Source organism: Desmodus rotundus, chromosome 7, assembly GCF_022682495.2.
Source record: "Desmodus rotundus isolate HL8 chromosome 7, HLdesRot8A.1, whole genome shotgun sequence".
NCBI classification, from domain to species: domain Eukaryota; kingdom Metazoa; phylum Chordata; class Mammalia; order Chiroptera; family Phyllostomidae; genus Desmodus; species Desmodus rotundus.
This window is the reverse complement of record NC_071393.1, coordinates 64,557,681-64,629,769: the sequence shown is the minus strand read 5'-3', so window position 1 is coordinate 64,629,769 and position 72,089 is coordinate 64,557,681.

The following is a 72,089-nucleotide window of genomic DNA, read 5'->3' as shown; positions in this document are numbered from 1 at the left end:
TATTCCTAAGCCTATCATTAACCCTAACCCTAACCCTAACCCTAACCCTATCCCTAACCCTAACACTAACCCTAACCCTATCCCTAACCCTAATTATAAAGCTAATCCGAACCATAACGCTAGTGCTCGCCCTAACCCTAACTCTATCTTGAAAGAGAAGTCGTCTCATATACAAGAGCTGTGGGTTGTGCCCTAACCAAAATGCTACTGAAATCAGTTTCCATCCGTAGTGAATGAACTGGAGCATAGCAGTAGCTGAACTTTGCAGGACAATGAGCTGCGAGTGTGGGGTTTTCGCCCCTCTATTTTTTCCTTCAACAAATCAGAGTCCGAAAATTCCTGCAGGTACTGACTACTATGTCTTGTGGACAAAACTGTTTCTCGAACGTAGATATGCACATGAAGCTCACAGTCCACTGACTCTATTCGACTGAATTTCCTTCTGAGAGAACAGCCAGGAATTCATGGAAAGCTTCCAAACAACTAGGCAATCAGGATGTTTCACACAAGTGCCTTAGTAGCAAAGTTCATCTCCAGTGGGTAACACTAGGTCAATGGACTCGTTTCAGTAGAGTGCGAAATGTATGGGGTGCCGATATGACCGACCGATTTAGAACGTCATTTCCATTGGTATTCTGTATGATCACCTAGGCGGTAACTTTGCTAGCCAAAGAGTTCCGTAATCACGTTCCCCCAAACAAATGAGAGAACCCTAGTGGGCACAGGACTATGCCAACTATGAAGCCCAGTAAGCTTGGCTACCACTGTTTTCGCCAAATTATGCATTCCGGGAGGGAAGCGTATGCGGGCGTTGGAAGGCCGCTAGGCCATGCTACGTGACGTGGACTCCAAGTCTCTGAAGATCTAAGGGAATGCGAATCAAAAGTAGCCTGTGGGGCTCCCAGTGGAAGACACTACACTCGTGAAGATTTGTTTTCTCCTCAAAATCACTCGGGAATAATCCTATTTCGTCGGAAGCGGGTTTTTTTCCCAAAGCCGTCTCAGTGTTGAATGTCTTCTCATGTTCTCCTTTCAGGACTAGATGTAATGGGGGAAGAAGAGTGTAGCCTAAGAAATGCGTGGAGACTATACTTCGTCCCTTGGACTCCTCCCGTTGGTGAAGCAGTAAGGGACGAAGAAGCGAAAAGTACCACATGGGCCTACCAGGGCATTCCTTCCACTCTGAGATGACAGCAGTGAAGACTTTGCGCTCCCCTGCATCATTCAGGAATTATATGAAGTCGTGCCAAAAGTGTTTTCCACAAAATCCATGCACACTATTTGACGTGTTATCAATGTTCTCATTTCAGTAGGAGATGAAAGCAGTGGTGTCTCACACAGTACGTACTCTTGTCAGCATCCTGTCGAAACACCTGGCTGCAATATAGGATCTCTGGCTCGTGTCATAGCCCAAGAGCTACCGAAATGATTTCTCGTCAGCAGAGGAGGGAATGCTAGCATAGCACTTTGTGATCCTTGAAGGGGAATGAGCTCCTACAGTAGAGGTTTCTCCTACGTACTTTTTCCATCCGAAAAGCGTAGTCCCAAGAAGGATAGAAGCAAGAGCCTACTACCGCACTTTGACCATACAGTGTTGTCAACGTAGCAATGCGCGTGCAGCTAGCAGTCCACCTTACTCTATTCGAGTGAATTTCTCTCACACACCACAGGAGTGAACGGTTTGAAAGCTGCCAAGTCCACGGCAATGAACATGTTCCTGAGAAGTGGCTTGAAGAGTGAACGCCGCACTAGATCAATATGTTCATATCAGTTGAATTGGAAATGAGCGGCTTGCACCATATCACATAACCTCTTCAGAGCCTATGATCCGCTTTCTTGCTCTCTTATCATTTACCTTGCTGTCTTGGAGTGCAACGATCTACAGAATGACTTTGTCGTCATCAACGGACTCAAGGAAACTACAGGACAATGAGAGCTATGAAATGCACTATCGTCTACGACACACATTCCTCGACCTTCGGCCGTCATCTACCTTTATGCCTAGCCATAAACCTACATGTAACAGTAACCCAAACAATATTCCTAAGCCTATCATTAACCCTAACCCTAACCCTAACCCTAACCCTAACCCTATCCCTAACCCTAACCCTAACCCTAACCCTATCCCTAACCCTAACCCTAACCCTAACCCTATCCCTAACCCTAATTATAAAGCTAATCCTAACCATAACGCTAGTGCTCGCCCTAACCCTAACTCTATCTTGAAAGAGAAGTCGTCTCATATACAAGAGCTGTGGGTTGTGCCCTAACCAAAATGCTACTGTAATCAGTTTCCATCCGTAGTGAATGAACTGGAGCATAGCAGTAGCTGAACTTTGCAGGACAATGAGCTGCGAGTGTGGGGTTTTCGCCCCTCTATTTTTTCCTTCAACAAATCAGAGTCCGAAGATTTCCTGCAGGTACTGACTACTATGTCTTGTGGACAAAACTGTTTCTCGAACGTAGATATGCACATGAAGCTCACAGTCCACTGACTCTATTCGACTGAATTTCCTTCTGAGAGAACAGCCAGGAATTCATGGAAAGCTTCCAAACAACTAGGCAATCAGGATGTTTCACACAAGTGCCTTAGTAGCAAAGTTCATCTCCAGTGGGTAACACTAGGTCAATGGACTCGTTTCAGTAGAGTGCGAAATGTATGGGGTGCCGATATGACCGACCGATTTGGAACGTCATTTCCATTGGTTTTCTGTATGATCACCTAGGCGGTAACTTTGCTAGCCAAAGAGTTCCGTAATCACGTTCCCCCAAACAAATGAGAGAACCCTAGTGGGCACAGGACTATGCCAACTATGAAGCCCAGTAAGCTTGGCTACCACTGTTTTCGCCAAATTATGCATTCCGGGAGGGAAGCATATGCGGGCGTTGGAAGGCCGCTAGGCCATGCTACGTGACGTGGACTCCAAGTCTCTGAAGATCTAAGGAAATGCGAATCAAAAGTAGCCTGTGGGGCTCCCAGTGGAAGACACTACACTCGTGAAGATTTGTTTTCTCCTCAAAATCACTCGGGAATAAACCTATTTAGTCGGAAGCGGGTTTTTTTCCCAAAGCCGTCTCAGTGTTGAAGGTCTTCTCAATGTTCTCCTTTCAGGACTAGATGTAATGGGGGAAGAAGAGTGTAGCCTAAGAAATGCGTGGAGACTATACTTCGTCCCTTGGACTCCTCCCGTTGGTGAAGCAGTAAGGGACGAAGAAGCGAAAAGTACCACATGGGCCTACCAGGGCATTCCTTCCACTCTGAGATGACAGCAGTGAAGACTTTGCGCTCCAATGCATCATTCAGGAATTATATGAAGTCGTGCCAAAAGTGTTTTCCACAAAATCCATGCACACTATTTGACGTGTTATCAATGTTCTCATTTCAGTAGGAGATGAAAGCAGTGGTGTCTCACACAGTACGTACTCTTGTCAGCATCCTGTCGAAACACCTGGCTGCAATATAGGATCTCTGGCTCGTGTCATAGCCCAAGAGCTACCGAAATGATTTCTCGTCAGCAGAGGAGGGAATGCTAGCATAGCACTTTGTGATCCTTGAAGGGGAATGAGCTCCTACAGTAGAGGTTTCTCCTACGTACTTTTTCCATCCGAAAAGCGTAGTCCCAAGAAGGATAGAAGCAAGAGCCTACTACCGCACTTTGACCATACAGTGTTGTCAACGTAGCAATGCGCGTGCAGCTAGCAGTCCACCTTACTCTATTCGAGTGAATTTCTCTCACACACCACAGGAGTGAACGGTTTGAAAGCTGCCAAGTCCACGGCAATGAACATGTTCCTGAGAAGTGGCTTGAAGAGTGAACGCCGCACTAGATCAATATGTTCATATCAGTTGAATTGGAAATGAGCGGCTTGCACCATATCACATAACCTCTTCAGAGCCTATGATCCGCTTTCTTGCTCTCTTATCATTTACCTTGCTGTCTTGGAGTGCAACGATCTACAGAATGACTTTGTCGTCATCAACGGACTCAAGGAAACTACAGGAAAATGAGAGCTATGAAATGCACTATCGTCTACGACACACATTCCTCGACCTGCGGCCGTCATCTACCTTTAGGCCTAGCCATAAACCTACATGTAACAGTAACCCAAACAATATTCCTAAGCCTATCATTAACCCTAACCCTAACCCTAACCCTAACCCTATCCCTAACCCTAACACTAACCCTAACCCTATCCCTAACCCTAATTATAAAGCTAATCCGAACCATAACGCTAGTGCTCGCCCTAACCCTAACTCTATCTTGAAAGAGAAGTCGTCTCATATACAAGAGCTGTGGGTTGTGCCCTAACCAAAATGCTACTGAAATCATTTTCCATCCGTAGTGAATGAACTGGAGCATAGCAGTAGCTGAACTTTGCAGGACAGTGAGCTGCGAGTGTGGGGTTTTCGCCCCTCTATTTTTTCCTTCAACAAATTAGAGTCCGAAGATTTCCTGCAGGTACTGACTACTATTTCTTGTGGACAAAACTGTTTCTCGAACGTAGATATGCACATGAAGCTCACTTTCCACTGATTCTATTCGAATGAATTTCCTTCTGAGAGAACAGCCAGGAATTCATGGAAAGCTTCCAAACAACTAGGCAATCAGGATGTTTCACACAAGTGCCTTAGTAGCAAATTTCATCTCCAGTGGGTAACACTAGGTCAATGGACTCGTTTCAGTAGAGTGCGAAATGTATGGGGTGCCGATATGACCGACCCATTTAGAACGTCATTTCCATTGGTTTTCTGTATGATCACCTAGGCGGTAACTTTGCTAGCCAAAGAGTTCCGTAATCACGTTCCCCAAACAAATGAGAGAACCCTAGTGGGCACAGGACTATGCCAACTATGAAGCCCAGTAAGCTTGGCTACCACTGTTTTCGCCAAATTATGCATTCCGGGAGGGAAGCGTATGCGGGCGTTGGAAGGCCGCTAGGCCATGCTACGTGACGTGGACTCCAAGTCTCTGAAGATCTAAGGGAATGCGAATCTCAAGTAGCCTGTGGGGCTCCCAGTGGAAGACACTACACTCGTGAAGATTTGTTTTCTCCTCAAAATCACTCGGGAATAATCCTATTTCGTCGGAAGCGGGTTTTTTTCCCAAAGCCGTCTCAGTGTTGAATGTCTTCTCATGTTCTCCTTTCAGGACTAGATGTAATGTGGGAAGAAGAGTGTAGCCTAAGAAATGCGTGGAGACTATACTTCGTCCCTTGGACTCCTCCCGTTGGTGAAGCAGTAAGGGACGAAGAAGCGAAAAGTACCACATGGGCCTACCAGGGCATTCCTTCCACTCTGAGATGACAGCAGTGAAGACTTTGCGCTCCCCTGCATCATTCAGGAATTATATGAAGTCGTGCCAAAAGTGTTTTCCACAAAATCCATGCACACTATTTGACGTGTTATCAATGTTCTCATTTCAGTAGGAGATGAAAGCAGTGGTGTCTCACACAGTACGTACTCTTGTCAGCATCCTGTCGAAACACCTGGCTGCAATATAGGATCTCTGGCTCGTGTCATAGCCCAAGAGCTACCGAAATGATTTCTCGTCAGCAGAGGAGGGAATGCTAGCATAGCACTTTGTGATCCTTGAAGGGGAATGAGCTCCTACAGTAGAGGTTTCTCCTACGTACTTTTTCCATCCGAAAAGCGTAGTCCCAAGAAGGATAGAAGCAAGAGCCTACTACCGCACTTTGACCATACAGTGTTGTCAACGTAGCAATGCGCGTGCAGCTAGCAGTCCACCTTACTCTATTCGAGTGAATTTCTCTCACACACCACAGGAGTGAACGGTTTGAAAGCTGCCAAGTCCACGGCAATGAACATGTTCCTGAGAAGTGGCTTGAAGAGTGAACGCCGCACTAGATCAATATGTTCATATCAGTTGAATTGGAAATGAGCGGCTTGCACCATATCACATAACCTCTTCAGAGCCTATGATCCGCTTTCTTGCTCTCTTATCATTTACCTTGCTGTCTTGGAGTGCAACGATCTACAGAATGACTTTGTCGTCATCAACGGACTCAAGGAAACTACAGGACAATGAGAGCTATGAAATGCACTATCGTCTACGACACACATTCCTCGACCTTCGGCCGTCATCTACCTTTAGGCCTAGCCATAAACCTACATGTAACAGTAACCCAAACAATATTCCTAAGCCTATCATTAACCCTAACCCTAACCCTAACCCTAACCCTATCCCTAACCCTAACACTAACCCTAACCCTATCCCTAACCCTAATTATAAAGCTAATCCGAACCATAACGCTAGTGCTCGCCCTAACCCTAACTCTATCTTGAAAGAGAAGTCGTCTCATATACAAGAGCTGTGGGTTGTGCCCTAACCAAAATGCTACTGAAATCAGTTTCCATCCGTAGTGAATGAACTGGAGCATAGCAGTAGCTGAACTTTGCAGGACAATGAGCTGCGAGTGTGGGGTTTTCGCCCCTCTATTTTTTCCTTCAACAAATCAGAGTCCGAAAATTCCTGCAGGTACTGACTACTATGTCTTGTGGACAAAACTGTTTCTCGAACGTAGATATGCACATGAAGCTCACAGTCCACTGACTCTATTCGACTGAATTTCCTTCTGAGAGAACAGCCAGGAATTCATGGAAAGCTTCCAAACAACTAGGCAATCAGGATGTTTCACACAAGTGCCTTAGTAGCAAAGTTCATCTCCAGTGGGTAACACTAGGTCAATGGACTCGTTTCAGTAGAGTGCGAAATGTATGGGGTGCCGATATGACCGACCGATTTAGAACGTCATTTCCATTGGTATTCTGTATGATCACCTAGGCGGTAACTTTGCTAGCCAAAGAGTTCCGTAATCACGTTCCCCCAAACAAATGAGAGAACCCTAGTGGGCACAGGACTATGCCAACTATGAAGCCCAGTAAGCTTGGCTACCACTGTTTTCGCCAAATTATGCATTCCGGGAGGGAAGCGTATGCGGGCGTTGGAAGGCCGCTAGGCCATGCTACGTGACGTGGACTCCAAGTCTCTGAAGATCTAAGGGAATGCGAATCAAAAGTAGCCTGTGGGGCTCCCAGTGGAAGACACTACACTCGTGAAGATTTGTTTTCTCCTCAAAATCACTCGGGAATAATCCTATTTCGTCGGAAGCGGGTTTTTTTCCCAAAGCCGTCTCAGTGTTGAATGTCTTCTCATGTTCTCCTTTCAGGACTAGATGTAATGGGGGAAGAAGAGTGTAGCCTAAGAAATGCGTGGAGACTATACTTCGTCCCTTGGACTCCTCCCGTTGGTGAAGCAGTAAGGGACGAAGAAGCGAAAAGTACCACATGGGCCTACCAGGGCATTCCTTCCACTCTGAGATGACAGCAGTGAAGACTTTGCGCTCCCCTGCATCATTCAGGAATTATATGAAGTCGTGCCAAAAGTGTTTTCCACAAAATCCATGCACACTATTTGACGTGTTATCAATGTTCTCATTTCAGTAGGAGATGAAAGCAGTGGTGTCTCACACAGTACGTACTCTTGTCAGCATCCTGTCGAAACACCTGGCTGCAATATAGGATCTCTGGCTCGTGTCATAGCCCAAGAGCTACCGAAATGATTTCTCGTCAGCAGAGGAGGGAATGCTAGCATAGCACTTTGTGATCCTTGAAGGGGAATGAGCTCCTACAGTAGAGGTTTCTCCTACGTACTTTTTCCATCCGAAAAGCGTAGTCCCAAGAAGGATAGAAGCAAGAGCCTACTACCGCACTTTGACCATACAGTGTTGTCAACGTAGCAATGCGCGTGCAGCTAGCAGTCCACCTTACTCTATTCGAGTGAATTTCTCTCACACACCACAGGAGTGAACGGTTTGAAAGCTGCCAAGTCCACGGCAATGAACATGTTCCTGAGAAGTGGCTTGAAGAGTGAACGCCGCACTAGATCAATATGTTCATATCAGTTGAATTGGAAATGAGCGGCTTGCACCATATCACATAACCTCTTCAGAGCCTATGATCCGCTTTCTTGCTCTCTTATCATTTACCTTGCTGTCTTGGAGTGCAACGATCTACAGAATGACTTTGTCGTCATCAACGGACTCAAGGAAACTACAGGACAATGAGAGCTATGAAATGCACTATCGTCTACGACACACATTCCTCGACCTTCGGCCGTCATCTACCTTTATGCCTAGCCATAAACCTACATGTAACAGTAACCCAAACAATATTCCTAAGCCTATCATTAACCCTAACCCTAACCCTAACCCTAACCCTAACCCTATCCCTAACCCTAACCCTAACCCTAACCCTATCCCTAACCCTAACCCTAACCCTAACCCTATCCCTAACCCTAATTATAAAGCTAATCCTAACCATAACGCTAGTGCTCGCCCTAACCCTAACTCTATCTTGAAAGAGAAGTCGTCTCATATACAAGAGCTGTGGGTTGTGCCCTAACCAAAATGCTACTGTAATCAGTTTCCATCCGTAGTGAATGAACTGGAGCATAGCAGTAGCTGAACTTTGCAGGACAATGAGCTGCGAGTGTGGGGTTTTCGCCCCTCTATTTTTTCCTTCAACAAATCAGAGTCCGAAGATTTCCTGCAGGTACTGACTACTATGTCTTGTGGACAAAACTGTTTCTCGAACGTAGATATGCACATGAAGCTCACAGTCCACTGACTCTATTCGACTGAATTTCCTTCTGAGAGAACAGCCAGGAATTCATGGAAAGCTTCCAAACAACTAGGCAATCAGGATGTTTCACACAAGTGCCTTAGTAGCAAAGTTCATCTCCAGTGGGTAACACTAGGTCAATGGACTCGTTTCAGTAGAGTGCGAAATGTATGGGGTGCCGATATGACCGACCGATTTGGAACGTCATTTCCATTGGTTTTCTGTATGATCACCTAGGCGGTAACTTTGCTAGCCAAAGAGTTCCGTAATCACGTTCCCCCAAACAAATGAGAGAACCCTAGTGGGCACAGGACTATGCCAACTATGAAGCCCAGTAAGCTTGGCTACCACTGTTTTCGCCAAATTATGCATTCCGGGAGGGAAGCATATGCGGGCGTTGGAAGGCCGCTAGGCCATGCTACGTGACGTGGACTCCAAGTCTCTGAAGATCTAAGGAAATGCGAATCAAAAGTAGCCTGTGGGGCTCCCAGTGGAAGACACTACACTCGTGAAGATTTGTTTTCTCCTCAAAATCACTCGGGAATAAACCTATTTAGTCGGAAGCGGGTTTTTTTCCCAAAGCCGTCTCAGTGTTGAAGGTCTTCTCAATGTTCTCCTTTCAGGACTAGATGTAATGGGGGAAGAAGAGTGTAGCCTAAGAAATGCGTGGAGACTATACTTCGTCCCTTGGACTCCTCCCGTTGGTGAAGCAGTAAGGGACGAAGAAGCGAAAAGTACCACATGGGCCTACCAGGGCATTCCTTCCACTCTGAGATGACAGCAGTGAAGACTTTGCGCTCCAATGCATCATTCAGGAATTATATGAAGTCGTGCCAAAAGTGTTTTCCACAAAATCCATGCACACTATTTGACGTGTTATCAATGTTCTCATTTCAGTAGGAGATGAAAGCAGTGGTGTCTCACACAGTACGTACTCTTGTCAGCATCCTGTCGAAACACCTGGCTGCAATATAGGATCTCTGGCTCGTGTCATAGCCCAAGAGCTACCGAAATGATTTCTCGTCAGCAGAGGAGGGAATGCTAGCATAGCACTTTGTGATCCTTGAAGGGGAATGAGCTCCTACAGTAGAGGTTTCTCCTACGTACTTTTTCCATCCGAAAAGCGTAGTCCCAAGAAGGATAGAAGCAAGAGCCTACTACCGCACTTTGACCATACAGTGTTGTCAACGTAGCAATGCGCGTGCAGCTAGCAGTCCACCTTACTCTATTCGAGTGAATTTCTCTCACACACCACAGGAGTGAACGGTTTGAAAGCTGCCAAGTCCACGGCAATGAACATGTTCCTGAGAAGTGGCTTGAAGAGTGAACGCCGCACTAGATCAATATGTTCATATCAGTTGAATTGGAAATGAGCGGCTTGCACCATATCACATAACCTCTTCAGAGCCTATGATCCGCTTTCTTGCTCTCTTATCATTTACCTTGCTGTCTTGGAGTGCAACGATCTACAGAATGACTTTGTCGTCATCAACGGACTCAAGGAAACTACAGGAAAATGAGAGCTATGAAATGCACTATCGTCTACGACACACATTCCTCGACCTGCGGCCGTCATCTACCTTTAGGCCTAGCCATAAACCTACATGTAACAGTAACCCAAACAATATTCCTAAGCCTATCATTAACCCTAACCCTAACCCTAACCCTAACCCTATCCCTAACCCTAACACTAACCCTAACCCTATCCCTAACCCTAATTATAAAGCTAATCCGAACCATAACGCTAGTGCTCGCCCTAACCCTAACTCTATCTTGAAAGAGAAGTCGTCTCATATACAAGAGCTGTGGGTTGTGCCCTAACCAAAATGCTACTGAAATCAGTTTCCATCCGTAGTGAATGAACTGGAGCATAGCAGTAGCTGAACTTTGCAGGACAATGAGCTGCGAGTGTGGGGTTTTCGCCCCTCTATTTTTTCCTTCAACAAATCAGAGTCCGAAGATTTCCTGCAGGTACTGACTACTATGTCTTGTGGACAAAACTGTTTCTCGAACGTAGATATGCACATGAAGCTCACAGTCCACTGACTCTATTCAACTGAATTTCCTTCTGAGAGAACGGCCAGGAATTCATGGAAAGCTTCCAAACAACTAGGCAATCAGGATGTTTCACACAAGTGCCTTAGTAGCAAATTTCATCTCCAGTGGGTAACACTAGGTCAATGGACTCGTTTCAGTAGAGTGCGAAATGTATGGGGTGCCGATATGACCGACCCATTTAGAACGTCATTTCCATTGGTTTTCTGTATGATCACCTAGGCGGTAACTTTGCTAGCCAAAGAGTTCCGTAATCACGTTCCCCAAACAAATGAGAGAACCCTAGTGGGCACAGGACTATGCCAACTATGAAGCCCAGTAAGCTTGGCTACCACTGTTTTCGCCAAATTATGCATTCTTGGAGGGAAGCGTATGCGGGCGTTGGAAGGCCGCTAGGCCATGCTACGTGACGTGGACTCCAAGTCTCTGAAGATCTAAGGGAATGCGAATCTCAAGTAGCCTGTGGGGCTCCCAGTGGAAGACACTACACTCGTGAAGATTTGTTTTCTCCTCAAAATCACTCGGGAATAATCCTATTTCGTCGGAAGCGGGTTTTTTTCCCAAAGCCGTCTCAGTGTTGAAGGTCTTCTCAATGTTCTCCTTTCAGGACTAGATGTAATGGGGGAAGAAGAGTGTAGCCTAAGAAATGCGTGGAGACTATACTTCGTCCCTTGGACTCCTCCCGTTGGTGAAGCAGTAAGGGACGAAAAAGCGAAAAGTACCACATGGGCCTACCAGGGCATTCCTTCCACTCTGAGATGACAGCAGTGAAGACTTTGCGCTCCCCTGCATCATTCAGGAATTATATGAAGTCGTGCCAAAAGTGTTTTCCACAAAATCCATGCACACTATTTGACGTGTTATCAATGTTCTCATTTCAGTAGGAGATGAAAGCAGTGGTGTCTCACACAGTACGTACTCTTGTCAGCATCCTGTCGAAACACCTGGCTGCAATATAGGATCTCTGGCTCGTGTCATAGCCCAAGAGCTACCGAAATGATTTCTCGTCAACAGAGGAGGGAATGCTAGCATAGCACTTTGTGATCCTTGAAGGGGAATGAGCTCCTACAGTAGAGGTTTCTCCTACGTACTTTTTCCATCCGAAAAGCGTAGTCCCAAGAAGGATAGAAGCAAGAGCCTACTACCGCACTTTGACCATACAGTGTTGTCAACGTAGCAATGCGCGTGCAGCTAGCAGTCCACCTTACTCTATTCGAGTGAATTTCTCTCACACAGCACAGGAGTGAACGGTTTGAAAGCTGCCAAGTCCACGGCAATGAACATGTTCCTGAGAAGTGGCTTGAAGAGTGAACGCCGCACTAGATCAATATGTTCATATCAGTTGAATTGGAAATGAGCGGCTTGCACCATATCACATAACCTCTTCAGAGCCTATGATCCGCTTTCTTGCTCTCTTATCATTTACCTTGCTGTCTTGGAGTGCAACGATCTACAGAATGACTTTGTCGTCATCAACGGACTCAAGGAAACTACAGGACAATGAGAGCTATGAAATGCACTATCGTCTACGACACACATTCCTCGACCTTCGGCCGTCATCTACCTTTATGCCTAGCCATAAACCTACATGTAACAGTAACCCAAACAATATTCCTAAGCCTATCATTAACCCTAACCCTAACCCTAACCCTAACCCTAACCCTATCCCTAACCCTAACCCTAACCCTAACCCTATCCCTAACCCTAACCCTAACCCTAACCCTATCCCTAACCCTAATTATAAAGCTAATCCTAACCATAACGCTAGTGCTCGCCCTAACCCTAACTCTATCTTGAAAGAGAAGTCGTCTCATATACAAGAGCTGTGGGTTGTGCCCTAACCAAAATGCTACTGTAATCAGTTTCCATCCGTAGTGAATGAACTGGAGCATAGCAGTAGCTGAACTTTGCAGGACAATGAGCTGCGAGTGTGGGGTTTTCGCCCCTCTATTTTTTCCTTCAACAAATCAGAGTCCGAAGATTTCCTGCAGGTACTGACTACTATGTCTTGTGGACAAAACTGTTTCTCGAACGTAGATATGCACATGAAGCTCACAGTCCACTGACTCTATTCGACTGAATTTCCTTCTGAGAGAACAGCCAGGAATTCATGGAAAGCTTCCAAACAACTAGGCAATCAGGATGTTTCACACAAGTGCCTTAGTAGCAAAGTTCATCTCCAGTGGGTAACACTAGGTCAATGGACTCGTTTCAGTAGAGTGCGAAATGTATGGGGTGCCGATATGACCGACCGATTTGGAACGTCATTTCCATTGGTTTTCTGTATGATCACCTAGGCGGTAACTTTGCTAGCCAAAGAGTTCCGTAATCACGTTCCCCCAAACAAATGAGAGAACCCTAGTGGGCACAGGACTATGCCAACTATGAAGCCCAGTAAGCTTGGCTACCACTGTTTTCGCCAAATTATGCATTCCGGGAGGGAAGCATATGCGGGCGTTGGAAGGCCGCTAGGCCATGCTACGTGACGTGGACTCCAAGTCTCTGAAGATCTAAGGGAATGCGAATCAAAAGTAGCCTGTGGGGCTCCCAGTGGAAGACACTACACTCGTGAAGATTTGTTTTCTTCTCAAAATCACTCGGGAATAAACCTATTTCGTCGGAAGCGGGTTTTTTTCCCAAAGCCGTCTCAGTGTTGAAGGTCTTCTCAATGTTCTCCTTTCAGGACTAGATGTAATGGGGGAAGAAGAGTGTAGCCTAAGAAATGCGTGGAGACTATACTTCGTCCCTTGGACTCCTCCCGTTGGTGAAGCAGTAAGGGACGAAGAAGCGAAAAGTACCACATGGGCCTACCAGGGCATTCCTTCCACTCTGAGATGACAGCAGTGAAGACTTTGCGCTCCAATGCATCATTCAGGAATTATATGAAGTCGTGCCAAAAGTGTTTTCCACAAAATCCATGCACACTAGTTGACGTGTTATCAGTGTTCTCATTTCAGTAGGAGATGAAAGCAGTGGTGTCTCACACAGTACCTACTCTTGTCAGCATCCTGTCGAAACACCTGGCTGCAATATAGGATCTCTGGCTCGTGTCATAGCCCAAGAGCTACCGAAATGATTTCTCGTCAGCAGAGGAGGGAATGCTAGCATAGCACTTTGTGATCCTTGAAGGGGAATGAGCTCCTACAGTAGAGGTTTCTCCTACGTACTTTTTCCATCCGAAAAGCGTAGTCCCAAGAAGGAGAGAAGCAAGAGCCTACTACCGCACTTTGACCATACAGTGTTGTCAACGTAGCAATGCGCGTGCAGCTAGCAGTCCACCTTACTCTATTCGAGTGAATTTCTCTCACACAGCACAGGAGTGAACGGTTTGAAAGCTGCCAAGTCCACGGCAATGATCATGTTCCTGAGAAGTGGCTTGAAGCGTGAACGCCGCACTAGATCAATATGTTCATATCAGTTGAATTGGAAATGAGCGGCTTGCACCATATCACATAACCTCTTCAGAGCCTATGATCCGCTTTCTTGCTCTCTTATCATTTACCTTGCTGTGTTGGAGTGCAACGATCTACAGAATGACTTTCTCGTCATCAACGGACTCAAGGAAACTACAGGACAATGAGAGCTATGAAATGCACTATCGTCTACGACACACTTTCCTCGACCTGCGGCCGTCATCCACCTTTATGCCTAGCCATAAACCTACATGTAACAGTAACCCAAACAATATTCCTAAGCCTATCATTAACCCTAACCCTAACCCTAACCCTAACCCTATCCCTAACCCTAACACTAACCCTAACCCTATCCCTAACCTTAACCCTAACCCTAACCCTATCCCTAACTCTAATTATAAAGCTAATCCGAACCATAACGCTAGTGCTCGCCCTAACCCTAACTCTATCTTGAAAGAGAAGTCGTCTCATATACAAGAGCTGTGGGTTGTGCCCTAACCAAAATGCTACTGAAATCAGTTTCCATCCGTAGTGAATGAACTGGAGCATAGCAGTAGCTGAACTTTGCAGGACAATGAGCTGCGAGTGTGGGGTTTTCGCCCCTCTATTTTTTCCTTCAACAAATCAGAGTCCGAAAATTCCTGCAGGTACTGACTACTATGTCTTGTGGACAAAACTGTTTCTCGAACGTAGATATGCACATGAAGCTCACAGTCCACTGACTCTATTCGACTGAATTTCCTTCTGAGAGAACAGCCAGGAATTCATGGAAAGCTTCCAAACAACTAGGCAATCAGGATGTTTCACACAAGTGCCTTAGTAGCAAAGTTCATCTCCAGTGGGTAACACTAGGTCAATGGACTCGTTTCAGTAGAGTGCGAAATGTATGGGGTGCCGATATGACCGACCGATTTAGAACGTCATTTCCATTGGTATTCTGTATGATCACCTAGGCGGTAACTTTGCTAGCCAAAGAGTTCCGTAATCACGTTCCCCCAAACAAATGAGAGAACCCTAGTGGGCACAGGACTATGCCAACTATGAAGCCCAGTAAGCTTGGCTACCACTGTTTTCGCCAAATTATGCATTCCGGGAGGGAAGCGTATGCGGGCGTTGGAAGGCCGCTAGGCCATGCTACGTGACGTGGACTCCAAGTCTCTGAAGATCTAAGGGAATGCGAATCAAAAGTAGCCTGTGGGGCTCCCAGTGGAAGACACTACACTCGTGAAGATTTGTTTTCTCCTCAAAATCACTCGGGAATAATCCTATTTCGTCGGAAGCGGGTTTTTTTCCCAAAGCCGTCTCAGTGTTGAATGTCTTCTCATGTTCTCCTTTCAGGACTAGATGTAATGTGGGAAGAAGAGTGTAGCCTAAGAAATGCGTGGAGACTATACTTCGTCCCTTGGACTCCTCCCGTTGGTGAAGCAGTAAGGGACGAAGAAGCGAAAAGTACCACATGGGCCTACCAGGGCATTCCTTCCACTCTGAGATGACAGCAGTGAAGACTTTGCGCTCCCCTGCATCATTCAGGAATTATATGAAGTCGTGCCAAAAGTGTTTTCCACAAAATCCATGCACACTATTTGACGTGTTATCAATGTTCTCATTTCAGTAGGAGATGAAAGCAGTGGTGTCTCACACAGTACGTACTCTTGTCAGCATCCTGTCGAAACACCTGGCTGCAATATAGGATCTCTGGCTCGTGTCATAGCCCAAGAGCTACCGAAATGATTTCTCGTCAGCAGAGGAGGGAATGCTAGCATAGCACTTTGTGATCCTTGAAGGGGAATGAGCTCCTACAGTAGAGGTTTCTCCTACGTACTTTTTCCATCCGAAAAGCGTAGTCCCAAGAAGGATAGAAGCAAGAGCCTACTACCGCACTTTGACCATACAGTGTTGTCAACGTAGCAATGCGCGTGCAGCTAGCAGTCCACCTTACTCTATTCGAGTGAATTTCTCTCACACACCACAGGAGTGAACGGTTTGAAAGCTGCCAAGTCCACGGCAATGAACATGTTCCTGAGAAGTGGCTTGAAGAGTGAACGCCGCACTAGATCAATATGTTCATATCAGTTGAATTGGAAATGAGCGGCTTGCACCATATCACATAACCTCTTCAGAGCCTATGATCCGCTTTCTTGCTCTCTTATCATTTACCTTGCTGTCTTGGAGTGCAACGATCTACAGAATGACTTTGTCGTCATCAACGGACTCAAGGAAACTACAGGACAATGAGAGCTATGAAATGCACTATCGTCTACGACACACTTTCCTCGACCTTCGGCCGTCATCTACCTTTAGGCCTAGCCATAAACCTACATGTAACAGTAACCCAAACAATATTCCTAAGCCTATCATTAACCCTAACCCTAACCCTAACCCTAACCCTATCCCTAACCCTAACACTAACCCTAACCCTATCCCTAACCCTAATTATAAAGCTAATCCGAACCATAACGCTAGTGCTCGCCCTAACCCTAACTCTATCTTGAAAGAGAAGTCGTCTCATATACAAGAGCTGTGGGTTGTGCCCTAACCAAAATGCTACTGAAATCAGTTTCCATCCGTAGTGAATGAACTGGAGCATAGCAGTAGCTGAACTTTGCAGGACAATGAGCTGCGAGTGTGGGGTTTTCGCCCCTCTAATTTTTCCTTCAACAAATCAGAGTCCGAAGATTTCCTGCAGGTACTGACTACTATGTCTTGTGGACTAAACTGTTTCTCGAACGTAGATATGCACATGAAGCTCACAGTCCACTGACTCTATTCGACTGAATTTCCTTCTGAGAGAACAGCCAGGAATTCATGGAAAGCTTCCAAACAACTAGGCAATCAGGATGTTTCACACAAGTGCCTTAGTAGCAGAGTTCATCTCCAGTGGGTAACACTAGGTCAATGGACTCGTTTCAGTAGAGTGCGAAATGTATGGGGTGCCGATATGACCGACCGATTTAGAACGTCATTTCCATTGGTTTTCTGTATGATCACCTAGGCGGTAACTTTGCTAGCCAAAGAGTTCCGTAATCACGTTCCCCCAAACAAATGAGAGAACCCTAGTGGGCACAGGACTATGCCAACTATGAAGCCCAGTAAGCTTGGCTACCACTGTTTTCGCCAAATTATGCATTCCGGGAGGGAAGCGTATGCGGGCGTTGGAAGGCCGCTAGGCCATGCTACGTGACGTGGACTCCAAGTCTCTGAAGATCTAAGGGAATGCGAATCTCAAGTAGCCTGTGGGGCTCCCAGTGGAAGACACTACACTCGTGAAGATTTGTTTTCTCCTCAAAATCACTCGGGAATAATCCTATTTCGTCGGAAGCGGGTTTTTTTCCCAAAGCCGTCTCAGTGTTGAATGTCTTCTCATGTTCTCCTTTCAGGACTAGATGTAATGTGGGAAGAAGAGTGTAGCCTAAGAAATGCGTGGAGACTATACTTCGTCCCTTGGACTCCTCCCGTTGGTGAAGCAGTAAGGGACGAAGAAGCGAAAAGTACCACATGGGCCTACCAGGGCATTCCTTCCACTCTGAGATGACAGCAGTGAAGACTTTGCGCTCCCCTGCATCATTCAGGAATTATATGAAGTCGTGCCAAAAGTGTTTTCCACAAAATCCATGCACACTATTTGACGTGTTATCAATGTTCTCATTTCAGTAGGAGATGAAAGCAGTGGTGTCTCACACAGTACGTACTCTTGTCAGCATCCTGTCGAAACACCTGGCTGCAATATAGGATCTCTGGCTCGTGTCATAGCCCAAGAGCTACCGAAATGATTTCTCGTCATCAGAGGAGGGAATGCTAGCATAGCACTTTGTGATCCTTGAAGGGGAATGAGCTCCTACAGTAGAGGTTTCTCCTACGTACTTTTTCCATCCGAAAAGCGTAGTCCCAAGAAGGATAGAAGCAAGAGCCTACTACCGCACTTTGACCATACAGTGTTGTCAACGTAGCAATGCGCGTGCAGCTAGCAGTCCACCTTACTCTATTCGAGTGAATTTCTCTCACACACCACAGGAGTGAACGGTTTGAAAGCTGCCAAGTCCACGGCAATGAACATGTTCCTGAGAAGTGGCTTGAAGAGTGAACGCCGCACTAGATCAATATGTTCATATCAGTTGAATTGGAAATGAGCGGCTTGCACCATATCACATAACCTCTTCAGAGCCTATGATCCGCTTTCTTGCTCTCTTATCATTTACCTTGCTGTCTTGGAGTGCAACGATCTACAGAATGACTTTGTCGTCATCAACGGACTCAAGGAAACTACAGGACAATGAGAGCTATGAAATGCACTATCGTCTACGACACACATTCCTCGACCTGCGGCCGTCATCTACCTTTAGGCCTAGCCATAAACCTACATGTAACAGTAACCCAAACAATATTCCTAAGCCTATCATTAACCCTAACCCTAACCCTAACCCTAACCCTATCCCTAACCCTAACACTAACCCTAACCCTATCCCTAACCCTAATTATAAAGCTAATCCTAACCATAACGCTAGTGCTCGCCCTAACCCTAACTCTATCTTGAAAGAGAAGTCGTCTCATATACAAGAGCTGTGGGTTGTGCCCTAACCAAAATGCTACTGAAATCAGTTTCCATCCGTAGTGAATGAACTGGAGCATAGCAGTAGCTGAAATTTGCAGGACAATGAGCTGCGAGTGTGGGGTTTTCGCCCCTCTATTTTTTCCTTCAACAAATCAGAGTCCGAAGATTTCCTGCAGGTACTGACTACTATGTCTTGTGGACAAAACTGTTTCTCGAACGTAGATATGCACATGAAGCTCACAGTCCACTGACTCTATTCAACTGAATTTCCTTCTGAGAGAACGGCCAGGAATTCATGGAAAGCTTCCAAACAACTAGGCAATCAGGATGTTTCACACAAGTGCCTTAGTAGCAAAGTTCATCTCCAGTGGGTAACACTAGGTCAATGGACTCGTTTCAGTAGAGTGCGAAATGTATGGGGTGCCGATATGACCGACCGATTTAGAACGTCATTTCCATTGGTTTTCTGTATGATCACCTAGGCGGTAACTTTGCTAGCCAAAGAGTTCCGTAATCACGTTCCCCAAACAAATGAGAGAACCCTAGTGGGCACAGGACTATGCCAACTATGAAGCCCAGTAAGCTTGGCTACCACTGTTTTCGCCAAATTATGCATTCTTGGAGGGAAGCGTATGCGGGCGTTGGAAGGCCGCTAGGCCATGCTACGTGACGTGGACTCCAAGTCTCTGAAGATCTAAGGGAATGCGAATCTCAAGTAGCCTGTGGGGCTCCCAGTGGAAGACACTACACTCGTGAAGATTTGTTTTCTCCTCAAAATCACTCGGGAATAATCCTATTTCGTCGGAAGCGGGTTTTTTTCCCAAAGCCGTCTCAGTGTTGAAGGTCTTCTCAATGTTCTCCTTTTAGGACTAGATGTAATGGGGGAAGAAGAGTGTAGCCTAAGAAATGCGTGGAGACTATACTTCGTCCCTTGGACTCCTCCCGTTGGTGAAGCAGTAAGGGACGAAGAAGCGAAAAGTACCACATGGGCCTACCAGGGCATTCCTTCCACTCTGAGATGACAGCAGTGAAGACTTTGCGCTCCCCTGCATCATTCAGGAATTATATGAAGTCGTGCCAAAAGTGTTTTCCACAAAATCCATGCACACTATTTGACGTGTTATCAATGTTCTCATTTCAGTAGGAGATGAAAGCAGTGGTGTCTCACACAGTACGTACTCTTGTCAGCATCCTGTCGAAACACCTGGCTGCAATATAGGATCTCTGGCTCGTGTCATAGCCCAAGAGCTACCGAAATGATTTCTCGTCAGCAGAGGAGGGAATGCTAGCATAGCACTTTGTGATCCTTGAAGGGGAATGAGCTCCTACAGTAGAGGTTTCTCCTACGTACTTTTTCCATCCGAAAAGCGTAGTCCCAAGAAGGATAGAAGCAAGAGCCTACTACCGCACTTTGACCATACAGTGTTGTCAACGTAGCAATGCGCGTGCAGCTAGCAGTCCACCTTACTCTATTCGAGTGAATTTCTCTCACACACCACAGGAGTGAACGGTTTGAAAGCTGCCAAGTCCACGGCAATGAACATGTTCCTGAGAAGTGGCTTGAAGCGTGAACGCCGCACTAGATCAATATGTTCATATCAGTTGAATTGGAAATGAGCGGCTTGCACCATATCACATAACCTCTTCAGAGCCTATGATCCGCTTTCTTGCTCTCTTATCATTTACCTTGCTGTCTTGGAGTGCAACGATCTACAGAATGACTTTGTCGTCATCAACGGACTCAAGGAAACTACAGGACAATGAGAGCTATGAAATGCACTATCGTCTACGACACACATTCCTCGACTTGCGGCCGTCATCTACCTTTATGCCTAGCCATAAACCTACATGTAACAGTAACCCAAACAATATTCCTAAGCCTATCATTAACCCTACCCCTAACCCTAACCCTAACCCTAACCCTATCCCTAACCCTAACCCTAACCTTAACCCTATCCCTAACCCTAACCCTAACCCTAACCCTATCCCTAACCCTAATTATAAAGCTAATCCTAACCATAACGCTAGTGCTCGCCCTAACCCTAACTCTATCTTGAAAGAGAAGTCGTCTCATATACAAGAGCTGTGGGTTGTGCCCTAACCAAAATGCTACTGAAATCAGTTTCCATCCGTAGTGAATGAACTGGAGCATAGCAGTAGCTGAACTTTGCAGGACAATGAGCTGCGAGTGTGGGGTTTTCGCCCCTCTATTTTTTCCTTCAACAAATCAGAGTCCGAAGATTTCCTGCAGGTACTGACTACTATGTCTTGTGGACAAAACTGTTTCTCGAACGTAGATATGCACATGAAGCTCACAGTCCACTGACTCTATTCGACTGAATTTCCTTCTGAGAGAACAGCCAGGAATTCATGGAAAGCTTCCAAACAACTAGGCAATCAGGATGTTTCACACAAGTGCCTTAGTAGCAAAGTTCATCTCCAGTGGGTAACACTAGGTCAATGGACTCGTTTCAGTAGAGTGCGAAATGTATGGGGTGCCGATATGACCGACCGATTTAGAACGTCATTTCCATTGGTTTTCTGTATGATCACCTAGGCGGTAACTTTGCTAGCCAAAGAGTTCCGTAATCACGTTCCCCCAAACAAATGAGAGAACCCTAGTGGGCACAGGACTATGCCAACTATGAAGCCCAGTAAGCTTGGCTACCACTGTTTTCGCCAAATTATGCATTCCGGGAGGGAAGCATATGCGGGCGTTGGAAGGCCGCTAGGCCATGCTACGTGACGTGGACTCCAAGTCTCTGAAGATCTAAGGGAATGCGAATCAAAAGTAGCCTGTGGGGCTCCCAGTGGAAGACACTACACTCGTGAAGATTTGTTTTCTCCTCAAAATCACTCGGGAATAAACCTATTTAGTCGGAAGCGGGTTTTTTTCCCAAAGCCGTCTCAGTGTTGAACGTCTTCTCAATGTTCTCCTTTCAGGACTAGATGTAATGGGGGAAGAAGAGTGTAGCCTAAGAAATGCGTGGAGACTATACTTCGTCCCTTGGACTCCTCCCGTTGGTGAAGCAGTAAGGGACGAAGAAGCGAAAAGTACCACATGGGCCTACCATGGCATTCCTTCCACTCTGAGATGACAGCAGTGAAGACTTTGCGCTCCAATGCATCATTCAGGAATTATATGAAGTCGTGCCAAAAGTGTTTTCCACAAAATCCATGCACACTATTTGACGTGTTATCAATGTTCTCATTTCAGTAGGAGATGAAAGCAGTGGTGTCTCACACAGTACCTACTCTTGTCAGCATCCTGTCGAAACACCTGGCTGCAATATAGGATCTCTGGTTCGTGTCATAGCCCAAGAGCTACCGAAATGATTTCTCGTCAGCAGAGGAGGGAATGCTAGCATAGCACTTTGTGATCCTTGAAGGGGAATGAGCTCCTACAGTAGAGGTTTCTCCTACGTACTTTTTCCATCCGAAAAGCGTAGTCCCAAGGAGAGAAGCAAGAGCCTACTACCGCACTTTGACCATACAGTGTTGTCAACGTAGCAATGCGCGTGCAGCTAGCAGTCCACCTTACTCTATTCGAGTGAATTTCTCTCACACAGCACAGGAGTGAACGGTTTGAAAGCTGCCAAGTCCACGGCAATGATCATGTTCCTGAGAAGTGGCTTGAAGCGTGAACGCCGCACTAGATCAATATGTTCATATCAGTTGAATTGGAAATGAGCGGCTTGCACCATATCACATAACCTCTTCAGAGCCTATGATCCGCTTTCTTGCTCTCTTATCATTTACCTTGCTCTGTTGGAGTGCAACGATCTACAGAATGACTTTCTCGTCATCAACGGACTCAAGGAAACTACAGGACAATGAGAGCTATGAAATGCACTATCGTCTACGACACACTTTCCTCGACCTGCGGCCGTCATCCACCTTTATGCCTAGCCATAAACCTACATGTAACAGTAACCCAAACAATATTCCTAAGCCTATCATTAACCCTAACCCTAACCCTAACCCTAACCCTATCCCTAACCCTAACCCTAACCCTAACCCTATCCCTAACCTTAACCCTAACCCTAACCCTATCCCTAACTCTAATTATAAAGCTAATCCGAACCATAACGCTAGTGCTCGCCCTAACCCTAACTCTATCTTGAAAGAGAAGTCGTCTCATATACAAGAGCTGTGGGTTGTGCCCTAACCAAAATGCTACTGAAATCATTTTCCATCCGTAGTGAATGAACTGGAGCATAGCAGTAGCTGAACTTTGCAGGACAGTGAGCTGCGAGTTTGGGGTTTTCGCCCCTCTATTTTTTCCTTCAACAAATTAGAGTCCGAAGATTTCCTGCAGGTACTGACTACTATTTCTTGTGGACAAAACTGTTTCTCGAACGTAGATATGCACATGAAGCTCACTTTCCACTGACTCTATTCGAATGAATTTCCTTCTGAGAGAACAGCCAGGAATTCATGGAAAGCTTCCAAACAACTAGGCAATCAGGATGTTTCACACAAGTGCCTTAGTAGCAAATTTCATCTCCAGTGGGTAACACTAGGTCAATGGACTCGTTTCAGTAGAGTGCGAAATGTATGGGGTGCCGATATGACCGACCGATTTAGAACGTCATTTCCATTGGTTTTCTGTATGATCACCTAGGCGGTAACTTTGCTAGCCAAAGAGTTCCGTAATCACGTTCCCCAAACAAATGAGAGAACCCTAGTGGGCACAGGACTATGCCAACTATGAAGCCCAGTAAGCTTGGCTACCACTGTTTTCGCCAAATTATGCATTCCGGGAGGGAAGCGTATGCGGGCGTTGGAAGGCCGCTAGGCCATGCTACGTGACGTGGACTCCAAGTCTCTGAAGATCTAAGGGAATGCGAATCTCAAGTAGCCTGTGGGGCTCCCAGTGGAAGACACTACACTCGTGAAGATTTGTTTTCTCCTCAAAATCACTCGGGAATAATCCTATTTCGTCGGAAGCGGGTTTTTTTCCCAAAGCCGTCTCAGTGTTGAATGTCTTCTCATGTTCTCCTTTCAGGACTAGATGTAATGTGGGAAGAAGAGTGTAGCCTAAGAAATGCGTGGAGACTATACTTCGTCCCTTGGACTCCTCCCGTTGGTGAAGCAGTAAGGGACGAAGAAGCGAAAAGTACCACATGGGCCTACCAGGGCATTCCTTCCACTCTGAGATGACAGCAGTGAAGACTTTGCGCTCCCCTGCATCATTCAGGAATTATATGAAGTCGTGCCAAAAGTGTTTTCCACAAAATCCATGCACACTATTTGACGTGTTATCAATGTTCTCATTTCAGTAGGAGATGAAAGCAGTGGTGTCTCACACAGTACGTACTCTTGTCAGCATCCTGTCGAAACACCTGGCTGCAATATAGGATCTCTGGCTCGTGTCATAGCCCAAGAGCTACCGAAATGATTTCTCGTCAGCAGAGGAGGGAATGCTAGCATAGCACTTTGTGATCCTTGAAGGGGAATGAGCTCCTACAGTAGAGGTTTCTCCTACGTACTTTTTCCATCCGAAAAGCGTAGTCCCAAGAAGGATAGAAGCAAGAGCCTACTACCGCACTTTGACCATACAGTGTTGTCAACGTAGCAATGCGCGTGCAGCTAGCAGTCCACCTTACTCTATTCGAGTGAATTTCTCTCACACACCACAGGAGTGAACGGTTTGAAAGCTGCCAAGTCCACGGCAATGAACATGTTCCTGAGAAGTGGCTTGAAGAGTGAACGCCGCACTAGATCAATATGTTCATATCAGTTGAATTGGAAATGAGCGGCTTGCACCATATCACATAACCTCTTCAGAGCCTATGATCCGCTTTCTTGCTCTCTTATCATTTACCTTGCTGTCTTGGAGTGCAACGATCTACAGAATGACTTTGTCGTCATCAACGGACTCAAGGAAACTACGGGACAATGAGAGCTATGAAATGCACTATCGTCTACGACACACATTCCTCGACATGCGGCCGTCATCTACCTTTAGGCCTAGCCATAAACCTACATGTAACAGTAACCCAAACAATATTCCAAAGCCTATCATTAACCCTAACCCTAACCCTAACCCTAACCCTATCCCTAACCCTAACACTAACCCTAACCCTATCCCTAACCCTAATTATAAAGCTAATCCGAACCATAACGCTAGTGCTCGCCCTAACCCTAACTCTATCTTGAAAGAGAAGTCGTCTCATATACAAGAGCTGTGGGTTGTGCCCTAACCAAAATGCTACTGAAATCAGTTTCCATCCGTAGTGAATGAACTGGAGCATAGCAGTAGCTGAACTTTGCAGGACAATGAGCTGCGAGTGTGGGGTTTTCGCCCCTCTATTTTTTCCTTCAACAAATCAGAGTCCGAAGATTTCCTGCAGGTACTGACTACTATGTCTTGTGGACAAAACTGTTTCTCGAACGTAGATATGCACATGAAGCTCACAGTCCACTGACTCTATTCAACTGAATTTCCTTCTGAGAGAACGGCCAGGAATTCATGGAAAGCTTCCAAACAACTAGGCAATCAGGATGTTTCACACAAGTGCCTTAGTAGCAAATTTCATCTCCAGTGGGTAACACTAGGTCAATGGACTCGTTTCAGTAGAGTGCGAAATGTATGGGGTGCCGATATGACCGACCGATTTAGAACGTCATTTCCATTGGTTTTCTGTATGATCACCTAGGCGGTAACTTTGCTAGCCAAAGAGTTCCGTAATCACGTTCCCCAAACAAATGAGAGAACCCTAGTGGGCACAGGACTATGCCAACTATGAAGCCCAGTAAGCTTGGCTACCACTGTTTTCGCCAAATTATGCATTCCGGGAGGGAAGTGTATGCGGGCGTTGGAAGGCCGCTAGGCCATGCTACGTGACGTGGACTCCAAGTCTCTGATCTAAGGGAATGCGAATCTGAAGTAGCCTGTGGGGCTCCCAGTGGAAGACACTACACTCGTGAAGATTTGTTTTCTCCTCAAAATCACTCGGGAATAATCCTATTTCGTCGGAAGCGGGTTTTTTTCCCAAAGCCGTCTCAGTGTTGAATGTCTTCTCATGTTCTCCTTTCAGGACTAGATGTAATGTGGGAAGAAGAGTGTAGCCTAAGAAATGCGTGGAGACTATACTTCGTCCCTTGGACTCCTCCCGTTGGTGAAGCAGTAAGGGACGAAGAAGCGAAAAGTACCACATGGGCCTACCAGGGCATTCCTTCCACTCTGAGATGACAGCAGTGAAGACTTTGCGCTCCCCTGCATCATTCAGGAATTATATGAAGTCGTGCCAAAAGTGTTTTCCACAAAATCCATGCACACTATTTGACGTGTTATCAATGTTCTCATTTCAGGAGGAGATGAAAGCAGTGGTGTCTCACACAGTACGTACTCTTGTCAGCATCCTGTCGAAACACCTGGCTGCAATATAGGATCTCTGGCTCGTGTCATAGCCCAAGAGCTACCGAAATGATTTCTCGTCAGCAGAGGAGGGAATGCTAGCATAGCACTTTGTGATCCTTGAAGGGGAATGAGCTCCTACAGTAGAGGTTTCTCCTACGTACTTTTTCCATCCGAAAAGCGTAGTCCCAAGAAGGATAGAAGCAAGAGCCTACTACCGCACTTTGACCATACAGTGTTGTCAACGTAGCAATGCGCGTGCAGCTAGCAGTCCACCTTACTCTATTCGAGTGAATTTCTCTCACACAGCACAGGAGTGAACGGTTTGAAAGCTGCCAAGTCCACGGCAATGAACATGTTCCTGAGAAGTGGCTTGAAGCGTGAACGCCGCACTAGATCAATATGTTCATATCAGTTGAATTGGAAATGAGCGGCTTGCACCATATCACATAACCTCTTCAGAGCCTATGATCCGCTTTCTTGCTCTCTTATCATTTACCTTGCTGTCTTGGAGTGCAACGATCTACAGAATGACTTTGTCGTCATCAACGGACTCAAGGAAACTACAGGACAATGAGAGCTATGAAATGCACTATCGTCTACGACACACATTCCTCGACCTGCGGCCGTCATCTACCTTTATGCCTAGCCATAAACCTACATGTAACAGTAACCCAAACAATATTCCTAAGCCTATCATTAACCCTAACCCTAACCCTAACCCTAACCCTAACCCTATCCCTAACCCTAACCCTAACCCTAACCCTATCCCTAACCCTAACCCTAACCCTAACCCTATCCCTAACCCTAATTATAAAGCTAATCCTAACCATAACGCTAGTGCTCGCCCTAACCCTAACTCTATCTTGAAAGAGAAGTCGTCTCATATACAAGAGCTGTGGGTTGTGCCCTAACCAAAATGCTACTGAAATCAGTTTCCATCCGTAGTGAATGAACTGGAGCATAGCAGTAGCTGAACTTTGCAGGACAATGAGCTGCGAGTGTGGGGTTTTCGCCCCTCTATTTTTTCCTTCAACAAATCAGAGTCCGAAGATTTCCTGCAGGTACTGACTACTATGTCTTGTGGACAAAACTGTTTCTCGAACGTAGATATGTACATGAAGCTCACAGTCCACTGACTCTATTCGACTGAATTTCCTTCTGAGAGAACAGCCAGGAATTCATGGAAAGCTTCCAAACAACTAGGCAATCAGGATGTTTCACACAAGTGCCTTAGTAGCAAAGTTCATCTCCAGTGGGTAACACTAGGTCAATGGACTCGTTTCAGTAGAGTGCGAAATGTATGGGGTGCCGATATGACCGACCGATTTAGAACGTCATTTCCATTGGTTTTCTGTATGATCACCTAGGCGGTAACTTTGCTAGCCAAAGAGTTCCGTAATCACGTTCCCCCAAACAAATGAGAGAACCCTAGTGGGCACAGGACTATGCCAACTATGAAGCCCAGTAAGCTTGGCTACCACTGTTTTCGCCAAATTATGCATTCCGGGAGGGAAGCATATGCGGGCGTTGGAAGGCCGCTAGGCCATGCTACGTGACGTGGACTCCAAGTCTCTGAAGATATAAGGGAATGCGAATCAAAAGTAGCCTGTGGGGCTCCCAGTGGAAGACACTACACTCGTGAAGATTTGTTTTCTCCTCAAAATCACTCGGGAATAAACCTATTTCGTCGGAAGCGGGTTTTTTTCCCAAAGCCGTCTCAGTGTTGAACGTCTTCTCAATGTTCTCCTTTCAGGACTAGATGTAATGGGGGAAGAAGAGTGTAGCCTAAGAAATGCGTGGAGACTATACTTCGTCCCTTGGACTCCTCCCGTTGGTGAAGCAGTAAGGGACGAAGAAGCGAAAAGTACCACATGGGCCTACCATGGCATTCCTTCCCCTCTGAGATGACAGCAGTGAAGACTTTGCGCTCCAATGCATCATTCAGGAATTATATGAAGTCGTGCCAAAAGTGTTTTCCACAAAATCCATGCACACTATTTGACGTGTTATCAATGTTCTCATTTCAGTAGGAGATGAAAGCAGTGGTGTCTCACACAGTACCTACTCTTGTCAGCATCCTGTCGAAACACCTGGCTGCAATATAGGATCTCTGGTTCGTGTCATAGCCCAAGAGCTACCGAAATGATTTCTCGTCAGCAGAGGAGGGAATGCTAGCATAGCACTTTGTGATCCTTGAAGGGGAATGAGCTCCTACAGTAGAGGTTTCTCCTACGTACTTTTTCCATCCGAAAAGCGTAGTCCCAAGGAGAGAAGCAAGAGCCTACTACCGCACTTTGACCATACAGTGTTGTCAACGTAGCAATGCGCGTGCAGCTAGCAGTCCACCTTACTCTATTCGAGTGAATTTCTCTCACACAGCACAGGAGTGAACGGTTTGAAAGCTGCCAAGTCCACGGCAATGATCATGTTCCTGAGAAGTGGCTTGAAGCGTGAACGCCGCACTAGATCAATATGTTCATATCAGTTGAATTGGAAATGAGCGGCTTGCACCATATCACATAACCTCTTCAGAGCCTATGATCCGCTTTCTTGCTCTCTTATCATTTACCTTGCTCTGTTGGAGTGCAACGATCTACAGAATGACTTTCTCGTCATCAACGGACTCAAGGAAACTACAGGACAATGAGAGCTATGAAATGCACTATCGTCTACGACACACTTTCCTCGACCTGCGGCCGTCATCCACCTTTATGCCTAGCCATAAACCTACATGTAACAGTAACCCAAACAATATTCCTAAGCCTATCATTAACCCTAACCCTAACCCTAACCCTAACCCTATCCCTAACCCTAACCCTAACCCTAACCCTATCCCTAACCTTAACCCTAACCCTAACCCTATCCCTAACTCTAATTATAAAGCTAATCCGAACCATAACGCTAGTGCTCGCCCTAACCCTAACTCTATCTTGAAAGAGAAGTCGTCTCATATACAAGAGCTGTGGGTTGTGCCCTAACCAAAATGCTACTGAAATCATTTTCCATCCGTAGTGAATGAACTGGAGCATAGCAGTAGCTGAACTTTGCAGGACAGTGAGCTGCGAGTTTGGGGTTTTCGCCCCTCTATTTTTTCCTTCAACAAATTAGAGTCCGAAGATTTCCTGCAGGTACTGACTACTATTTCTTGTGGACAAAACTGTTTCTCGAACGTAGATATGCACATGAAGCTCACTTTCCACTGACTCTATTCGAATGAATTTCCTTCTGAGAGAACAGCCAGGAATTCATGGAAAGCTTCCAAACAACTAGGCAATCAGGATGTTTCACACAAGTGCCTTAGTAGCAAATTTCATCTCCAGTGGGTAACACTAGGTCAATGGACTCGTTTCAGTAGAGTGCGAAATGTATGGGGTGCCGATATGACCGACCGATTTAGAACGTCATTTCCATTGGTTTTCTGTATGATCACCTAGGCGGTAACTTTGCTAGCCAAAGAGTTCCGTAATCACGTTCCCCAAACAAATGAGAGAACCCTAGTGGGCACAGGACTATGCCAACTATGAAGCCCAGTAAGCTTGGCTACCACTGTTTTCGCCAAATTATGCATTCCGGGAGGGAAGCGTATGCGGGCGTTGGAAGGCCGCTAGGCCATGCTACGTGACGTGGACTCCAAGTCTCTGAAGATCTAAGGGAATGCGAATCTCAAGTAGCCTGTGGGGCTCCCAGTGGAAGACACTACACTCGTGAAGATTTGTTTTCTCCTCAAAATCACTCGGGAATAATCCTATTTCGTCGGAAGCGGGTTTTTTTCCCAAAGCCGTCTCAGTGTTGAATGTCTTCTCATGTTCTCCTTTCAGGACTAGATGTAATGTGGGAAGAAGAGTGTAGCCTAAGAAATGCGTGGAGACTATACTTCGTCCCTTGGACTCCTCCCGTTGGTGAAGCAGTAAGGGACGAAGAAGCGAAAAGTACCACATGGGCCTACCAGGGCATTCCTTCCACTCTGAGATGACAGCAGTGAAGACTTTGCGCTCCCCTGCATCATTCAGGAATTATATGAAGTCGTGCCAAAAGTGTTTTCCACAAAATCCATGCACACTATTTGACGTGTTATCAATGTTCTCATTTCAGGAGGAGATGAAAGCAGTGGTGTCTCACACAGTACGTACTCTTGTCAGCATCCTGTCGAAACACCTGGCTGCAATATAGGATCTCTGGCTCGTGTCATAGCCCAAGAGCTACCGAAATGATTTCTCGTCAGCAGAGGAGGGAATGCTAGCATAGCACTTTGTGATCCTTGAAGGGGAATGAGCTCCTACAGTAGAGGTTTCTCCTACGTACTTTTTCCATCCGAAAAGCGTAGTCCCAAGAAGGATAGAAGCAAGAGCCTACTACCGCACTTTGACCATACAGTGTTGTCAACGTAGCAATGCGCGTGCAGCTAGCAGTCCACCTTACTCTATTCGAGTGAATTTCTCTCACACACCAGAGGAGTGAACAGTTTGAAAGCTGCCAAGTCCACGGCAATGAACATGTTCCTGAGAAGTGGCTTGAAGAGTGAACGCCGCACTAGATCAATATGTTCATATCAGTTGAATTGGAAATGAGCGGCTTGCACCATATCACATAACCTCTTCAGAGCCTATGATCCGCTTTCTTGCTCTCTTATCATTTACCTTGCTGTCTTGGAGTGCAACGATCTACAGAATGACTTTGTCGTCATCAACGGACTCAAGGAAACTACAGGACAATGAGAGCTATGAAATGCACTATCGTCTACGACACACATTCCTCGACCTTCGGCCGTCATCTACCTTTAGGCCTAGCCATAAACCTACATGTAACAGTAACCCAAACAATATTCCTAAGCCTATCATTAACCCTAACCCTAACCCTAACCCTAACCCTATCCCTAACCCTAACACTAACCCTAACCCTATCCCTAACCCTAATTATAAAGCTAATCCGAACCATAACGCTAGTGCTCGCCCTAACCCTAACTCTATCTTGAAAGAGAAGTCGTCTCATATACAAGAGCTGTGGGTTGTGCCCTAACCAAAATGCTACTGAAATCAGTTTCCATCCGTAGTGAATGAACTGGAGCATAGCAGTAGCTGAACTTTGCAGGACAATGAGCTGCGAGTGTGGGGTTTTCGCCCCTCTATTTTTTCCTTCAACAAATCAGAGTCCGAAGATTTCCTGCAGGTACTGACTACTATGTCTTGTGGACAAAACTGTTTCTCGAACGTAGATATGCACATGAAGCTCACAGTCCACTGACTCTATTCAACTGAATTTCCTTCTGAGAGAACGGCCAGGAATTCATGGAAAGCTTCCAAACAACTAGGCAATCAGGATGTTTCACACAAGTGCCTTAGTAGCAAATTTCATCTCCAGTGGGTAACACTAGGTCAATGGACTCGTTTCAGTAGAGTGCGAAATGTATGGGGTGCCGATATGACCGACCGATTTAGAACGTCATTTCCATTGGTTTTCTGTATGATCACCTAGGCGGTAACTTTGCTAGCCAAAGAGTTCCGTAATCACGTTCCCCAAACAAATGAGAGAACCCTAGTGGGCACAGGACTATGCCAACTATGAAGCCCAGTAAGCTTGGCTACCACTGTTTTCGCCAAATTATGCATTCCGGGAGGGAAGTGTATGCGGAGATTGGAAGGCCGCTAGGCCATGCTACGTGACGTGGACTCCAAGTCTCTGATCTAAGGGAATGCGAATCTGAAGTAGCCTGTGGGGCTCCCAGTGGAAGACACTACACTCGTGAAGATTTGTTTTCTCCTCAAAATCACTCGGGAATAATCCTATTTCGTCGGAAGCGGGTTTTTTTCCCAAAGCCGTCTCAGTGTTGAATGTCTTCTCATGTTCTCCTTTCAGGACTAGATGTAATGTGGGAAGAAGAGTGTAGCCTAAGAAATGCGTGGAGACTATACTTCGTCCCTTGGACTCCTCCCGTTGGTGAAGCAGTAAGGGACGAAGAAGCGAAAAGTACCACATGGGCCTACCAGGGCATTCCTTCCACTCTGAGATGACAGCAGTGAAGACTTTGCGCTCCCCTGCATCATTCAGGAATTATATGAAGTCGTGCCAAAAGTGTTTTCCACAAAATCCATGCACACTATTTGACGTGTTATCAATGTTCTCATTTCAGGAGGAGATGAAAGCAGTGGTGTCTCACACAGTACGTACTCTTGTCAGCATCCTGTCGAAACACCTGGCTGCAATATAGGATCTCTGGCTCGTGTCATAGCCCAAGAGCTACCGAAATGATTTCTCGTCAGCAGAGGAGGGAATGCTAGCATAGCACTTTGTGATCCTTGAAGGGGAATGAGCTCCTACAGTAGAGGTTTCTCCTACGTACTTTTTCCATCCGAAAAGCGTAGTCCCAAGAAGGATAGAAGCAAGAGCCTACTACCGCACTTTGACCATACAGTGTTGTCAACGTAGCAATGCGCGTGCAGCTAGCAGTCCACCTTACTCTATTCGAGTGAATTTCTCTCACACACCACAGGAGTGAACGGTTTGAAAGCTGCCAAGTCCACGGCAATGAACATGTTCCTGAGAAGTGGCTTGAAGCGTGAACGCCGCACTAGATCAATATGTTCATATCAGTTGAATTGGAAATGAGCGGCTTGCACCATATCACATAACCTCTTCAGAGCCTATGATCCGCTTTCTTGCTCTCTTATCATTTACCTTGCTGTCTTGGAGTGCAACGATCTACAGAATGACTTTGTCGTCATCAACGGACTCAAGGAAACTACAGGACAATGAGAGCTATGAAATGCACTATCGTCTACGACACACATTCCTCGACCTGCGGCCGTCATCTACCTTTATGCCTAGCCATAAACCTACATGTAACAGTAACCCAAACAATATTCCTAAGCCTATCATTAACCCTAACCCTAACCCTAACCCTAACCCTAACCCTATCCCTAACCCTAACCCTAACCCTAACCCTATCCCTAACCCTAACCCTAACCCTAACCCTATCCCTAACCCTAATTATAAAGCTAATCCTAACCATAACGCTAGTGCTCGCCCTAACCCTAACTCTATCTTGAAAGAGAAGTCGTCTCATATACAAGAGCTGTGGGTTGTGCCCTAACCAAAATGCTACTGAAATCAGTTTCCATCCGTAGTGAATGAACTGGAGCATAGCAGTAGCTGAACTTTGCAGGACAATGAGCTGCGAGTGTGGGGTTTTCGCCCCTCTATTTTTTCCTTCAACAAATCAGAGTCCGAAGATTTCCTGCAGGTACTGACTACTATGTCTTGTGGACAAAACTGTTTCTCGAACGTAGATATGTACATGAAGCTCACAGTCCACTGACTCTATTCGACTGAATTTCCTTCTGAGAGAACAGCCAGGAATTCATGGAAAGCTTCCAAACAACTAGGCAATCAGGATGTTTCACACAAGTGCCTTAGTAGCAAAGTTCATCTCCAGTGGGTAACACTAGGTCAATGGACTCGTTTCAGTAGAGTGCGAAATGTATGGGGTGCCGATATGACCGACCGATTTAGAACGTCATTTCCATTGGTTTTCTGTATGATCACCTAGGCGGTAACTTTGCTAGCCAAAGAGTTCCGTAATCACGTTCCCCCAAACAAATGAGAGAACCCTAGTGGGCACAGGACTATGCCAACTATGAAGCCCAGTAAGCTTGGCTACCACTGTTTTCGCCAAATTATGCATTCCGGGAGGGAAGCATATGCGGGCGTTGGAAGGCCGCTAGGCCATGCTACGTGACGTGGACTCCAAGTCTCTGAAGATATAAGGGAATGCGAATCAAAAGTAGCCTGTGGGGCTCCCAGTGGAAGACACTACACTCGTGAAGATTTGTTTTCTCCTCAAAATCACTCGGGAATAAACCTATTTCGTCGGAAGCGGGTTTTTTTCCCAAAGCCGTCTCAGTGTTGAACGTCTTCTCAATGTTCTCCTTTCAGGACTAGATGTAATGGGGGAAGAAGAGTGTAGCCTAAGAAATGCGTGGAGACTATACTTCGTCCCTTGGACTCCTCCCATTGGTGAAGCAGTAAGGGACGAAGAAGCGAAAAGTACCACATGGGCCTACCATGGCATTCCTTCCACTCTGAGATGACAGCAGTGAAGACTTTGCGCTCCAATGCATCATTCAGGAATTATATGAAGTCGTGCCAAAAGTGTTTTCCACAAAATCCATGCACACTATTTGACGTGTTATCAATGTTCTCATTTCAGTAGGAGATGAAAGCAGTGGTGTCTCACACAGTACCTACTCTTGTCAGCATCCTGTCGAAACACCTGGCTGCAATATAGGATCTCTGGTTCGTGTCATAGCCCAAGAGCTACCGAAATGATTTCTCGTCAGCAGAGGAGGGAATGCTAGCATAGCACTTTGTGATCCTTGAAGGGGAATGAGCTCCTACAGTAGAGGTTTCTCCTACGTACTTTTTCCATCCGAAAAGCGTAGTCCCAAGGAGAGAAGCAAGAGCCTACTACCGCACTTTGACCATACAGTGTTGTCAACGTAGCAATGCGCGTGCAGCTAGCAGTCCACCTTACTCTATTCGAGTGAATTTCTCTCACACAGCACAGGAGTGAACGGTTTGAAAGCTGCCAAGTCCACGGCAATGATCATGTTCCTGAGAAGTGGCTTGAAGCGTGAACGCCGCACTAGATCAATATGTTCATATCAGTTGAATTGGAAATGAGCGGCTTGCACCATATCACATAACCTCTTCAGAGCCTATGATCCGCTTTCTTGCTCTCTTATCATTTACCTTGCTCTGTTGGAGTGCAACGATCTACAGAATGACTTTCTCGTCATCAACGGACTCAAGGAAACTACAGGACAATGAGAGCTATGAAATGCACTATCGTCTACGACACACTTTCCTCGACCTGCGGCCGTCATCCACCTTTATGCCTAGCCATAAACCTACATGTAACAGTAACCCAAACAATATTCCTAAGCCTATCATTAACCCTAACCCTAACCCTAACCCTAACCCTATCCCTAACCCTAACCCTAACCCTAACCCTATCCCTAACCTTAACCCTAACCCTAACCCTATCCCTAACTCTAATTATAAAGCTAATCCGAACCATAACGCTAGTGCTCGCCCTAACCCTAACTCTATCTTGAAAGAGAAGTCGTCTCATATACAAGAGCTGTGGGTTGTGCCCTAACCAAAATGCTACTGAAATCATTTTCCATCCGTAGTGAATGAACTGGAGCATAGCAGTAGCTGAACTTTGCAGGACAGTGAGCTGCGAGTTTGGGGTTTTCGCCCCTCTATTTTTTCCTTCAACAAATTAGAGTCCGAAGATTTCCTGCAGGTACTGACTACTATTTCTTGTGGACAAAACTGTTTCTCGAACGTAGATATGCACATGAAGCTCACTTTCCACTGACTCTATTCGAATGAATTTCCTTCTGAGAGAACAGCCAGGAATTCATGGAAAGCTTCCAAACAACTAGGCAATCAGGATGTTTCACACAAGTGCCTTAGTAGCAAATTTCATCTCCAGTGGGTAACACTAGGTCAATGGACTCGTTTCAGTAGAGTGCGAAATGTATGGGGTGCCGATATGACCGACCGATTTAGAACGTCATTTCCATTGGTTTTCTGTATGATCACCTAGGCGGTAACTTTGCTAGCCAAAGAGTTCCGTAATCACGTTCCCCAAACAAATGAGAGAACCCTAGTGGGCACAGGACTATGCCAACTATGAAGCCCAGTAAGCTTGGCTACCACTGTTTTCGCCAAATTATGCATTCCGGGAGGGAAGCGTATGCGGGCGTTGGAAGGCCGCTAGGCCATGCTACGTGACGTGGACTCCAAGTCTCTGAAGATCTAAGGGAATGCGAATCTCAAGTAGCCTGTGGGGCTCCCAGTGGAAGACACTACACTCGTGAAGATTTGTTTTCTCCTCAAAATCACTCGGGAATAATCCTATTTCGTCGGAAGCGGGTTTTTTTCCCAAAGCCGTCTCAGTGTTGAATGTCTTCTCATGTTCTCCTTTCAGGACTAGATGTAATGTGGGAAGAAGAGTGTAGCCTAAGAAATGAGTGGAGACTATACTTCGTCCCTTGGACTCCTCCCGTTGGTGAAGCAGTAAGGGACGAAGAAGCGAAAAGTACCACATGGGCCTACCAGGGCATTCCTTCCACTCTGAGATGACAGCAGTGAAGACTTTGCGCTCCCCTGCATCATTCAGGAATTATATGAAGTCGTGCCAAAAGTGTTTTCCACAAAATCCATGCACACTATTTGACGTGTTATCAATGTTCTCATTTCAGGAGGAGATGAAAGCAGTGGTGTCTCACACAGTACGTACTCTTGTCAGCATCCTGTCGAAACACCTGGCTGCAATATAGGATCTCTGGCTCGTGTCATAGCCCAAGAGCTACCGAAATGATTTCTCGTCAGCAGAGGAGGGAATGCTAGCATAGCACTTTGTGATCCTTGAAGGGGAATGAGCTCCTACAGTAGAGGTTTCTCCTACGTACTTTTTCCATCCGAAAAGCGTAGTCCCAAGGAGAGAAGCAAGAGCCTACTACCGCACTTTGACCATACAGTGTTGTCAACGTAGCAATGCGCGTGCAGCTAGCAGTCCACCTTACTCTATTCGAGTGAATTTCTCTCACACAGCACAGGAGTGAACGGTTTGAAAGCTGCCAAGTCCACGGCAATGATCATGTTCCTGAGAAGTGGCTTGAAGCGTGAACGCCGCACTAGATCAATATGTTCATATCAGTTGAATTGGAAATGAGCGGCTTGCACCATATCACATAACCTCTTCAGAGCCTATGATCCGCTTTCTTGCTCTCTTATCATTTACCTTGCTGTCTTGGAGTGCAACGATCTACAGAATGACTTTGTCGTCATCAACGGACTCAAGGAAACTACAGGACAATGAGAGCTATGAAATGCACTATCGTCTACGACACACATTCCTCGACCTGCGGCCGTCATCTACCTTTATGCCTAGCCATAAACCTACATGTAACAGTAACCCAAACAATATTCCTAAGCCTATCATTAACCCTAACCCTAACCCTAACCCTAACCCTAACCCTATCCCTAACCCTAACCCTAACCCTAACCCTATCCCTAACCCTAACCCTAACCCTAACCCTATCCCTAACCCTAATTATAAAGCTAATCCTAACCATAACGCTAGTGCTCGCCCTAACCCTAACTCTATCTTGAAAGAGAAGTCGTCTCATATACAAGAGCTGTGGGTTGTGCCCTAACCAAAATGCTACTGAAATCAGTTTCCATCCGTAGTGAATGAACTGGAGCATAGCAGTAGCTGAACTTTGCAGGACAATGAGCTGCGAGTGTGGGGTTTTCGCCCCTCTATTTTTTCCTTCAACAAATCAGAGTCCGAAGATTTCCTGCAGGTACTGACTACTATGTCTTGTGGACAAAACTGTTTCTCGAACGTAGATATGTACATGAAGCTCACAGTCCACTGACTCTATTCGACTGAATTTCCTTCTGAGAGAACAGCCAGGAATTCATGGAAAGCTTCCAAACAACTAGGCAATCAGGATGTTTCACACAAGTGCCTTAGTAGCAAAGTTCATCTCCAGTGGGTAACACTAGGTCAATGGACTCGTTTCAGTAGAGTGCGAAATGTATGGGGTGCCGATATGACCGACCGATTTAGAACGTCATTTCCATTGGTTTTCTGTATGATCACCTAGGCGGTAACTTTGCTAGCCAAAGAGTTCCGTAATCACGTTCCCCCAAACAAATGAGAGAACCCTAGTGGGCACAGGACTATGCCAACTATGAAGCCCAGTAAGCTTGGCTACCACTGTTTTCGCCAAATTATGCATTCCGGGAGGGAAGCATATGCGGGCGTTGGAAGGCCGCTAGGCCATGCTACGTGACGTGGACTCCAAGTCTCTGAAGATATAAGGGAATGCGAATCAAAAGTAGCCTGTGGGGCTCCCAGTGGAAGACACTACACTCGTGAAGATTTGTTTTCTCCTCAAAATCACTCGGGAATAAACCTATTTCGTCGGAAGCGGGTTTTTTTCCCAAAGCCGTCTCAGTGTTGAACGTCTTCTCAATGTTCTCCTTTCAGGACTAGATGTAATGGGGGAAGAAGAGTGTAGCCTAAGAAATGCGTGGAGACTATACTTCGTCCCTTGGACTCCTCCCGTTGGTGAAGCAGTAAGGGACGAAGAAGCGAAAAGTACCACATGGGCCTACCATGGCATTCCTTCCACTCTGAGATGACAGCAGTGAAGACTTTGCGCTCCAATGCATCATTCAGGAATTATATGAAGTCGTGCCAAAAGTGTTTTCCACAAAATCCATGCACACTATTTGACGTGTTATCAATGTTCTCATTTCAGGAGGAGATGAAAGCAGTGGTGTCTCACACAGTACCTACTCTTGTCAGCATCCTGTCGAAACACCTGGCTGCAATATAGGATCTCTGGCTCGTGTCATAGCCCAAGAGCTACCGAAATGATTTCTCGTCAGCAGAGGAGGGAATGCTAGCATAGCACTTTGTGATCCTTGAAGGGGAATGAGCTCCTACAGTAGAGGTTTCTCCTACGTACTTTTTCCATCCGAAAAGCGTAGTCCCAAGGAGAGAAGCAAGAGCCTACTACCGCACTTTGACCATACAGTGTTGTCAACGTAGCAATGCGCGTGCAGCTAGCAGTCCACCTTACTCTATTCGAGTGAATTTCTCTCACACAGCACAGGAGTGAACGGTTTGAAAGCTGCCAAGTCCACGGCAATGATCATGTTCCTGAGAAGTGGCTTGAAGCGTGAACGCCGCACTAGATCAATATGTTCATATCAGTTGAATTGGAAATGAGCGGCTTGCACCATATCACATAACCTCTTCAGAGCCTATGATCCGCTTTCTTGCTCTCTTATCATTTACCTTGCTCTGTTGGAGTGCAACGATCTACAGAATGACTTTCTCGTCATCAACGGACTCAAGGAAACTACAGGACAATGAGAGCTATGAAATGCACTATCGTCTACGACACACTTTCCTCGACCTGCGGCCGTCATCCACCTTTATGCCTAGCCATAAACCTACATGTAACAGTAACCCAAACAATATTCCTAAGCCTATCATTAACCCTAACCCTAACCCTAACCCTAACCCTATCCCTAACCCTAACCCTAACCCTAACCCTATCCCTAACCTTAACCCTAACCCTAACCCTATCCCTAACTCTAATTATAAAGCTAATCCGAACCATAACGCTAGTGCTCGCCCTAACCCTAACTCTATCTTGAAAGAGAAGTCGTCTCATATACAAGAGCTGTGGGTTGTGCCCTAACCAAAATGCTACTGAAATCATTTTCCATCCGTAGTGAATGAACTGGAGCATAGCAGTAGCTGAACTTTGCAGGACAGTGAGCTGCGAGTTTGGGGTTTTCGCCCCTCTATTTTTTCCTTCAACAAATTAGAGTCCGAAGATTTCCTGCAGGTACTGACTACTATTTCTTGTGGACAAAACTGTTTCTCGAACGTAGATATGCACATGAAGCTCACTTTCCACTGACTCTATTCGAATGAATTTCCTTCTGAGAGAACAGCCAGGAATTCATGGAAAGCTTCCAAACAACTAGGCAATCAGGATGTTTCACACAAGTGCCTTAGTAGCAAATTTCATCTCCAGTGGGTAACACTAGGTCAATGGACTCGTTTCAGTAGAGTGCGAAATGTATGGGGTGCCGATATGACCGACCCATTTAGAACGTCATTTCCATTGGTTTTCTGTATGATCACCTAGGCGGTAACTTTGCTAGCCAAAGAGTTCCGTAATCACGTTCCCCAAACAAATGAGAGAACCCTAGTGGGCACAGGACTATGCCAACTATGAAGCCCAGTAAGCTTGGCTACCACTGTTTTCGCCAAATTATGCATTCCGGGAGGGAAGCGTATGCGGGCGTTGGAAGGCCGCTAGGCCATGCTACGTGACGTGGACTCCAAGTCTCTGAAGATCTAAGGGAATGCGAATCTCAAGTAGCCTGTGGGGCTCCCAGTGGAAGACACTACACTCGTGAAGATTTGTTTTCTCCTCAAAATCACTCGGGAATAATCCTATTTCGTCGGAAGCGGGTTTTTTTCCCAAAGCCGTCTCAGTGTTGAATGTCTTCTCATGTTCTCCTTTCAGGACTAGATGTAATGTGGGAAGAAGAGTGTAGCCTAAGAAATGCGTGGAGACTATACTTCGTCCCTTGGACTCCTCCCGTTGGTGAAGCAGTAAGGGACGAAGAAGCGAAAAGTACCACATGGGCCTACCAGGGCATTCCTTCCACTCTGAGATGACAGCAGTGAAGACTTTGCGCTCCCCTGCATCATTCAGGAATTATATGAAGTCGTGCCAAAAGTGTTTTCCACAAAATCCATGCACACTATTTGACGTGTTATCAATGTTCTCATTTCAGGAGGAGATGAAAGCAGTGGTGTCTCACACAGTACGTACTCTTGTCAGCATCCTGTCGAAACACCTGGCTGCAATATAGGATCTCTGGCTCGTGTCATAGCCCAAGAGCTACCGAAATGATTTCTCGTCAGCAGAGGAGGGAATGCTAGCATAGCACTTTGTGATCCTTGAAGGGGAATGAGCTCCTACAGTAGAGGTTTCTCCTACGTACTTTTTCCATCCGAAAAGCGTAGTCCCAAGAAGGATAGAAGCAAGAGCCTACTACCGCACTTTGACCATACAGTGTTGTCAACGTAGCAATGCGCGTGCAGCTAGCAGTCCACCTTACTCTATTCGAGTGAATTTCTCTCACACACCACAGGAGTGAACGGTTTGAAAGCTGCCAAGTCCACGGCAATGAACATGTTCCTGAGAAGTGGCTTGAAGAGTGAACGCCGCACTAGATCAATATGTTCATATCAGTTGAATTGGAAATGAGCGGCTTGCACCATATCACATAACCTCTTCAGAGCCTATGATCCGCTTTCTTGCTCTCTTATCATTTACCTTGCTGTCTTGGAGTGCAACGATCTACAGAATGACTTTGTCGTCATCAACGGACTCAAGGAAACTACAGGACAATGAGAGCTATGAAATGCACTATCGTCTACGACACACATTCCTCGACCTTCGGCCGTCATCTACCTTTAGGCCTAGCCATAAACCTACATGTAACAGTAACCCAAACAATATTCCTAAGCCTATCATTAACCCTAACCCTAACCCTAACCCTAACCCTATCCCTAACCCTAACACTAACCCTAACCCTATCCCTAACCCTAATTATAAAGCTAATCCGAACCATAACGCTAGTGCTCGCCCTAACCCTAACTCTATCTTGAAAGAGAAGTCGTCTCATATACAAGAGCTGTGGGTTGTGCCCTAACCAAAATGCTACTGAAATCAGTTTCCATCCGTAGTGAATGAACTGGAGCATAGCAGTAGCTGAACTTTGCAGGACAATGAGCTGCGAGTGTGGGGTTTTCGCCCCTCTATTTTTTCCTTCAACAAATCAGAGTCCGAAGATTTCCTGCAGGTACTGACTACTATGTCTTGTGGACAAAACTGTTTCTCGAACGTAGATATGCACATGAAGCTCACAGTCCACTGACTCTATTCAACTGAATTTCCTTCTGAGAGAACGGCCAGGAATTCATGGAAAGCTTCCAAACAACTAGGCAATCAGGATGTTTCACACAAGTGCCTTAGTAGCAAAGTTCATCTCCAGTGGGTAACACTAGGTCAATGGACTCGTTTCAGTAGAGTGCGAAATGTATGGGGTGCCGATATGACCGACCGATTTAGAACGTCATTTCCATTGGTTTTCTGTATGATCACCTAGGCGGTAACTTTGCTAGCCAAAGAGTTCCGTAATCACGTTCCCCCAAACAAATGAGAGAACCCTAGTGGGCACAGGACTATGCCAACTATGAAGCCCAGTAAGCTTGGCTACCACTGTTTTCGCCAAATTATGCATTCCGGGAGGGAAGCGTATGCGGGCGTTGGAAGGCCGCTAGGCCATGCTACGTGACGTGGACTCCAAGTCTCTGAAGATCTAAGGGAATGCGAATCTCAAGTAGCCTGTGGGGCTCCCAGTGGAAGACACTACACTCGTGAAGATTTGTTTTCTCCTCAAAATCACTCGGGAATAATCCTATTTCGTCGGAAGCGGGTTTTTTTCCCAAAGCCGTCTCAGTGTTGAATGTCTTCTCATGTTCTCCTTTCAGGACTAGATGTAATGTGGGAAGAAGAGTGTAGCCTAAGAAATGCGTGGAGACTATACTTCGTCCCTTGGACTCCTCCCGTTGGTGAAGCAGTAAGGGACGAAGAAGCGAAAAGTACCACATGGGCCTACCAGGGCATTCCTTCCACTCTGAGATGACAGCAGTGAAGACTTTGCGCTCCCCTGCATCATTCAGGAATTATATGAAGTCGTGCCAAAAGTGTTTTCCACAAAATCCATGCACACTATTTGACGTGTTATCAATGTTCTCATTTCAGTAGGAGATGAAAGCAGTGGTGTCTCACACAGTACGTACTCTTGTCAGCATCCTGTCGAAACACCTGGCTGCAATATAGGATCTCTGGCTCGTGTCATAGCCCAAGAGCTACCGAAATGATTTCTCGTCAGCAGAGGAGGGAATGCTAGCATAGCACTTTGTGATCCTTGAAGGGGAATGAGCTCCTACAGTAGAGGTTTCTCCTACGTACTTTTTCCATCCGAAAAGCGTAGTCCCAAGAAGGATAGAAGCAAGAGCCTACTACCGCACTTTGACCATACAGTGTTGTCAACGTAGCAATGCGCGTGCAGCTAGCAGTCCACCTTACTCTATTCAGTGAATTTCTCTCACACACCACAGGAGTGAACGGTTTGAAAGCTGCCAAGTCCACGGCAATGAACATGTTCCTGAGAAGTGGCTTGAAGAGTGAACGCCGCACTAGATCAATATGTTCATATCAGTTGAATTGGAAATGAGCGGCTTGCACCATATCACATAACCTCTTCAGAGCCTATGATCCGCTTTCTTGCTCACTTATCATTTACCTTGCTGTGTTGGAGTGCAACGATCTACAGAATGACTTTGTCGTCATCAACGGACTCAAGGAAACTACAGGACAATGAGAGCTATGAAATGCACTATCGTCTACGACACACTTTCCTCGACCTGCGGCCGTCATCTACCTTTAGGCCTAGCCATAAACCTACATGTAACAGTAACCCAAACAATATTCCTAAGCCTATCATTAACCCTAACCCTAACCCTAACCCTAACCCTATCCCTAACCCTAACCCTAACCCTAACCCTAACCCTAACCCTATCCCTATCCCTAACCGTAACCCTAACCCTATCCCTAACCATAATTATAAAGCTAATCCGAACCATAACGCTAGTGCTCGCCCTAACCCTAACTCTATCTTGAAAGAGAAGTCATCTCATATACCTGAGCTGTGGGTTGTGCCCTAACCAAAATGCTACTGAAATCAGTTTCCATCCATAGTGAATGAACTGGAGCATAGCAGTAGCTGAACTTTGCAGGACAATGAGCTGCGAGTGTGGGGTTTTCGCCCCTCTATTTTTTCCTTCAACAAATCAGAGTCCAAAGACTTCCTGCAGGTACTGACTACTATGTCTTGTGGACAAAACTGTTTCTCGAACGTAGATATGCACATGAAGCTCACAGTCCACTGACTCTATTCGAATGAATTTCCTTCTGAGAGAACAGCCAGGAATTCATGGAAAGCTTCCAAACAACTAGGCAATCAGGATGTTTCACACAAGTGCCTTAGTAGCAAATTTCATCTCCAGTGGGTAACACTAGGTCAATGGACTCGTTTCAGTAGAGTGCGAAATGTATGGGGTGCCGAAATGACCCACCGATTTAGAACGTCAATTCCATTGGTTTTGTGTATGATCACCTAGGCGGTGACTTTGCTAGCCAAAGAGTTCTGTAATCACGTTCCCCCAAACAAATGAGAGAACCCTAGTGGGCACTGGACTATGCCAACTATGAAGCCCAGTAAGCTTGGCTACCACTGTTTTCGCCAAATTATGCATTCCGGGAGGGAAGCGTATGCGGGCGTTGGAAGGCCGCTAGGCCATGCTACGTGACGTGGACTCCAAGTCTCTGAAGATATAAGGGAATGCGAATCTCAAGTAGCCTGTGGGGCTCCCAGTGGAAGACTCTACACTCGTGAAGATTTGTTTTCTCCTCAAAATCACTCGGGAATAAACCTATTTCGTCGGAAGCGGGTTTTTTCCCAAAGCCGTCTCAGTGTTGAACGTCTTCTCAATGTTCTCCTTTCAGGACTAGATGTAATGGGGGAGGAAGAGTGTAGCCTAAGAAATGCGTGGAGACTATACTTCGTCCCTTGGACTCCTCCCGTTGGTGAAGCAGTAAGGGACGAAGAAGCGAAAAGTACCACATGGGCCTACCAGGGCATTCCTTCCACTCTGAGATGACAGCAGTGAAGACTTTGCGCTCCCCTGCATCATTCAGGAATTATATGAAGTCGTGCCAAAAGTGTTTTCCACAAAATCCATGCACACTATTTGACGTGTTATCAATGTTCTCATTTCAGTAGGAGATGAAAGCAGTGGTGTCTCACACAGTACGTACTCTTGTCAGCATCCTGTCGAAACACCTGGCTGCAATATAGGATCTCTGGCTCGTGTCATAACCCAAGAGCTACCGAAATGATTTCTCGTCAGCAGAGGAGGGAATGCTAGCATAGCACTTTGTGATCCTTGAAGGGGAATGAGCTCCTACAGTAGAGGTTTCTCCTACGTACTTTTTCCATCCGAAAAGCGTAGTCCCAAGAAGGATAGAAGCAAGAGCCTACTACCGCAGTTTGACCATACAGTGTTGTCAACGTAGCAATGCGCGTGCAGCTAGCAGTCCACCTTACTCTATTCGAGTGAATTTCTCTCACACACCACAGGAGTGAACGGTTTGAAAGCTGCCAAGTCCACGGCAATGAACATGTTCCTGAGAAGTGGCTTGAAGCGTGAACGCCGCACTAGATCAATATGTTCATATCAGTTGAATTGGAAATGAGCGGCTTGCACCATATCACATAACCTCTTCAGAGCCTATGATCCGCTTTCTTGCTCACTTATCATTTACCTTGCTGTGTTGGAGTGCAACGATCTACAGAATGACTTTGTCGTCATCAACGGACTCAAGGAAACTACAGGACAATGAGAGCTATGAAATGCACTATCGTCTACGAAACACTTTCCTCGACCTGCGGCCGTCATCTACCTTTAGGCCTAGCCATAAACCTACATGTAACAGTAACCCAAACAATATTCCTAAGCCTATCATTAACCCTAACCCTAACCCTAACCCTAACCCTATCCCTAACCCTAACCCTAACCCTAACCCTAACCCTAACCCTATCCCTATCCCTAACCGTAACCCTAACCCTATCCCTAACCATAATTATAAAGCTAATCCGAACCATAACGCTAGTGCTCGCCCTAACCCTAACTCTATCTTGAAAGAGAAGTCATCTCATATACCTGAGCTGTGGGTTGTGCCCTAACCAAAATGCTACTGAAATCAGTTTCCATCCATAGTGAATGAACTGGAGCATAGCAGTAGCTGAACTTTGCAGGACAATGAGCTGCGAGTGTGGGGTTTTCGCCCCTCTATTTTTTCCTTCAACAAATCAGAGTCCAAAGACTTCCTGCAGGTACTGACTACTATGTCTTGTGGACAAAACTGTTTCTCGAACGTAGATATGCACATGAAGCTCACAGTCCACTGACTCTATTCGAATGAATTTCCTTCTGAGAGAACAGCCAGGAATTCATGGAAAGCTTCCAAACAACTAGGCAATCAGGATGTTTCACACAAGTGCCTTAGTAGCAAATTTCATCTCCAGTGGGTAACACTAGGTCAATGGACTCGTTTCAGTAGAGTGCGAAATGTATGGGGTGCCGAAATGACCCACCGATTTAGAACGTCAATTCCATTGGTTTTGTGTATGATCACCTAGGCGGTGACTTTGCTAGCCAAAGAGTTCTGTAATCACGTTCCCCCAAACAAATGAGAGAACCCTAGTGGGCACTGGACTATGCCAACTATGAAGCCCAGTAAGCTTGGCTACCACTGTTTTCGCCAAATTATGCATTCCGGGAGGGAAGCGTATGCGGGCGTTGGAAGGCCGCTAGGCCATGCTACGTGACGTGGACTCCAAGTCTCTGAAGATATAAGGGAATGCGAATCTCAAGTAGCCTGTGGGGCTCCCAGTGGAAGACTCTACACTCGTGAAGATTTGTTTTCTCCTCAAAATCACTCGGGAATAAACCTATTTCGTCGGAAGCGGGTTTTTTCCCAAAGCCGTCTCAGTGTTGAACGTCTTCTCAATGTTCTCCTTTCAGGACTAGATGTAATGGGGGAGGAAGAGTGTAGCCTAAGAAATGCGTGGAGACTATACTTCGTCCCTTGGACTCCTCCCGTTGGTGAAGCAGTAAGGGACGAAGAAGCGAAAAGTACCACATGGGCCTACCAGGGCATTCCTTCCACTCTGAGATGACAGCAGTGAAGACTTTGCGCTCCCCTGCATCATTCAGGAATTATATGAAGTCGTGCCAAAAGTGTTTTCCACAAAATCCATGCACACTATTTGACGTGTTATCAATGTTCTCATTTCAGTAGGAGATGAAAGCAGTGGTGTCTCACACAGTACGTACTCTTGTCAGCATCCTGTCGAAACACCTGGCTGCAATATAGGATCTCTGGCTCGTGTCATAACCCAAGAGCTACCGAAATGATTTCTCGTCAGCAGAGGAGGGAATGCTAGCATAGCACTTTGTGATCCTTGAAGGGGAATGAGCTCCTACAGTAGAGGTTTCTCCTACGTACTTTTTCCATCCGAAAAGCGTAGTCCCAAGAAGGATAGAAGCAAGAGCCTACTACCGCAGTTTGACCATACAGTGTTGTCAACGTAGCAATGCGCGTGCAGCTAGCAGTCCACCTTACTCTATTCGAGTGAATTTCTCTCACACACCACAGGAGTGAACGGTTTGAAAGCTGCCAAGTCCACGGCAATGAACATGTTCCTGAGAAGTGGCTTGAAGCGTGAACGCCGCACTAGATCAATATGTTCATATCAGTTGAATTGGAAATGAGCGGCTTGCACCATATCACATAACCTCTTCAGAGCCTATGATCCGCTTTCTTGCTCACTTATCATTTACCTTGCTGTGTTGGAGTGCAACGATCTACAGAATGACTTTGTCGTCATCAACGGACTCAAGGAAACTACAGGACAATGAGAGCTATGAAATGCACTATCGTCTACGAAACACTTTCCTCGACCTGCGGCCGTCATCTACCTTTATGCCTAGCCATAAACCTACATGTAACAGTAACCCAAACAATATTCCTAAGCCTATCATTAACCCTAACCCTAACCCTAACCCTAACCCTATCCCTAACCCTAACCCTAACCCTAACCCTATCCCTAACCCTAACCCTAACCCTAACCCTATCCCTAACCCTAATTATAAAGCTAATCCGAACCATAACGCTAGTACTCGCCCTAACCCTAACTCTATCTTGAAAGAGAAGTCGTCTCATATACAAGAGCTGTGGGTTGTGCCTAACCAAAATGCTACTGAAATCATTTTCCATCCGTAGTGAATGAACTGGAGCATAGCAGTAGCTGAACTTTGCAGGACAGTGAGCTGCGAGTTTGGGGTTTTCGCCCCTCTATTTTTTCCTTCAACAAATTAGAGTCCGAAGATTTCCTGCAGGTACTGACTACTATTTCTCGTGGACAAAACTGTTTCTCGAACGTAGATATGCACATGAAGCTCACAGCCACTGACTCTATTCGAATTAATTTCCTTCTGAGAGAACAGCCAGGAATTCATGGAAAGCTTCCAAAAAACGAGGCAATCAGGATGTTTCACACAAGTGCCTTATTAGCAAATTTCATCTCCAGTGGGTAACACTAGGTCAATGGACTCATTTCAGTAGAGTGCGAAATGTATGGGGTGCCGATATGACCGACCGATTTAGAACGTCATTTCCATTGGTTTTCTGTATGATCACCTAGGCGGTAACTTTGCTAGCCAAAGAGTTCCGTAATCACGTTCCCCCAAACAAATGAGAGAACCCTAGTGGGCACAGGACTATGCCAACTATGAAGCCCAGTAAGCTTGGCCACGACTGTTTTCGCCAAATTATGCATTCCGGGAGGGAAGCGTATGCGGGCGTTGGAAGGCCGCTAGGCCATGCTACGTGACGTGGACTCCAAGTCTCTGAAGATCTAAGGGAATGCGAATCTCAAGTAGCCTGTGGGGCTCCCAGTGGAAGACACTACACTCGTGAAGATTTGTTTTCTCCTCAAAATCACTCGGGAATAAACCTATTTCGTCGGAAGCGGGTTTTTTTCCCAAAGCCGTCTCAGTGTTGAACGTCTTCTCAATGTTCTCCTTTGAGGACTAGATGTAATGGGGGAAGAAGAGTGTAGCCTAATTAATGCGTGGAGACTATACTTCGTCCCTTGGACTCCTCCCGTTGGTGAAGCAGTAAGGGACTAAGAAGCGAAAAGTACCACATGGGCCTACCAGGGCATTCCTTCCACTCTGAGATGACAGCAGTGAAGACTTTGCGCTCCCCTGCATCATTCAGGAATTATATGAAGTCGTGCCAAAAGTGTTTTCCACAAAATCCATGCACACTATTTGACGTGTTATCAATGTTCTCATTTCAGTAGGAGATGAAAGCAGTGGTGTCTCACACAGTACGTACTCTTGTCAGCATCCTGTCGAAACACCTGGCTGCAATATAGGATCTCTGGCTCGTGTCATAGCCCAAGAGCTACCGAAATGATTTCTCGTCAGCAGAGGAGGGAATGCTAGCATAGCACTTTGTGATCCTTGAAGGGGAATGAGCTCCTACAGTAGAGGTTTCTCCTACGTACTCTTTCCATCCGAAAAGCGTAGTCCCAAGAAGGAGAGAAGCAAGAGCCTACTACCGCACTTTGACCATACAGTGTTGTCAACGTAGCAATGCGCGTGCAGCTAGCAGTCCACCTTACTCTATTCGAGTGAATTTCTCTCACACACCACAGGAGTGAACGGTTTGAAAGATGCCAAGTCCACGGCAATGAACATGTTCCTGAGAAGTGGCTCGAAGCGTGAACGCCGCACTAGATCAATATGTTCATATCAGTTGAATTGGAAATGAGCGGCTTGCACCATATCACATAACCTCTTCAGAGCCTATGATCCGCTTTCTTGCTCACTTATCATTTACCTTGCTGTGTTGGAGTGCAACGATCTACAGAATGACTTTGTCGTCATCAACGGACTCAAGGAAACTACAGGACAATGAGAGCTATGAAATGCACTATCGTCTACGACACACTTTCCTCGACCTGCGGCCGTCATCTACCTTTATGCCTAGCCATAAACCTACATGTAACAGTAACCCAAACAATATTCCTAAGCCTATCATTAACCCTAACCCTAACCCTAACCCTAACCCTATCCCTAACCCTAACCCTAACCCTAACCCTAACCCTATCCCTATTCTAACCCTAACCCTAACCCTATCCCTAACCCTAATTATAAAGCTAATCCGAACCATAACGCTAGTGCTCGCCCTAACCCTAACTCTATCTTGAAAGAGAAGTCGTCTCATATACAAGAGCTGTGGGTTGTGCCCTAACCAAAATGCTACTGAAATCAGTTTCCATCCGTAGTGAATGAACTGGAGCATAGCAGTAGCTGAACTTTGCAGGACAATGAGCTGCGAGTGTGGGGTTTTCGCCCCTCTATTTTTTCCTTCAACAAATCAGAGTCCAAAGACTTCCTGCAGGTACTGACTACTATGTCTTGTGGACAAAACTGTTTCTCGAACGTAGATATGCACATGAAGCTCACAGTCCACTGACTGTATTCGAATGAATTTCCTTCTGAGAGAACAGCCAGGAATTCGTGGAAAGCTTCCAAACAACTAGGCAATCAGGATGTTTCACACAAGTGCCTTAGTAGCAAAGTTCATCTCCAGTGGGTAACACTAGGTCAATGGACTCGTTTCAGTAGAGTGCGAAATGTATGGGGTGCCGATATGACCCACCGATTTAGAACGTCAATTCCATTGGTTTTGTGTATGATCACCTAGGCGGTACCTTTGCGAGCCAAAGAGTTCCGTAATCACGTTCCCCCAAACAAATGAGAGAACCCTAGTGGGCACAGGACTATGCCAACTATGAAGCCCAGTAAGCTTGGCTACCACTGTTTTCGCCAAATTATGCATTCCGGGAGGGAAGCATATGCGGGCGTTGGAAGGCCGCTAGGCCATGCTACGTGACGTGGACTCCAAGTCTCTGAAGATATAAGGGAATGCGAATCTCAAGTAGCCTGTGGGGCTCCCAGTGGAAGACACTACACTCGTGAAGATTTGTTTTCTCCTCAAAATCACTCGGGAATAAACCTATTTCGTCGGAAGCGGGTTTTTTCCCAAAGCCGTCTCAGTGTTGAACGTCTTCTCAATGTTCTCCTTTCAGGACTAGATGTAATGGGGGAAGAAGAGTGTAGCCTAAGAAATGCGTGGAGACTATACTTCGTCCCTTGGACTCCTCCCGTTGGTGAAGCAGTAAGGGACGAAGAAGCGAAAAGTACCACATGGGCCTACCAGGGCATTCCTTCCACTCTGAGATGACAGCAGTGAAGACTTTGCGCTCCCCTGCATCATTCAGGAATTATATGAAGTCGTGCCAAAAGTGTTTTCCACAAAATCCATGCACACTAGTTGACGTGTTATCAATGTTCTCATTTCAGTAGGAGATGAAAGCAGTGGTGTCTCACACAGTACGTACTCTTGTCAGCATCCTGTCGAAACACCTGGCTGCAATATAGGATCTCTGGCTCGTGTCATAGCCCAAGAGCTACCGAAATGATTTCTCGTCAGCAGAGGAGGGAATGCTAGCATAGCACTTTGTGATCCTTGAAGGGGAATGAGCTCCTACAGTAGAGGTTTCTCCTACGTACTTTTTCCATCCGAAAAGCGTAGTCCCAAGAAGGAGAGAAGCAAGAGCCTACTACCGCACTTTGACCATACAGTGTTGTCAACGTAGCAATGCGCGTGCAGCTAGCAGTCCATTTTACTCTATTCGAGTGAATTTCTCTCACACACCACAGGAGTGAACGGTTTGAAAGCTGCCAAGTCCACGGCAATGTTCCTGAGAAGTGGCTTGAAGCGTGAACGCCGCACTAGATCAATATGTTCATATCAGTTGAATTGGAAATGAGCGGCTTGCACCATATCACATAACCTCTTCAGAGCCTATGATCCGCTTTCTTGCTCACTTATCATTTACCTTGCTGTGTTGGAGTGCAACGATGTACAGAATGACTTTGTCGTCATCAACGGACTCAAGGAAACTACAGGACAATGAGAGCTTTGAAATGCACTATCGTCTACGACACACTTTCCTCGACCTGCGGCCGTCATCTACCTTTATGCCTAGCCATAAACCTACATGTAACAGTAACCCAAACAATATTCCTAAGCCTATCATTAACCCTAACCCTAACCCTAACCCTAACCCTATCCCTAACCCTAATTATAAAGCTAATCCGAACCATAACGCTAGTGCTCGCCCTAACCCTAACTCTATCTTGAAAGAGAAGTCGTCTCATATACAAGAGCTGTGGGTTGTGCCTAACCAAAATGCTACTGAAATCATTTTCCATCCGTAGTGAATGAACTGGAGCATAGCAGTAGCTGAACTTTGCAGGACAGTGAGCTGCGAGTTTGGGGTTTTCGCCCCTCTATTTTTTCCTTCAACAAATTAGAGTCCGAAGATTTCCTGCAGGTACTGACTACTATTTCTTGTGGACAAAACTGTTTCTCGAACGTAGATATGCACATGAAGCTCACAGTCCACTGACTGTATTCGAATGAATTTCCTTCTGAGAGAACAGCCAGGAATTCATGGAAAGCTTCCAAACAACTAGGCAATCAGGATGTTTCACACAAGTGCCTTAGTAGCAAATTTCATCTCCAGTGGGTAACACTAGGTCAATGGACTCGTTTCAATAGAGTGCGAAATGTATGGGGTGCCGATATGACCGACCGATTTAGAACGTCATTTCCATTGGTTTTCTGTATGATCACCTAGGCGGTGACTTTGCTAGCCAAAGAGTTCCGTAATCACGTTCCCCCAAACAAATGAGAGAACCCTAGTGGGCACAGGACTATGCCAACTATGAAGCCCAGTAAGCTTGGCTCCCACTGTTTTCGCCAAATTATGCGTTCCGGGAGGGAAGCGTATGCGGGCGTTGGAAGGCCGCTAGGCCATGCTACGTGACGTGGACTCCAAGTCTCTGAAGATCTAAGGGAATGCGAATCTCAAGTAGCCTGTGGGGCTCCCAGTGGAAGATACTACACTCGCGAAGATTTGTATTCTCCTCAAAATCACTCGGGAATAAACCTATTTCGTCGGAAGCGGGTTTTTTTCCCAAAGCCGTCTCAGTGTTGAACGTCTTCTCAATGTTCTCCTTTCAGGACTAGATGTAATGGGAGAAGAAGAGTGTAGCCTAAGAAATGCGTGGAGACTATACTACGTCCCTTGGACTCCACCCGTTGGTGAAGCAGTAAGGGAAGAAGAAGCGAAAAGTACCACATTGGCCCAGCCGGGCATTCCTTCCACTCTGAGATGACAGCAGTGAAGACTTTGCGCTCCCCTGCATCATTCAGGAATTATATGAAGTCGTGCCAAAAGTGTTTTCCACAAAAGCCATGCACACTAGTTGACGTGTTATCAATGTTTTCATTTCAGTAGGAGATGAAAGCAGTGGTGTCTCACACAGTACGTACTCTTGTCAGCATCCTGTCGAAACACCTGGCTGCAAAATAGGATCTCTGGCTCGTGTCATAGCCCAAGAGCTACCGAAATGATTTCTCGTCAGCAGAGGAGGGAATGCTAGCATAGCACTTTGTGATCCTTGAAGGGGAATGAGCTCCTACAGGAGAGGTTTCTCCTTCGTACTTTTTCCATCCGAAAAGCGTAGTCCCAAGAAGGAGAGAAGCAAGAGCCTCCTACCGCACTTTGACCATACAGTGTTGTCAACGTAGCAATGCGCGTGCAGCTAGCAGTCCACCTTACTCTATTCCAGTGAATTTCTCTCACACAGCACAGGAGTGAACGGTTTGAAAGCTGCCAAGTCCACGGCAATGATCATGTTCCTGAGAAGTGGCTCGAAGCGTGAACGCCGCACTAGATCAATATGTTCATATCAGTTGAATTGGAAATGAGCGGCTTACACCATATCACATAACCTCTTCAGAACCTATGATCAGCTTTCTTGCTCTCTTATCGTTTACCTTGCTGTGTTGGAGTGCAACGATCTACAGAATGACTTTCTCGTCATCAACGGACTCAAGGAAAGTACAGGACAATGAGAGCTATGAAATGCACTATCGTCTACGACACACTTTCCTCGACCTGCGGCCGTCATCTACCTTTAGGCCAGCCAAAAACCTACATGTAACAGTAACCCAAACAATATTCCTAAGCCTATCATTAACCCTAACCCTAACCCTAACCCTATCCCTACCCCTAACCCTAACCCTAACCCTAACCCTATCCCTATCCCTAACCCTAACCCTATCCCTAACCCTAATTATAAAGCTAATCCTAACCATAACGCTAGTGCTCGCCCTAACCCTAACTCTATCTTTAAAGAGAAGTCGTCTCATATACAAGAGCTGTGGGTTGTGCCTAACCAAAATGCTACTGAAATCATTTTCCATCCGTAGTGAATGAACTGGAGCATAGCAGTAGCTGAACTTTGCAGGACAATGAGCTGCGAGTGTGGGGTTTTCGCGCCTCTATTATTTCCTTCAACAAATCAGAGTCCGAAGATTTCCTGCAGGTACTGACTACTATGTCTTGTGGACAAAACTGGTTCTCGAACGTAGATATGCACATGAAGCTCACAGTCCACTGACTCTATTCGACTGAATTTCCCTCTGAGAGAACAGCCAGGAATTCATGGAAAGCTTCCCCACAACTAGGCAATCAGGATGTTTCACACAAGTGCCTTATTAGCAAATTTCATCTCCAGTGGGTAACACTAGGTCAATGGACTCGTTTCAGTAGAGTGCGAAATGTATGGGGTGCCGATATGACCGACCGATTTAGAACGTCATTTCCATTGGTTTTCTGTATGATCACCTAGGCGGTAACTTTGCTAGCCAAAGAGTTCCGTCATCACGTTCCCCCAAACAAATGAGAGAACCCTAGTGGGCACAGAACTATGCCAACTATGAAGCCCAGTAAGCTTGGCTACCACTGTTTTCGCCAAATTATGCGTTCTGGGAGGGAAGCGTATGCGGGCGTTGGAAGGCCGCTAGGCCATGCTACGTGACGTGGACTCCAAGTCTCTGAAGATCTAAGGGAATGCGAATCTCAAGTAGCCTGTTGGGCTCCCAGTGGAAGATACTACACTCGCGAAGATTTGTTTTCTCCTCAAAATCACTCGGGAATAAACCTATTTCGTCGGAAGCGGGTTTTTTTCCCAAAGCCATCTCAGTGTTAAACGTCTTCTCAATGTTCTCCTTTCAGGACTAGATGTAATGGGAGAAGAAGAGTGTAGCCTAAGAAATGCGTGGAGACTATACTACGTCCCTTGGACTCCACCCGTTGGAGAAGCGGTAAGGGACGAAGAAGCGAAAAGTACCACATGGGCCTACCAGGGCATTCCTTCCACTCTGAGATGACAGCAGTGAAGACTTTGCGCTCCCCTGCATCATTCAGGAATTATATGAAGTCGTGCCAAAAGTGTTTTCCACAAAAGCCATGCACACTATTTGACGTGTTTCAGTGTTCTCATTTCAGTAGGAGATGAAAGCAGTGTTGTCTCACACAGTATGTGCTCTTGTCCGCATCCTGTCGAAACACCTCGCTGCAATATAGGATCTCTGGCTCGTGTCATAGCCCAAGAGCTACCGAAATGACTTCTCGTCAGCAGAGGAGGGAATGCTAGCATAGCACTTTGTGATCCTTGAAGGGGAATGAGCTCCTACAGTAGAGGTTTCTCCTACGTACTTTTTCCATCCGAAAAGCGTAGTGCCAAGAAGGAGAGAAGCAAGAGCCTACTACCGCACTTTGACCATACAGTGTTGTCAACGTAGCAATGCGCGTGCAGCTAGCAGTCCACCTTACTCTATTCGAGTGAATTTCTCTCACACAGCACAGGAGTGAGCGGTTTGAAAGCTGCCAAGTCCACGGCAATGATCGTGTTCCTGAGAAGTGGCTTGAAGCGTGAACGCCGCACTAGATCAATATGTTCATATCAGTTGAATTGGAAATGAGCGGCTTGCACCATATCACATAACCTCTTCAGAGCCTATGATCCGCTTTCTTGCTCTCTTATCATTTACCTTGCTGTGTTGGAGTGCAACGATCTACAGAATGACTTTCTCGTCATCAACAGACTCAAGGAAAGTACAGGACAATGAGAGCTATGAAATGCACTATCGTCTACGACACACTTTCCTCGACCTGCGGCCGTCATCTACCTTTAGGCCTAGCCATAAACCTACATGTAACAGTAACCCAAACAATATTGCTAAGCCTATCATAAACCCTAACCCTACCGCTAACCCTAACCCTAACCCTATCCCTAACCCTAACGCTAACCCTATCCCTATCCCTAACCCTAACCCTATCCCTAACCCTAATTATAAAGCTAATCCGAACCATAACGCTAGTGCTCGCCCTAACCCTAACTCTATCTTTAAAGAGAAGTCGTCTCATATACAAGAGCTGTGGGTTGTGCCTAACCAAAATGCTACTGAAATTATTTTCCATCCGTAGTGAATGAACTGGAGCATAGCAGTAGCTGAACTTTGCAGGACAATGAGCTGCGAGTGTGGGGTTTTCGCCCCTCTATTATTTCCTTCAACAAATCAGAGTCCGAAGATTTCCTGCAGGTACTGACTACTATGTCTTGTGGACAAAACTGGTTCTCGAACGTAGATATGCACATGAAGCTCGCAGTCCACTGACTCTATTCGACTGAATTTCCTTCTGAGAGAACAGCCAGGAATTCATGGAAAGCTTCCAAACAATTAGGCAATCAGGATGTTTCACACAAGTGCCTTAATAGCAAATTTCATCTCCAGTGGGTAACACTAGGTCAATGGACTCGTTTCTGTAGAGTGCGAAATGTATGGGGTGCCGATATGACCGAATGATTTAGAACGTCATTTCCATTGTTTTCTGTATGATCACCTTGGCGGTAACTTTGCTAGCCAAAGAGTTCCGTCATCACGTTCCCCCAAACAAATGAGAGAACCCTAGTGGGCACAGAACTATGCCAACTATGAAGCCCAGTAAGCTTGGCTACCACTGTTTTCGCCAAATTATGCGTTCTGGGAGGGAAGCGTATGCGGGCGTTGGAAGGCCGCTAGGCCATGCTACGTGACGTGGACTCCAAGTCTCTGAAGATCTAAGGGAATGCGAATCTCAAGTAGCCTGTTGGGCTCCCAGTGGAAGATACTACACTCGCGAAGATTTGTTTTCTCCTCAAAATCACTCGGGAATAAACCTATTTCGTCGGAAGCGGGTTTTTTTCCCAAAGCCATCTCAGTGTTAAACGTCTTCTCAATGTTCTCCTTTCAGGACTAGATGTAATGGGAGAAGAAGAGTGTAGCCTAAGAAATGCGTGGAGACTATACTACGTCCCTTGGACTCCACCCGTTGGAGAAGCGGTAAGGGACGAAGAAGCGAAAAGTACCACATGGGCCTACCAGGGCATTCCTTCCACTCTGAGATGACAGCAGTGAAGACTTTGCGCTCCCCTGCATCATTCAGGAATTATATGAAGTCGTGCCAAAAGTGTTTTCCACAAAAGCCATGCACACTATTTGACGTGTTTCAGTGTTCTCATTTCAGTAGGAGATGAAAGCAGTGTTGTCTCACACAGTATGTGCTCTTGTCCGCATCCTGTCGAAACACCTCGCTGCAATATAGGATCTCTGGCTCGTGTCATAGCCCAAGAGCTACCGAAATGACTTCTCGTCAGCAGAGGAGGGAATGCTAGCATAGCACTTTGTGATCCTTGAAGGGGAATGAGCTCCTACAGTAGAGGTTTCTCCTACGTACTTTTTCCATCCGAAAAGCGTAGTGCCAAGAAGGAGAGAAGCAAGAGCCTACTACCGCACTTTGACCATACAGTGTTGTCAACGTAGCAATGCGCGTGCAGCTAGCAGTCCACCTTACTCTATTCGAGTGAATTTCTCTCACACAGCACAGGAGTGAGCGGTTTGAAAGCTGCCAAGTCCACGGCAATGATCATGTTCCTGAGAAGTGGCTTGAAGCGTGAACGCCGCACTAGATCAATATGTTCATATCAGTTGAATTGGAAATGAGCGGCTTGCACCATATCACATAACCTCTTCAGAGCCTATGATCCGCTTTCTTGCTCTCTTATCATTTACCTTGCTGTGTTGGAGTGCAACGATCTACAGAATGACTTTCTCGTCATCAACAGACTCAAGGAAAGTACAGGACAATGAGAGCTATGAAATGCACTATCGTCTACGACACACTTTCCTCGACCTGCGGCCGTCATCTACCTTTAGGCCTAGCCATAAACCTACATGTAACAGTAACCCAAACAATATTGCTAAGCCTATCATAAACCCTAACCCTACCGCTAACCCTAACCCTAACCCTATCCCTAACCCTAACGCTAACCCTATCCCTATCCCTAACCCTAACCCTATCCCTAACCCTAATTATAAAGCTAATCCGAACCATAACGCTAGTGCTCGCCCTAACCCTAACTCTATCTTTAAAGAGAAGTCGTCTCATATACAAGAGCTGTGGGTTGTGCCTAACCAAAATGCTACTGAAATTATTTTCCATCCGTAGTGAATGAACTGGAGCATAGCAGTAGCTGAACTTTGCAGGACAATGAGCTGCGAGTGTGGGGTTTTCGCCCCTCTATTATTTCCTTCAACAAATCAGAGTCCGAAGATTTCCTGCAGGTACTGACTACTATGTCTTGTGGACAAAACTGGTTCTCGAACGTAGATATGCACATGAAGCTCGCAGTCCACTGACTCTATTCGACTGAATTTCCTTCTGAGAGAACAGCCAGGAATTCATGGAAAGCTTCCAAACAATTAGGCAATCAGGATGTTTCACACAAGTGCCTTAATAGCAAATTTCATCTCCAGTGGGTAACACTAGGTCAATGGACTCGTTTCTGTAGAGTGCGAAATGTATGGGGTGCCGATATGACCGAATGATTTAGAACGTCATTTCCATTGTTTTCTGTATGATCACCTTGGCGGTAACTTTGCTAGCCAAAGAGTTCCGTCATCACGTTCCCCCAAACAAATGAGAGAACCCTAGTTGGCACAGGACTATGCGAACTATGAAGCAGAGTAAGCTTGGCTACCACTGTTTTCGCCAAATTATGCGTTCCGGGAGGAAAGTGTATGCGGGCGTTGGAAGGCCGCTAGGCCATGCTACGTGACGTGGACTCCACGTCTCTGAATATCTAAGGGAATGTGAATCTCAAGTAGCCTGTGGGGCTCCCAGTGCAAGATACTACACTCGTGAAGATTTGTTTTCTCCTCAAAATCACTCCGGAGTAAACTATTTTGTCGGAAGCGGATTTTTTTCCCAAAGCTGTCTCAGTGTTGAGCGTCCTCTCAATGTTCTCATTTCAGTACTAGATGTAATGGGAGAAGAAGAGTGTAGCCTAAGAAATGCGTGGAGACTATACTACGTCCCTTGGACTCCACCCGTTGGTGAAGCAGTAAGGGACGAAGAAGCGAAAAGTACCCCATGGGCCTACCAGGGCATTCCTTCCACTCTGAGATGACAGCAGTGAAGACTTTGCGCTCCCCAGCATCATTCAGGAATTATATGAAGTCGTGCCAAAAGTGTTTTCCACAAAAGCCATTCACAGTATTTGACGTGTTATCAATGTTCTCATTTCAGTAGGAGATGAAAGCAGTGGTGTCTCACACAGTACGTACTCTTGTCAGCATCCTGTCGAAACACCTGGCTGCAATATAGGATCTCTGGCTCGTGTCATAGCCCAAGAGCTACCGAAATGATTTCTCGTCAGCAGAGGAGGGAATGCTAGCATAGCACTTTGTGATCCTTGAAGGGGAATGAGCTCCTACAGTAGAGGTTTCTCCTACGTACTTTTTCCATCCGAAAAGCGTAGTCCCAAGAAGGAGAGAAGCAAGAGCCTACTACCGCACTTTGACCATACAGTGTTGTCAACGTAGCAATGCGCGTGCAGCTAGCAGTCCATTTTACTCTATTCGAGTGAATTTCTCTCACACAGCACAGGAGTGAACGGTTTGAAAGCTGCCAAGTCCACGGCAATGTTCCTGAGAAGTGGCTTGAAGCGTGAACGCCGCACTAGATCAATATGTTCATATCAGTTGAATTGGAAATGAGCGGCTTGCACCATATCACATAACCTCTTCAGAGCCTATGATCCGCTTTCTTGCTCACTTATCATTTACCTTGCTGTGTTGGAGTGCAACGATCTACAGAATGACTTTGTCGTCATCAACGGACTCAAGGAAACTACAGGACAATGAGAGCTATGAAATGCACTATCGTCTACGACACACTTTCCTCGACCTGCGGCCGTCATCTACCTTTATGCCTAGCCATAAACCTACATGTAACAGTAACCCAAACAATATTCCTAAGCCTATCATTAACCCTAACCCTAACCCTAACCCTAACCCTAACCCTAACCCTAACCCTATCCCTAACCCTAATCCTAACCCTAACCCTATCCCTAACCCTAACCCTAACCCTAACCCTATCCCTAACCCTAATTATAAAGCTAATCCGAACCATAACGCTAGTACTCGCCCTAACCCTAACTCTATCTTGAAAGAGAAGTCGTCTCATATACAAGAGCTGTGGGTTGTGCCTAACCAAAATGCTACTGAAATCATTTTCCATCCGTAGTGAATGAACTGGAGCATAGCAGTAGCTGAACTTTGCAGGACAGTGAGCTGCGAGTTTGGGGTTTTCGCCCCTCTATTTTTTCCTTCAACAAATTAGAGTCCGAAGATTTCCTGCAGGTACTGACTACTATTTCTCGTGGACAAAACTGTTTCTCGAACGTAGATATGCACATGAAGCTCACAGCCACTGACTCTATTCGAATTAATTTCCTTCTGAGAGAACAGCCAGGAATTCATGGAAAGCTTCCAAAAAACGAGGCAATCAGGATGTTTCACACAAGTGCCTTATTAGCAAATTTCATCTCCAGTGGGTAACACTAGGTCAATGGACTCATTTCAGTAGAGTGCGAAATGTATGGGGTGCCGATATGACCGACCGATTTAGAACGTCATTTCCATTGGTTTTCTGTATGATCACCTAGGCGGTAACTTTGCTAGCCAAAGAGTTCCGTAATCACGTTCCCCCAAACAAATGAGAGAACCCTAGTGGGCACAGGACTATGCCAAGTATGAAGCCCAGTAAGCTTGGCCACGACTGTTTTCGCCAAATTATGCATTCCGGGAGGGAAGCGTATGCGGGCGTTGGAAGGCCGCTAGGCCATGCTACGTGACGTGGACTCCAAGTCTCTGAAGATCTAAGGGAATGCGAATCTCAAGTAGCCTGTGGGGCTCCCAGTGGAAGACACTACACTCGTGAAGATTTGTTTTCTCCTCAAAATCACTCGGGAATAAACCTATTTCGTCGGAAGCGGGTTTTTTTCCCAAAGCCGTCTCAGTGTTGAACGTCTTCTCAATGTTCTCCTTTGAGGACTAGATGTAATGGGGGAAGAAGAGTGTAGCCTAATTAATGCGTGGAGACTATACTTCGTCCCTTGGACTCCTCCCGTTGGTGAAGCAGTAAGGGACTAAGAAGCGAAAAGTACCACATGGGCCTACCAGGGCATTCCTTCCACTCTGAGATGACAGCAGTGAAGACTTTGCGCTCCCCTGCATCATTCAGGAATTATATGAAGTCGTGCCAAAAGTGTTTTCCACAAAATCCATGCACACTATTTGACGTGTTATCAATGTTCTCATTTCAGTAGGAGATGAAAGCAGTGGTGTCTCACACAGTACGTACTCTTGTCAGCATCCTGTCGAAACACCTGGCTGCAATATAGGATCTCTGGCTCGTGTCATAGCCCAAGAGCTACCGAAATGATTTCTCGTCAGCAGAGGAGGGAATGCTAGCATAGCACTTTGTGATCCTTGAAGGGGAATGAGCTCCTACAGTAGAGGTTTCTCCTACGTACTCTTTCCATCCGAAAAGCGTAGTCCCAAGAAGGAGAGAAGCAAGAGCCTACTACCGCACTTTGACCATACAGTGTTGTCAACGTAGCAATGCGCGTGCAGCTAGCAGTCCACCTTACTCTATTCGAGTGAATTTCTCTCACACACCACAGGAGTGAACGGTTTGAAAGATGCCAAGTCCACGGCAATGAACATGTTCCTGAGAAGTGGCTCGAAGCGTGAACGCCGCACTAGATCAATATGTTCATATCAGTTGAATTGGAAATGAGCGGCTTGCACCATATCACATAACCTCTTCAGAGCCTATGATCCGCTTTCTTGCTCACTTATCATTTACCTTGCTGTGTTGGAGTGCAACGATCTACAGAATGACTTTGTCGTCATCAACGGACTCAAGGAAACTACAGGACAATGAGAGCTATGAAATGCACTATCGTCTACGACACACTTTCCTCGACCTGCGGCCGTCATCTACCTTTATGCCTAGCCATAAACCTACATGTAACAGTAACCCAAACAATATTCCTAAGCCTATCATTAACCCTAACCCTAACCCTAACCCTAACCCTATCCCTAACCCTAACCCTAACCCTAACCCTAACCCTATCCCTATTCTAACCCTAACCCTAACCCTATCCCTAACCCTAATTATAAAGCTAATCCGAACCATAACGCTAGTGCTCGCCCTAACCCTAACTCTATCTTGAAAGAGAAGTCGTCTCATATACAAGAGCTGTGGGTTGTGCCCTAACCAAAATGCTACTGAAATCAGTTTCCATCCGTAGTGAATGAACTGGAGCATAGCAGTAGCTGAACTTTGCAGGACAATGAGCTGCGAGTGTGGGGTTTTCGCCCCTCTATTTTTTCCTTCAACAAATCAGAGTCCAAAGACTTCCTGCAGGTACTGACTACTATGTCTTGTGGACAAAACTGTTTCTCGAACGTAGATATGCACATGAAGCTCACAGTCCACTGACTGTATTCGAATGAATTTCCTTCTGAGAGAACAGCCAGGAATTCGTGGAAAGCTTCCAAACAACTAGGCAATCAGGATGTTTCACACAAGTGCCTTAGTAGCAAAGTTCATCTCCAGTGGGTAACACTAGGTCAATGGACTCGTTTCAGTAGAGTGCGAAATGTATGGGGTGCCGATATGACCCACCGATTTAGAACGTCAATTCCATTGGTTTTGTGTATGATCACCTAGGCGGTACCTTTGCGAGCCAAAGAGTTCCGTAATCACGTTCCCCCAAACAAATGAGAGAACCCTAGTGGGCACAGGACTATGCCAACTATGAAGCCCAGTAAGCTTGGCTACCACTGTTTTCGCCAAATTATGCATTCCGGGAGGGAAGCATATGCGGGCGTTGGAAGGCCGCTAGGCCATGCTACGTGACGTGGACTCCAAGTCTCTGAAGATATAAGGGAATGCGAATCTCAAGTAGCCTGTGGGGCTCCCAGTGGAAGACACTACACTCGTGAAGATTTGTTTTCTCCTCAAAATCACTCGGGAATAAACCTATTTCGTCGGAAGCGGGTTTTTTCCCAAAGCCGTCTCAGTGTTGAACGTCTTCTCAATGTTCTCCTTTCAGGACTAGATGTAATGTGGGAAGAAGAGTGTAGCCTAAGAAATGCGTGGAGACTATACTTCGTCCCTTGGACTCCTCCCGTTGGTGAAGCAGTAAGGGACGAAGAAGCGAAAAGTACCACATGGGCCTACCAGGGCATTCCTTCCACTCTGAGATGACAGCAGTGAAGACTTTGCGCTCCCCTGCATCATTCAGGAATTATATGAAGTCGTGCCAAAAGTGTTTTCCACAAAATCCATGCACACTAGTTGACGTGTTATCAATGTTCTCATTTCAGTAGGAGATGAAAGCAGTGGTGTCTCACACAGTACGTACTCTTGTCAGCATCCTGTCGAAACACCTGGCTGCAATATAGGATCTCTGGCTCGTGTCATAGCCCAAGAGCTACCGAAATGATTTCTCGTCAGCAGAGGAGGGAATGCTAGCATAGCACTTTGTGATCCTTGAAGGGGAATGAGCTCCTACAGTAGAGGTTTCTCCTACGTACTTTTTCCATCCGAAAAGCGTAGTCCCAAGAAGGAGAGAAGCAAGAGCCTACTACCGCACTTTGACCATACAGTGTTGTCAACGTAGCAATGCGCGTGCAGCTAGCAGTCCATTTTACTCTATTCGAGTGAATTTCTCTCACACAGCACAGGAGTGAACGGTTTGAAAGCTGCCAAGTCCACGGCAATGTTCCTGAGAAGTGGCTTGAAGCGTGAACGCCGCACTAGATCAATATGTTCATATCAGTTGAATTGGAAATGAGCGGCTTGCACCATATCACATAACCTCTTCAGAGCCTATGATCCGCTTTCTTGCTCACTTATCATTTACCTTGCTGTGTTGGAGTGCAACGATGTACAGAATGACTTTGTCGTCATCAACGGACTCAAGGAAACTACAGGACAATGAGAGCTTTGAAATGCACTATCGTCTACGACACACTTTCCTCGACCTGCGGCCGTCATCTACCTTTATGCCTAGCCATAAACCTACATGTAACAGTAACCCAAACAATATTCCTAAGCCTATCATTAACCCTAACCCTAACCCTAACCCTAACCCTATCCCTAACCCTAATTATAAAGCTAATCCGAACCATAACGCTAGTGCTCGCCCTAACCCTAACTCTATCTTGAAAGAGAAGTCGTCTCATATACAAGAGCTGTGGGTTGTGCCTAACCAAAATGCTACTGAAATCATTTTCCATCCGTAGTGAATGAACTGGAGCATAGCAGTAGCTGAACTTTGCAGGACAGTGAGCTGCGAGTTTGGGGTTTTCGCCCCTCTATTTTTTCCTTCAACAAATTAGAGTCCGAAGATTTCCTGCAGGTACTGACTACTATTTCTTGTGGACAAAACTGTTTCTCGAACGTAGATATGCACATGAAGCTCACAGTCCACTGACTGTATTCGAATGAATTTCCTTCTGAGAGAACAGCCAGGAATTCATGGAAAGCTTCCAAACAACTAGGCAATCAGGATGTTTCACACAAGTGCCTTAGTAGCAAATTTCATCTCCAGTGGGTAACACTAGGTCAATGGACTCGTTTCAATAGAGTGCGAAATGTATGGGGTGCCGATATGACCGACCGATTTAGAACGTCATTTCCATTGGTTTTCTGTATGATCACCTAGGCGGTGACTTTGCTAGCCAAAGAGTTCCGTAATCACGTTCCCCCAAACAAATGAGAGAACCCTAGTGGGCACAGGACTATGCCAACTATGAAGCCCAGTAAGCTTGGCTCCCACTGTTTTCGCCAAATTATGCGTTCCGGGAGGGAAGCGTATGCGGGCGTTGGAAGGCCGCTAGGCCATGCTACGTGACGTGGACTCCAAGTCTCTGAAGATCTAAGGGAATGCGAATCTCAAGTAGCCTGTGGGGCTCCCAGTGGAAGATACTACACTCGCGAAGATTTGTATTCTCCTCAAAATCACTCGGGAATAAACCTATTTCGTCGGAAGCGGGTTTTTTTCCCAAAGCCGTCTCAGTGTTGAACGTCTTCTCAATGTTCTCCTTTCAGGACTAGATGTAATGGGAGAAGAAGAGTGTAGCCTAAGAAATGCGTGGAGACTATACTACGTCCCTTGGACTCCACCCGTTGGTGAAGCAGTAAGGGAAGAAGAAGCGAAAAGTACCACATTGGCCCAGCCGGGCATTCCTTCCACTCTGAGATGACAGCAGTGAAGACTTTGCGCTCCCCTGCATCATTCAGGAATTATATGAAGTCGTGCCAAAAGTGTTTTCCACAAAAGCCATGCACACTAGTTGACGTGTTATCAATGTTTTCATTTCAGTAGGAGATGAAAGCAGTGGTGTCTCACACAGTACGTACTCTTGTCAGCATCCTGTCGAAACACCTGGCTGCAAAATAGGATCTCTGGCTCGTGTCATAGCCCAAGAGCTACCGAAATGATTTCTCGTCAGCAGAGGAGGGAATGCTAGCATAGCACTTTGTGATCCTTGAAGGGGAATGAGCTCCTACAGGAGAGGTTTCTCCTTCGTACTTTTTCCATCCGAAAAGCGTAGTCCCAAGAAGGAGAGAAGCAAGAGCCTCCTACCGCACTTTGACCATACAGTGTTGTCAACGTAGCAATGCGCGTGCAGCTAGCAGTCCACCTTACTCTATTCCAGTGAATTTCTCTCACACAGCACAGGAGTGAATGGTTTGAAAGCTGCCAAGTCCACGGCAATGATCATGTTCCTGAGAAGTGGCTCGAAGCGTGAACGCCGCACTAGATCAATATGTTCATATCAGTTGAATTGGAAATGAGCGGCTTACACCATATCACATAACCTCTTCAGAACCTATGATCAGCTTTCTTGCTCTCTTATCGTTTACCTTGCTGTGTTGGAGTGCAACGATCTACAGAATGACTTTCTCGTCATCAACGGACTCAAGGAAAGTACAGGACAATGAGAGCTATGAAATGCACTATCGTCTACGACACACTTTCCTCGACCTGCGGCCGTCATCTACCTTTAGGCCAGCCAAAAACCTACATGTAACAGTAACCCAAACAATATTCCTAAGCCTATCATTAACCCTAACCCTAACCCTAACCCTATCCCTACCCCTAACCCTAACCCTAACCCTAACCCTATCCCTATCCCTAACCCTAACCCTATCCCTAACCCTAATTATAAAGCTAATCCTAACCATAACGCTAGTGCTCGCCCTAACCCTAACTCTATCTTTAAAGAGAAGTCGTCTCATATACAAGAGCTGTGGGTTGTGCCTAACCAAAATGCTACTGAAATCATTTTCCATCCGTAGTGAATGAACTGGAGCATAGCAGTAGCTGAACTTTGCAGGACAATGAGCTGCGAGTGTGGGGTTTTCGCGCCTCTATTATTTCCTTCAACAAATCAGAGTCCGAAGATTTCCTGCAGGTACTGACTACTATGTCTTGTGGACAAAACTGGTTCTCGAACGTAGATATGCACATGAAGCTCACAGTCCACTGACTCTATTCGACTGAATTTCCCTCTGAGAGAACAGCCAGGAATTCATGGAAAGCTTCCCCACAACTAGGCAATCAGGATGTTTCACACAAGTGCCTTATTAGCAAATTTCATCTCCAGTGGGTAACACTAGGTCAATGGACTCGTTTCAGTAGAGTGCGAAATGTATGGGGTGCCGATATGACCGACCGATTTAGAACGTCATTTCCATTGGTTTTCTGTATGATCACCTAGGCGGTAACTTTGCTAGCCAAAGAGTTCCGTCATCACGTTCCCCCAAACAAATGAGAGAACCCTAGTGGGCACAGAACTATGCCAACTATGAAGCCCAGTAAGCTTGGCTACCACTGTTTTCGCCAAATTATGCGTTCTGGGAGGGAAGCGTATGCGGGCGTTGGAAGGCCGCTAGGCCATGCTACGTGACGTGGACTCCAAGTCTCTGAAGATCTAAGGGAATGCGAATCTCAAGTAGCCTGTTGGGCTCCCAGTGGAAGATACTACACTCGCGAAGATTTGTTTTCTCCTCAAAATCACTCGGGAATAAACCTATTTCGTCGGAAGCGGGTTTTTTTCCCAAAGCCATCTCAGTGTTAAACGTCTTCTCAATGTTCTCCTTTCAGGACTAGATGTAATGGGAGAAGAAGAGTGTAGCCTAAGAAATGCGTGGAGACTATACTACGTCCCTTGGACTCCACCCGTTGGAGAAGCGGTAAGGGACGAAGAAGCGAAAAGTACCACATGGGCCTACCAGGGCATTCCTTCCACTCTGAGATGACAGCAGTGAAGACTTTGCGCTCCCCTGCATCATTCAGGAATTATATGAAGTCGTGCCAAAAGTGTTTTCCACAAAAGCCATGCACACTATTTGACGTGTTTCAGTGTTCTCATTTCAGTAGGAGATGAAAGCAGTGTTGTCTCACACAGTATGTGCTCTTGTCCGCATCCTGTCGAAACACCTGGCTGCAATATAGGATCTCTGGCTCGTGTCATAGCCCAAGAGCTACCGAAATGACTTCTCGTCAGCAGAGGAGGGAATGCTAGCATAGCACTTTGTGATCCTTGAAGGGGAATGAGCTCCTACAGTAGAGGTTTCTCCTACGTACTTTTTCCATCCGAAAAGCGTAGTGCCAAGAAGGAGAGAAGCAAGAGCCTACTACCGCACTTTGACCATACAGTGTTGTCAACGTAGCAATGCGCGTGCAGCTAGCAGTCCACCTTACTCTATTCGAGTGAATTTCTCTCACACAGCACAGGAGTGAGCGGTTTGAAAGCTGCCAAGTCCACGGCAATGATCATGTTCCTGAGAAGTGGCTTGAAGCGTGAACGCCGCACTAGATCAATATGTTCATATCAGTTGAATTGGAAATGAGCGGCTTGCACCATATCACATAACCTCTTCAGAGCCTATGATCCGCTTTCTTGCTCTCTTATCATTTACCTTGCTGTGTTGGAGTGCAACGATCTACAGAATGACTTTCTCGTCATCAACAGACTCAAGGAAAGTACAGGACAATGAGAGCTATGAAATGCACTATCGTCTACGACACACTTTCCTCGACCTGCGGCCGTCATCTACCTTTAGGCCTAGCCATAAACCTACATGTAACAGTAACCCAAACAATATTGCTAAGCCTATCATAAACCCTAACCCTACCGCTAACCCTAACCCTAACCCTATCCCTAACCCTAACGCTAACCCTATCCCTATCCCTAACCCTAACCCTATCCCTAACCCTAATTATAAAGCTAATCCGAACCATAACGCTAGTGCTCGCCCTAACCCTAACTCTATCTTTAAAGAGAAGTCGTCTCATATACAAGAGCTGTGGGTTGTGCCTAACCAAAATGCTACTGAAATTATTTTCCATCCGTAGTGAATGAACTGGAGCATAGCAGTAGCTGAACTTTGCAGGACAATGAGCTGCGAGTGTGGGGTTTTCGCCCCTCTATTATTTCCTTCAACAAATCAGAGTCCGAAGATTTCCTGCAGGTACTGACTACTATGTCTTGTGGACAAAACTGGTTCTCGAACGTAGATATGCACATGAAGCTCGCAGTCCACTGACTCTATTCGACTGAATTTCCTTCTGAGAGAACAGCCAGGAATTCATGGAAAGCTTCCAAACAATTAGGCAATCAGGATGTTTCACACAAGTGCCTTAATAGCAAATTTCATCTCCAGTGGGTAACACTAGGTCAATGGACTCGTTTCTGTAGAGTGCGAAATGTATGGGGTGCCGATATGACCGAATGATTTAGAACGTCATTTCCATTGTTTTCTGTATGATCACCTTGGCGGTAACTTTGCTAGCCAAAGAGTTCCGTCATCACGTTCCCCCAAACAAATGAGAGAACCCTAGTTGGCACAGGACTATGCGAACTATGAAGCAGAGTAAGCTTGGCTACCACTGTTTTCGCCAAATTATGCGTTCCGGGAGGAAAGTGTATGCGGGCGTTGGAAGGCCGCTAGGCCATGCTACGTGACGTGGACTCCACGTCTCTGAATATCTAAGGGAATGTGAATCTCAAGTAGCCTGTGGGGCTCCCAGTGCAAGATACTACACTCGTGAAGATTTGTTTTCTCCTCAAAATCACTCCGGAGTAAACTATTTTGTCGGAAGCGGATTTTTTTCCCAAAGCTGTCTCAGTGTTGAGCGTCCTCTCAATGTTCTCATTTCAGTACTAGATGTAATGGGAGAAGAAGAGTGTAGCCTAAGAAATGCGTGGAGACTATACTACGTCCCTTGGACTCCACCCGTTGGTGAAGCAGTAAGGGACGAAGAAGCGAAAAGTACCCCATGGGCCTACCAGGGCATTCCTTCCACTCTGAGATGACAGCAGTGAAGACTTTGCGCTCCCCAGCATCATTCAGGAATTATATGAAGTCGTGCCAAAAGTGTTTTCCACAAAAGCCATTCACAGTATTTGACGTGTTATCAATGTTCTCATTTCAGTAGGAGATGAAAGCAGTGGTGTCTCACACAGTACGTACTCTTGTCAGCATCCTGTCGAAACACCTGGCTGCAATATAGGATCTCTGGCTCGTGTCATAGCCCAAGAGCTACCGAAATGATTTCTCGTCAGCAGAGGAGGGAATGCTAGCATAGCACTTTGTGATCCTTGAAGGGGAATGAGCTCCTACAGTAGAGGTTTCTCCTACGTACTTTTTCCATCCGAAAAGCGTAGTCCCAAGAAGGAGAGAAGCAAGAGCCTACTACCGCACTTTGACCATACAGTGTTGTCAACGTAGCAATGCGCGTGCAGCTAGCAGTCCATTTTACTCTATTCGAGTGAATTTCTCTCACACAGCACAGGAGTGAACGGTTTGAAAGCTGCCAAGTCCACGGCAATGTTCCTGAGAAGTGGCTTGAAGCGTGAACGCCGCACTAGATCAATATGTTCATATCAGTTGAATTGGAAATGAGCGGCTTGCACCATATCACATAACCTCTTCAGAGCCTATGATCCGCTTTCTTGCTCACTTATCATTTACCTTGCTGTGTTGGAGTGCAACGATCTACAGAATGACTTTGTCGTCATCAACGGACTCAAGGAAACTACAGGACAATGAGAGCTATGAAATGCACTATCGTCTACGACACACTTTCCTCGACCTGCGGCCGTCATCTACCTTTATGCCTAGCCATAAACCTACATGTAACAGTAACCCAAACAATATTCCTAAGCCTATCATTAACCCTAACCCTAACCCTAACCCTAACCCTAACCCTAACCCTAACCCTATCCCTAACCCTAACCCTAACCCTAACCCTATCCCTAACCCTAACCCTAACCCTAACCCTATCCCTAACCCTAATTATAAAGCTAATCCGAACCATAACGCTAGTACTCGCCCTAACCCTAACTCTATCTTGAAAGAGAAGTCGTCTCATATACAAGAGCTGTGGGTTGTGCCTAACCAAAATGCTACTGAAATCATTTTCCATCCGTAGTGAATGAACTGGAGCATAGCAGTAGCTGAACTTTGCAGGACAGTGAGCTGCGAGTTTGGGGTTTTCGCCCCTCTATTTTTTCCTTCAACAAATTAGAGTCCGAAGATTTCCTGCAGGTACTGACTACTATTTCTCGTGGACAAAACTGTTTCTCGAACGTAGATATGCACATGAAGCTCACAGCCACTGACTCTATTCGAATTAATTTCCTTCTGAGAGAACAGCCAGGAATTCATGGAAAGCTTCCAAAAAACGAGGCAATCAGGATGTTTCACACAAGTGCCTTATTAGCAAATTTCATCTCCAGTGGGTAACACTAGGTCAATGGACTCATTTCAGTAGAGTGCGAAATGTATGGGGTGCCGATATGACCGACCGATTTAGAACGTCATTTCCATTGGTTTTCTGTATGATCACCTAGGCGGTAACTTTGCTAGCCAAAGAGTTCCGTAATCACGTTCCCCCAAACAAATGAGAGAACCCTAGTGGGCACAGGACTATGCCAACTATGAAGCCCAGTAAGCTTGGCCACGACTGTTTTCGCCAAATTATGCATTCCGGGAGGGAAGCGTATGCGGGCGTTGGAAGGCCGCTAGGCCATGCTACGTGACGTGGACTCCAAGTCTCTGAAGATCTAAGGGAATGCGAATCTCAAGTAGCCTGTGGGGCTCCCAGTGGAAGACACTACACTCGTGAAGATTTGTTTTCTCCTCAAAATCACTCGGGAATAAACCTATTTCGTCGGAAGCGGGTTTTTTTCCCAAAGCCGTCTCAGTGTTGAACGTCTTCTCAATGTTCTCCTTTGAGGACTAGATGTAATGGGGGAAGAAGAGTGTAGCCTAATTAATGCGTGGAGACTATACTTCGTCCCTTGGACTCCTCCCGTTGGTGAAGCAGTAAGGGACTAAGAAGCGAAAAGTACCACATGGGCCTACCAGGGCATTCCTTCCACTCTGAGATGACAGCAGTGAAGACTTTGCGCTCCCCTGCATCATTCAGGAATTATATGAAGTCGTGCCAAAAGTGTTTTCCACAAAATCCATGCACACTATTTGACGTGTTATCAATGTTCTCATTTCAGTAGGAGATGAAAGCAGTGGTGTCTCACACAGTACGTACTCTTGTCAGCATCCTGTCGAAACACCTGGCTGCAATATAGGATCTCTGGCTCGTGTCATAGCCCAAGAGCTACCGAAATGATTTCTCGTCAGCAGAGGAGGGAATGCTAGCATAGCACTTTGTGATCCTTGAAGGGGAATGAGCTCCTACAGTAGAGGTTTCTCCTACGTACTCTTTCCATCCGAAAAGCGTAGTCCCAAGAAGGAGAGAAGCAAGAGCCTACTACCGCACTTTGACCATACAGTGTTGTCAACGTAGCAATGCGCGTGCAGCTAGCAGTCCACCTTACTCTATTCGAGTGAATTTCTCTCACACACCACAGGAGTGAACGGTTTGAAAGATGCCAAGTCCACGGCAATGAACATGTTCCTGAGAAGTGGCTCGAAGCGTGAACGCCGCACTAGATCAATATGTTCATATCAGTTGAATTGGAAATGAGCGGCTTGCACCATATCACATAACCTCTTCAGAGCCTATGATCCGCTTTCTTGCTCACTTATCATTTACCTTGCTGTGTTGGAGTGCAACGATCTACAGAATGACTTTGTCGTCATCAACGGACTCAAGGAAACTACAGGACAATGAGAGCTATGAAATGCACTATCGTCTACGACACACTTTCCTCGACCTGCGGCCGTCATCTACCTTTATGCCTAGCCATAAACCTACATGTAACAGTAACCCAAACAATATTCCTAAGCCTATCATTAACCCTAACCCTAACCCTAACCCTA